The sequence below is a fragment of the Triticum urartu genome, chromosome 2A (genome assembly GCF_056163025.1).
Source record: "Triticum urartu cultivar PI428250 chromosome 2A, HENAU_Tu73, whole genome shotgun sequence".
NCBI classification, from domain to species: Eukaryota; Viridiplantae; Streptophyta; class Magnoliopsida; order Poales; family Poaceae; genus Triticum; species Triticum urartu.
This window is the reverse complement of record NC_141874.1, coordinates 695,543,378-695,615,466: the sequence shown is the minus strand read 5'-3', so window position 1 is coordinate 695,615,466 and position 72,089 is coordinate 695,543,378. Positions and strand designations below refer to the sequence as shown.

Here is a 72,089-nt window from a genome sequence, read left to right as displayed (position 1 = left end):
CTGTGTGTTTGCAGCCTTCACTAAGTTATCTACCAGCATCATCATCACACCAGGCTAGCTAGCCCACTCGGTGTCTACTGTTGCTGCTCTCTGCGTGTGTTCGTTGTTGTTTTCTCCATGTGTTCGACCTCCATCTGTTGCCGTTAATACAGATCGAGCAGATTACTGATCGAATCATCAATAAAATAATGTGTTGAGCTTAAGTTTTATGACATTCGCTGTTATCTATAATGATTATAAACTACTCCATCTGTAAAGAAATATGAGAGTGTTTAGATCACTATTTGCTCTTATATTTCCTTGCGGAGGGAGTAGTTTCTTGCCCGCATGTTGCTGCTGGAAATTAGCAAGTTTTATTAATGTCTTTGATACCAACATGGCACATTTGTAAATTTTTCCTAAATGCAAGGGAAAAAAACTTGACGATGTCAATTTGCCGAATCCAGTGATGATTTTCTGACCAGCAAAGACAACATAACTAACTTACATATGATTCTTATACGAGACCAAATGAAGATGTGTGGTGCTCATCCCCTCCAAAGTAACAACAATCTGCAACATGGGAAATACTATCAAAAGCTTCTACAACGGTACAACAACCAGACAAGAGCAGCGGCACCACTCCCCATATACCTACACAAAATCGACCAACTTTCAAGATTTTCAAAAGCCCCCTTCAGTTTCCCATCCAAAGAGGTGGAAATTGTTGAGCATTTAATGTACTTGGGCCAAGGATGATCCACGAGATTAGAGGTCGTCGAACACAAAATCTTCATGAAAAAGCCTGAGAAGCACTCCAAGAAGGCACAAAAGAACATACCAACAAAAGCAGAAGATACAATAATACAAGCTCATCAAATCCTCATGAATGCACCTGCAAGAACATAAACCCAAAACCTATAAGACCAAACCCGCGGAGACACAATATCTATCATTAATTCTATGGTGATGTTTAGTAAGGCGCCGGCGCATCAAAGGAAGAACCAGAGCGCTTTTATTCTCAACATTATTGCACCCTCTGGGTGAATATCGCCGACAACGACCATAAAGTCTATACTACTGTAAACTTCTGAACATTCCAAGGAGGACCCAAGGTCCCCCCACCCCACCCTGCCTTCTGGCGCATGGCTAGAGGTGAGGGAACCCGTGAGATCTCAGTCGCGTCTCAAACTCTTGTTGTTGTCGCCTTGTTTATTTTCCTAGGTAACGTTCAAGAGGAGAAAAGCCGAGTTGGCCTGATTAAGCCCGGTTTGGGTTTTGGATAAGTATTAATCTATTCCTTTTCTTATTATTCCTCAACTCTTTTAAATAGTTAAATACATTATTTTCAAGGCTTAAAACTCCAATAAAAATCCATAGGTTTCATATATGTTATTTCTAATTACTATGAAAGTTTCAAAAAAAAAAATCCGATGAGTATTTGACTGTCATTTACATTCAAACTAAGTTATGCCCCAAGTTTTGATTTGAAACGTGAGTAGGTGAAATGACCTCAAAATTGACGAAATTTTACTAGAACTAATCGCTACCATATAAAGCCTCAAATATTTATTTTCATGAAATCTCATCAAAGAACTTATCACCTACGATATAATTTATAATTCTATCAATATTTAAATTTGAACAATTATCACTTTATTCAAATATCAGAATTAGTCTATATAATTGAAATTAATCAAAGGGGTTTATTATGGCATGGAGGGCCTACGATAAATACTAGGCCGATTGTTAGGTCACATTTATTTCACAACACCAATTTAAGAACTCATTTGAATAATTATGCAAGGTTTTTGGTTTACTAATAATGTTTTAACTATGCATTTATATGAGGATAGCATGAATTCAGATATAATACATGTTGACTCCAAAGTCCCCATCAATAAGGCGGAGGTGCTTGCCGCCATAAATAAAATCTTTAGAGGCTTCTTCTGGGCAGGGAGCTCGGCGGCGAATGGTGGGTAGTGCATGGTTGCCTGGAACATCGTCTGCACACCTAAGTGGACTAGTGGCCTAGGGTTACATGACTTGTGTTGGATGAATACAACATTAAGGGTTATACCGTTGTGGCTACGGAGGGTTGACAGGGAGAGACCGTGGGCGGAGTTTGACATCAGTATTTCGGCAAAATACTTGGCAGTTTATCGAGCGGCAGTTTTTGTTGATGTAGGGAATGGAAGAGGGACATGCTTCTGGGAAGAGAGTTCAGGAGATCGCCCCAATACTTTATGTGCGCATATGTCCCAGAGTAAGGAGCTCCAGGACAGTGGATGAGGCCCTAGCTGGACTTTGGCCGAGAGGTATTTGGTTGGATCTCAGTGCTGAGGAGATTGGGGATTACTTGCAGCTGTGGCACCTGGTGTCAGGCGTGGAACTTCGACACGATGTGGATGATGTAGTGCGCTAGGCTTGGGAGGCTTCTGGAAAATATTCGACCAAGTCAGCTTATGCGAGTCATTTTGACGTTCGTGAACATGACCTTGCAGCAAGGATGGTTTGGGAATGCCGGGCTCCGTTGCATTGCAAGTTGTTTGCGTAGCTTGCTTTCAAGAATAGGTGTTGGACCTCTGATCAGCTGGCGAGGCGGGGATTGCCACATCAGGATGTTTGCCCGCTATGCGCTCAACTGCCGGAAACCATTGATCATCTGTTTGTTGCCTGCGGTTTCGCAAGTGTCGTCTGGCATCCGGTGTCAGCGTGGGGTATCAAGGCTTGGGCACCACAAGGAATAGATTGTCTCCTGTCGTGAACAGCTTCATTGTAGACAACACCTCCGATGAGGAAGGACCTGCATACTCTCACTCTTCTCGTGTGCCGAGAAATCTAGAGGCGCCGCAATGCAATCATCTTTTGACAATGCTTCTCCTTCCATCACGGTGGTGCTCGGCATGATCTATGAGGAGGGGCGGACTTGGGCTGCAGTGAGGTTGTTTCATGGAGACATGTCCTTATTTTTTGTCAGAGGTTGTTTAGGCGGGTCTTTAGCGAGTAATCCATGTAATCTGGGCTAAGTGCCCCGTTGTAGTTCTGTGGACGGATGTCTTGCCCTTTCTTCTATGAATATATGATACATATTCTTAATTATGCGTATTCTAGAAAAAGAAACAAGGCTTACAACATGGTCACTAAACACGGGGTTGGTCCGGCTAAAGGAGGCAAACTGGGTTCTGGTGCGGGAAAATCGCTAGTAGAATAAACACGGCGTGGCACGCCACACATAACCGACAGATGGGACCAACCTGGTAGATTACTCTAAAAATATTTGGAGTACAAAATGGGCAATTTTTTTGTTAAATGGGGCAATCTGGATGAGGAGTTGTTGTGGGCTGATTGCTATAAAAAATGTGAAAGTAAGGAGCAAAAACTGAAATTCACTCGTATTATAATGTCATGAATATGCCTTTAGAGACTAATCTAAACATATGATTTACAAATACTCCATTGAGGTTTATAAAGTTTGACTCAAGACATATAGAAAAAGTTACTTGTTTATGATGTGCAGGGAACATAATACGTACTCATTAGGAGTACGTATTACAAATACTGCGTACAAATCTTCCTGATGTACTCCGTATGAAGTCACTACAGTAGGAGTATATGATTGATGTATACTCCACTGGATTGGAGTTAAGAGAGAACCGAGAGAGAGAGAGAGAGAGACGCATGTTTCTGGCATTGATCACTCTGCACCGCCTGATCAGTACAGATGCCGGTGGAAATTAATAAGTACTTCACTAGTCATAGATCCTAACTTTGCTTTTAACGATGCATGGCATGGTAGATGGATAGATCGATCGTACACATAATTTACTCCGTATCATGTTCATGTCCGTCCCTTTTTTGTGTTGACAACGACGGCCCACCAGCTATACTGGTCCTTCGTCCAGATCTGCACACTGCACTTTTTTTTTAGTGATGAATCTGCACACTACACAGTACTGGCTCGATACAGGTTTCACACGTTCACACGAGCAAAATCACATTGGAATTATTTGCACGCAGAACTTTTGTGAATCTGCACACTACACAGTATGGACTTAACTATGTATTGGAGGAGTAGTAGATGTGAATAAAAAAGCGTCACATGCGTGCAGTGGACGCGACCGGTTGATACATCGTACGGTCGGCAGCGCCCAACAACCCTCACCTCATGCGCATGCATGCACGCCTCATTAGCTACGTAGTACGACGTACGGTGCATGCACGCACCACCGTCCGCCACCCTGGAGTGCAGTGCTGCAAGAACACCTATCTTCTTCCTAGCCATCTCTCGCCCGCCGGCTATTTATACCCCGCTCCACGGAGTTCTATTCCATCTCCACCACCACCACCACACAAGCTAATCAAGCTCTCAACTCCATCCCAGCTCCACGGTTTCCAGCAAGCAAGCCGAAGCACTAGATCCTCGATCGATGGCTCGCGTGGCACTGCTCGCCGTGTTCGCCGTGCTCGCCGCACTGGCGGTGGCGGAGATGGCGTCCGGGGCGGTGACCTGCGGCGACGTGACGTCCGCCGTCGCGCCGTGCATGTCCTACGCGACGGGGCAAGCGTCGGCGCCCTCGGCGGGGTGCTGCAGCGGGGTGAGGACCCTGAACGCCAAGGCGTCCACCTCGGCCGACCGGCAGGCGGCGTGCCGCTGCCTCAAGAAGCTGGCCGGGTCGGGCATCAGCATGGGTAACGCCGCCAACATCCCCGGCAAGTGCGGTGTCTCCGTCTCTTTCCCCATCAACACCAAAGTCGACTGCAACACGTACATCCTCCACCCCTAACTTGAAAGATTATATTATATAATTCTAAGTACTCATTGGCTATTAAACCTTAATTCGTAAGTATAAACAGTAAGATTAATCGTTGAGCTTTTGTGTCTGTGCGTTTGCAGCCTTCACTAAGTTATCTGCCAGCATCATCATCACACCAGGCTAGCTAGCCGACTCGGTGTCTACTGTTGCTGCTCCCTGCATGTGTTCGCTGTTGTTTTCTGCATGTGTTCGACCTCCATCTGTTGCCCCTGTTACAGATCGAGCAAGTGAAATAAAATAATGTGTTGAGCTTAATCTTGTACTCCTATGACATAGGCTGTTATCAATAATGATTATAAAGTAGTTTCATGCCCGCATATTGCTGCTGGAACTTTTAGCAAGTGTTATTAACGTGTTTGATACCAACACGGCACATTCGTAAATCGTAATTTTGTAACTAAGGGCAAGGGAAAAAACTTTGATGTCAACTTGCTGAATCCAGTGATGATTTTCTGACCGGCAAAGACAACATAACTAACGACTTACATATGATTCTTATACGAGACTACTTCTCATACATATGCTTGTTGTGGGGTGAAAATTGTGCAGAGGAGAATGTATGTGGTCTATCGTCCTGCCCTCTGGGGAAAGTATCATGTGATACAATGATCTCACTGCATAAAATTAAAATTCGGAAGTTTAAAAAAATCTGAAAAATTGTGAATGCTCACATATCTACAATCTCTAAAAAAAATACAAATTCTCTATCTAAATAGAAATGAAACGATAAATCTAGACGTGAATAGTGTCCAGTGGTGCAACCAAAGCAAACCCTGTGAGTTTTATTCTATTGTCTTGGTGCATTTTGTTCTATCGCCCATGTGCAGGTACGGTCTACCATAAGTCTTAATTTGTATGCTTTTACTATTCAATTTTGTCAACTGTAGTTTTAATCAAGTGCGCCAAAGTCGCAAAAGCAGAAGCTGATGCTGTATGAGGTTCTACAAACAACAACGACCTATGGGGTGCCATCGCAGCACCCCCAACGAATGTTGGGCATCTGGCAACTGTGATTCATCCTCAAATGGACATTTCAACCTTCTTTTCAAACTTCTAAATTCAAATTAAAACACACCATACGGTCCAAATGAAGTATATATTCTGAATAAACATGACGATTCACTGTGCGCATGCCATGTCGTATAACGGCAAATTTGACAATTTTGACCTCGGGACGAAATCAAATCATAGAATGAACTGCCCGTGAAACTATTTCATGCGGTTGACCTTTTCGTGTGGCGCCCAACACGCAGGCACCAAATCCTACGGTGCAGCGCCTAGTTCTGGGGCGTTGCACCTCTATCCACTCATGGCAGCCCCTGGGCCCGCACCCATCAGTGCAGCACCTCCGAGCTAGGCGTCACACATGTAATGTGCAGCGCCTAGCGCTCGGACGCTGCACTGTGACTTATCCAGCCACGGCGGCCCTCTCGTCCCCCACCCACCCCATTGCAGCAGTTACAGAAACAGATTTGTATGCGGCGGCGGCCCTCTTCTCTCCCCCTCTCAATCCCCTCTCCCAAATCCTTCAGATCTGACGATTTGGTCCGTGGATTCCTTCACCAATCCATCCTAGAAGGTACTCTCCTCCGATCCCCTTCTTTCTATCCACAAAATGTATGCTATTTTGAAGATTTTGGGGAACCCTTGTTTGATTAGATTAGATTAGAATGTTGCATGTATTACATACCTAATTTTGCAACCCTAGTTTAGTTGATTTTATTGAAAAGATATGGTTTGGATACATAGGTTGACATGTTATTTTACATGGAAAAGATATTTGTATTTAATCTTGCATGAAGTAGGCCTAGTTTAGTTTATTTGTGTTGAAATTATATTCGTATTGACAAGAATGCTTTGGATACATATGCTTTGAATTTTGCATATAGTAGGCATAATTTAGTTTATTTGTATTCAAAAGATAATCGTGTTGACAAGAAAGCTTTGTTTGAAATTTTTAGGATGGTTTGGCTTCTCGATGACCACTGGGACCATCAACACTGGTCGTACGCTATGTCGATGGAGCAGCGGGTAATAATGATAGTGGCCGGTGTTATGAATTTCGTGTTTATTTGAAACACAAATGCCCCATATGTAATTTTATGATTTGTTTATTTGTAGGAGCTTGCACCTCTGAAGCTTCGATCTCATGGGGCCAACCTTGGGGGATGCGCTATGATGAGCGATACACACCGTATGTAAGGGAGACATGACTTCTCCCTTTCATTCAATTGGTCAGCCGGTCGACACCTGCCCATAATGCTGCAACAATCACCGCGCTTATTGATCGTTGGAGGCCGGAGACACACAGTTTCCCTCTTCGGACCAGGGAGATGACCGTGACGCTCCAGGATATTGCTATGATCACCGGTCTTCCTATCGAGGGGAATCCTTTATGTATGAACACCGATTCTGATGGGTGGCATGCGCAGATGAATGCGCTTATCGGTATGGTTCCTCCGGAGCCTCGGGAACCAGAAGCAGAAGACAAGAAGAAGGAAAGAGTCGCGGCCGGTGCTTCTTTCAGTTGGATTGCATGGAACTTTGGTACTTGCCTCGAGGAAGCTAATGAGGATGAGGTCAAGACATATGCTCGTGTCTACGTGTGATACGTTATATCCCGGACTATGTTTGTTGATGGCACAGGCAAGAATGCTCCATGGATGTGGCTGAAGGCTTTGACCGTCTTCGATAGCAAATGGAGTTCGAGTTCGGCGACACTGGCTTACTTGTATAGACAGGTATGAAGTTGTTTGTTTTTCACTTCATTGCTACATTATCAATGCGATCTTCCTGTTAATTCAACCATTTTCTCTTTTTGTGCAGTTGGACGAAACCTGTTGTAGGCCATCTGGAGGTATTGGTGGTTATATGCTCGCACTTTCCATATGGAGTTGGGAGCGTTTGCCAGTTGGATGACCGACGATCATGAAGTACGAGGATTGGGACGACAAAGACGACCCACTACAGCTCCCCACTTGGGCTTACAAGTGGGATGTGTTAAATGAGACGACGGATGATCCCTCGGTCATGTACAAGTTGTACAAGAGCGAGCTGGACATGATCACGGCTGAGCAGGTGACTCGACATTGCATAAGTGATTCTCATGCTTCTATCATAACTCGAAATCAATTTTGCATTCTATGCTATTTTGTAGGTGGAATGGGAGCCGTATGGAAGAGGGGATAGTTTTGGTGACCCTATAGAGTTCAGGGTGAATCCGATGTGCACTAGGGATAGGGATCTTTGGCATATGTGGTGCCCACTCATATGCAACTGGGTGGTTGAGCTTCACCTGCCACATCGGGTGTACCGCCAGTTTGGTTTGTTCCAGCCACACCCCCGGAGTGGGAGGACACGGACAAGTTGCTACACGCGTAAAATATAATTAATCTTGAGCACTTAGCAGCTTCTCGGCGGTTTGGATGGTGCTAATATTCTATTTCTAACTTGCAAGTTGGATACGAAAAGGCAGCGGAAGATCAAGGATTGGGCCAAGCATCACAGGAAGTATGTCGTGCAGTTTGCGCTTAGTGTGGAGCAAGCTAAGGCTGGAAAACGAGCCCAGCTTCATGAGCACTGTCCAATCGCATTCAACAACTATCTCACATGGTTTCTTGCAAGTACATGTGTGGAGGTATGCAAGCCAGCATATGCTGAGGAGATTTTGGAAGATCCCACCATTTTCGATGAGCTAACTCAGCACAAGTACAACGCATTAGTCAGGAAAGGCAACTCAGTCCCTTCAGCTCCAATGATGAACTTTGTGGTATTTGTCCTTTTTGCTTTTCCATTCGCACTATTCACATCTTTGCCTGCCTAACACGTTAATGTCGTTTCTGTTCATAGTATGCCCAGATCAAGAAAGCAGCTGATGAGACCGAGACTATTTTGGAAACAATCCCAGTTGGGAAAAGCGATGGGGAAGGTGCACTTCGAGCATTCATTAAGGTTCACATCTCCTTCAAACTAGCACTTAACATGTGTTGCTACATTCGATGTCTCATTCACTTGTACATGTTGCGGCGCCAGGGCCAAAAGTTAAGGCAGCTATCAAACCTTTTCTTGTCGTGACCCCGAGTATGTATCACCAAAACGGTCTAGGTCGGCGACACCATCAGATCCCACTTCTGGCCATGGTGATCCTTTGGAGGATGAGGATGTGGGTGTGGTCACCCAAGAGGTATGGCATGAGCATATATTCAATTGCTGATGCATTGCTAACTATATCCTCACACACGGTCTTTCCATATCTTTTGTTTTTGTAATAGGTTCCTGATGATATGACCTTGGGGACCTATCAAGTTCGGTCAGCATACGATTTAAAGCCTAGGAAGGGAATCAATAAATACACACCTGAAGACTTCACCCAAAGAGGCAAAAGGACGGTCGACACCTCGCGGATGGTAGCTTTAGATGACTATGTGGATGACAGGGAGGAACCGGAGCCGGAGCTGGAGCATGTTGCTCTTCCTAGGAAGGAGAAGAAGATAGCCAACAGGAGGGGGTAGGAGCCAAAAAGCGCACAAGGAACTAGTCGTCGTCCTCTATTTGTTATGTAACTCGCCTAGTGGGCGTTTTGCTTATGTCGAACTTGTTATGTCGTTGAACTTAGAGTGGTGGTAGCTCTTAGTAATGTTGAACTTGATGTATGTCCTAGTAATGTTGAACTTGAAGTGATGGTCACTCGAAGAATTCTTGTCTTTGTTGAAGTTGAAGATGTGTTGAAAATGTCATAATGAATATCATTACTGTTTATTATGTGATGCAAGTATATGTGCTTGAAAATGTGCCAGAAATGACCCAGTATGAGGGATAAAAAAAACACCAAGTGTTGGTGTGGCGCCTAGCCCGGAGGCGCCACACGAAGCAATGCAGTGCCTAGCCACACGAAGCAATGCAGTGCCTAGCTCGTGGGCATTGCACTACTTCATGTGGCGCCTCCGTGCTAGGCGCCACACAAACACTTAGCGAATTTTTTGACCACAAACGAGATGTAAATTTTCTGTTGCTCTCTGGATAGATCTTCCCAGGCATGCAACGCCTCAGAGCTAGGCGTCACACGAAGCAGTGCAACACCTAGCTCTGAGGCGCTGCACACCTGGGAAGAGCTATCCAGAGAGCAACAGAAAGTTTGCAAGTTATAGGCTGGTGTGGCGCCTAGCCTGGAGGCGCCACACGAAGCAGTGCAACGCCCACGAGCTAGGCACTGAACTTGGACTTAGCGAATTTGTTGGCAAACCTAGTATTGTTAAGATAACATATGCACACATAGTATACATAGCAAGCAGGAAAACAACTATGAAGACAACATATGCACAAAGTACTTCATGATACATAGTAGTTCATAACACATAGTACTTCAACTTGAGGAGTAGTTCATACAACCAAATCAAGGAGGAAATACATAGTACTTAATGACACATAGTGGTTCGCAACCAAATTGAGGAGGAGTCCAAAATACATAATAGTTCATGACACATAGTAGTTCACAACCAAATCGAAGAGCATAGTTTAGAGGATAACATGATCATCGTCCACAAGCAAGTTGAAGATGACATAGCTCTATTGCGTAGAGAAAGGCATCTTTCCCTTCTTCTTCTTCCTCTCTTCTTCCTCTTCCTCCTCCCTTTTCCTTATGCGGTGAGCCTCCTTAACCACCCTCTCCATGAATATCTTGTTCTCCCTCTCTTTTTTTTTCATCTTCAAATACCCAAAGTTTCAAGGTTCTTTCTTGAAAATCCTTGAGACGCTTCTTCTGTGCCTCCTCACATTTCCTCTTCCATGCATGGTCCCTAGCACGACACTCACGGTACATTCTCTCTCTATCCTTCCTCTTCTCTTCGAGCTCCTCTTCCTTCTTCTTCTTTAGTGCGGCTGCATCCTCCTCTCTCAGCTTCTTCGCAGCCTTTTCCCACCATACTGCCATCTCATCTTCTCCTTCATTGTTGGTTTGTTGGGTTGAGATGTCGCCATACCTACAATGAGTGAAACATAATAGTTAGTAATGACAATAAGAACAAATGGAAGAACATGTACATTGCAACATATTAGTGAATAAGGACAACAAGAATATATGGAACATTATAGTTAGTGAGCAACATACGGAAATGGTCCATCGAGGTATCCAAACATTCCTCTATAACGACCTTGCCCTTGACCACCACCACGGCCAAGTCCACCACCAAGGCCAAGACCATCACCAAGGCCAAGACCATCACCACGGCCAACACCACCACCACGAGCTCTACCATCACCACCACCACGGCCTCTTGTAAGTCCTAGTTGTCGCCCTCTTTGTTGCCTAGATCCTCTTTGGCTACCACTTGGTTGGCTTGGCACTTGTTGGCTACCACTTGGTTGCCTTGGCACTTGTTGGCTACCACTTGGTTGCCTTGGCACTTATTGGCTACCACTTAGTTGCCTTGGCACTTGTTGGCTACCACTTGGTTGGCTCCCTTGTGTAGATCCTTGTTGGCTTGTGCTTGCATCATTTTTCTTGGACCTTTTCCTTGGTTGGCTACCACTTGCTTGCCTCGGCACTTATTGGATACCACTTGGTTGGCTCCCTTGTGTAGCTCCTTGTTGGCTTGTGCTTGCATCATTTTTCTTGGACCTTTTCCTTGGTTTCGTACATTTTATTTTGTTGTGGCCATGACCTTTGCATTCCCCACAATGGAGCTCTCACGAGGCTCTTGGAATCAGTCGCTGCCCGCTTCGTAGCGGCCACCATGGCCCCATCCGTCCATGTCTCCTCTAAGACGCTTTGTCTTACGTCTACCCCGTTTAACAACCTTCAACTCCGGATCCGGCCATAGTTGAATTCCATGGTACTCTGGCCATTGTGATTGGTCAAAGTATGGGTGAAAGCGGGGAGCCCATGTTTTCTTGACGGTCATGATTGAGAACTCCGACTCCCTCACGGTGAGTGGGTGATTGACGTCCACATTTCTAATGCGACCAGCGGTATACAAGTGTGAGCATGGGAGATGAAGCAACAATGGCCTCCCGTAAGAGCAATCACAATGTGTTAGCGACACCTTGAAAGCCCAGCCTCCATGTTGGCGGCCATCATTTTGTGGTTCCTCCTGGCTCTTTCACTTCGTACTTCCACTCTTCGTTGTCATATAGTATAGCTTCTTGTGAGTCTGCCTTCCGTGATTGAAATTCCAACCATTCATCAACCTTGGGTGGGAACTTGTACTTGTACTTGCGATTGTTCCCACCCGCTATTTGTGCATCCGTTTCCATGGAGTACTTTAGAAAGTACGCATTCATCTTGTCAAATGTGTATTGAACTATTGCCGTCACGGGTAATCCACGTGCACCTTTGAGCACCCTATTGAAGCATTCGGCCATATTGCTTGTCATTTGACCGTATCTTCGGCCATCTTCATCAAAAGCACATGTCCACTTGTTCCGGTATTGAATGTGCCTATTGAGAAAGTCTTGACCACCGGGATCAAGTTTTTTTTGTGCGAGCAATTTGTTGTACAAAGTGGCGAACCGCTTTTCGGAGAAAGCGAGACAACAATCTTGAAGATCATCGGCCAACTCCTTAATGCCACATGCCCTATAGAAGTTGGAACAAAAGTGCCTCATGCACCATCGATGGTGCAATGGAGCATGCCTGGGAATGTTAATCTACACCGCGTTAAGAATTCCTTGATGCCGATCTGATATGACACAAATTTCCCTCTGAGCGGGTAACACCTTCGTCCTCAAAAGACGCAAAAACCACTCCCAGTTGTCATTGTTCTCCACTTCAACCAAAGCAAATGCCAATGGCAACACCCGGTTATTGGCATCACTTGCTATCGTAACCAACAAGGTGCCCTTGTATTGTCCAGTCAAGAACGTGCCATCAATGGCAATGACCGGCCTACAGTGTTCGAAAGCCCTCACACATTGCTCGAACGCCCAAAAAGTATGGCCAAATACTCGGACTTCCCTTCCTTCATGAACCGTTGTTTTTTCCCCATGAGGCTCGACCATATGAACCATGCCCGGGTTTGTGGCGGCCATGGCTAACAATAACCTAGGGATTAGGTTGTATGATTCCTCCCAAGTACCATACAACATCTTAAATGCAGCTTGCTTCGCCTTCCATGCCTTGCCGTACTTCACCTTGTAATGAAAGATGGCTTTCACAAGGTCAATAACATGTTGGACGCTCATTGTTGGAACTGTGGATATTGAGTTGGAGAGCCTGTAAGCGATGAACTCGGACGTGAGTTGTCTGTGGTCTTGGGACACAATCTTGCCATCCACCCTTTTGCCTCGGCACATGTGAGTTGGCACACAACTCACTACATACCAAGTGGGACCTCCTTTCCATGGTCTTGCACACACAATCCATAGACATATTTCATCTTCACATGCACATGCAACCGTGTAGCGCACATTGACGTCCGAGTTCACCACCTTGTGTGGACAATAATGCGTAACCGAGCAGTTTCGAGCCACATCTTCAATTCCAAGAAGGTACGAACTTAGACCCTTTAGCAATCCCGTTCTTGCCGTCATCCAAATCACGGTGGGATCTTGGTCTAACCCTAAGAGATATACCTTGGCCACCATCTACCATGGCTTCATCCGCGAGACTAACATCCTTGAACAATGTAGTCTGATGATCATGACTGAATACCTTCTCAAAAGCTTCGGCCTCCTTCATCGCGAACCCCTCCTCATCAACTTGTTCATCGGGACCTTTGTCATCTGAATCCGATGCATAGCCACGGGAATAAGGGATTGAATGTTCCATTGTCTCTTGCAAATGATATTTGTCGAGATCACCCACATTGTTGTCATGGAGATCAACTTCATTGTCATCATCCGCATACTCATCATTCTCCTCTTGCAAAGCTTCATTTTGGTTGTTTGGAAACATTCTCAATGTTGGCCTCACTTCTTGGGTCAAAAGAGGTTCAACAATTTCATCTCGCTTCAAGGATGGGGGGATACAAGCAACCAAAGGGGAGGGGTTCCGGTTCAAGCCCAACTGCAAACTTGAATCAACCTTCTTCGTTGCAAATAACTCAAGAGCCTTGTCTAGTGGTTCGGCCACCGTCTCCTTGTATGCAACCCAACGTTGCTCCGAATTGACACGCATTGTTTTCCAACGGATGTGCATTCCAAAACCAACATTATGCCTTCCCTCCAACTCAACGATATCACTAGGGTCCATCCAATTCAACTCTTTCCTCACTTGTTGCAGGAGCTCCGCATAGCTAGGACTACTATCAAACACCATGTCAAACTCATCCGGGTCCGGTTCAATATTGCCTTTCAAGAAGGCGTCTTTGTTCCCATGATGAACAAACACACATGTTCTTCCCATCCCTATAAGCATTCAAACAACACAACGTAACATTGCTTTCATGAGTTCTAATCCAAGGATTAACACGGTATAAAAACCCTAAAATACATATGAAACAACAACCCTAACCCTAGCACCAACATAAGAACACCCATAAGAATAACCCTACCATACTAACAAGCCTAATCATAGGAAATTGGCAAACAAACATCTCACATCTCCATGCAAATCTCTAGATCCATACAAAACTAGGGTTTCCCCAAACTAGCAACAAATGAGCAATTTGTTAACATTACTTGGCTCAAAACAAGGGGATCATAGAAGATTACCTTGAGGGAGGGTTTGAGTTCGAAATCCACGGACAAAATCTTCAAATTTGCAAGATTTGGGAGAGGATTTGAGAGGGGGAGAGGGAAAGAGGTGGCAAATCTCGGGTCGGATGCTATGAGGGTAGGGGTGTGTGGGGTGGGGAGGGGGGCAGCCAACTAGTAACAGACAGTGCAGCGCCTAAGGGCTAGGCGCTGCACATTACATGTGCGGCGCCTAGCTCTGAGGCGTTGCACTGCTGGGTGCGGGCTCAGGGGCTGCCACGGTGGACAGAGGTGCAACGCCCCAGAGCTAGGCGCTGCACCGTAGGGTGTGGCGCCTGCGTGTCGAGCGTCACACAAAAAGGTCAGCCGCGTGAAATAGTTTCACGGGCAGTTCATTCTGTGATTTGATTTCGTCCCGAGGTCAAAATTGTCAAATTTGCCTTGTATAACATCGCATGTTCGTACACCATGCCGCCCTTTGCATGAAGTGGGGAATTAATGAGGCCGATACGTCGCGTCTCCCACGCTTCACGAGGAGTACATGCCCGTGGAACCCCATGTGGCGTTGCGCCCTCTCGGCGCTACTCCTTGGGAACTATCAGCTTGGCCGCTATTCGTCCTCAAGGCCGAGGGTGGCTTTAAGTTTGTGAGGGCAACAGACTCGATACCGGTGAGTTCGCCAAACTTGACGTATCTATCGAACAGTTGAGCATAATCGATGAACCTTCTATTTTGCATGTAGTTCGGCAAAAAAAAATCATTCAACGGGTCATCTAGTCCGGATGAAAAGTTGTGAATGGCTAATTAGTGTCAAAATGCCAAAGTAATGGGTGAAAATTTGAATTCACTCAAATTATGTTATGAGTATGTCTTTCGAGACAAATTTAATCATACTATTATTTATTTGTTCTCAATCAAAACGTTTGAAATATTCCTATAAGAAAATATAAATCATAGATCCCATTTTTGCTATATAATTAAAAGAAAAATATGACTTAATTACAGATGTTTTTCAACTTGGAATTTCGCATAGCAATAGAACATCACCCTCTTAACATCCCATTGTTTTTCCTTTTTTCCAACACTTTCATAGGTGGTTTTCACGAACTTTTCTTTAAATGTTGGTTTTCATGTGATCTTCTCTCATGGAAGTCAACATTTGGTGCAACCCAATGAAAACCACGCGGAAAAGATGGTTTGAAGTTTCAAGAAAATCTAAAAAAAGAGATGTTAAGAAAGTGATGTTCTATTGACATGTGAAATTCCAAGTTCAAACACATTACTGGATGAGAGCTAAAAAATAACAAAATCAACATTGAATAGTGCCAAACAATAATGTCACTATTCACTGCAAATATATTTTTCCCATAAATCGCATCATGTAATGTTTTTTAACTTGGAATCTCGCATAGCAATAGAACATCACCCGCTTAACATCCCATATTAATATTTTTCATATTTTTGAAAACTTCTAAAGATGGTTTCCACGAAAATATTGGTTTTCATATGATATTCTCTCGTAGGAGTATGCTTGATATGTGCTCCACTTGGTTGGAGTTAAGAAATAAAGCACCGCATGTGGCTGGCATTGATCACTCTGCACCGCCTGATCAGTACATTTGCCGGTGGAAATTATTACATACTCCATTCGTTCTTAAATATTTGTCTTTCTAAATATTTCAACAAGTGACTATATACAAAGCAAAATGAATGAATCTACACTTTAAAATATGTCTACATACATTTATATATAATAGTTCGTTTAAAATGCCTAAAAAGACAAATATTTAAAAACGAAGGGAGTACTTCACTAGTCATAGATCCTAGCTTTGCTTTTCTCAATGCATGGCATGGTAGATGAACATATCGATCGTACAGAAAATTTACTCCGTATCATGTTAATTAATGTCCGTCCCATTTTTGTGTTTGATAACGACGGTCCACCTACTTACCACTAGCCCGCCCTTCTTCCAGATCCGCACACTTGTGCTAGCTCGCACACAGGCTCCATACGTTCACACGAAGAAATCACATCGAAATTATTTGCATGCAGATCAGGGGCGATTTTATTGGGGGGCTTTAAAAGGCTCAAGCTGTTGGAACAGCAGCCCTCTCTCACTCTCGGCTAAAGGTAGAAGAAGACGCAAGACACAAGAAATTTCGGGCCGGCGCACGAACACCGCCACGGGTGCACGAACGTCCAAATCCTTTTTTTTACAGTGGCTACATTACTACACTCAGCTCCACTAACTTAATTAACTTGACCGACACTCACGCACTAGCTAACAACCTTATCCAGCTGATCTAATCCATGCACTAACTAACCCCATGCGAGTCACGCGCACACCACGTAGCTAGCTCCAACAGATCGCAACAGCCTCTGTGCATGCAGCTCCTTCATGTCAGGAACGCGAGCATGGACTCACGCCGACACACACCCTGTGCCCATCATGAACCAGAACTGTCGCGTTGACGCCGGTCACCACCGCACAGGCACGGGCATAGCTTATTACCAACACAAGCCTCTTCTCCAGCACTGTAAAATTTATTTCTACTACTAGTTTTAAGGCCCAGCCCAACTACTTGCAGGTCCAATCCAACACATATTTGCATGATCCAGATAGCCCAGCCCGTTCTTCATTTTTTTTCTAGATTCGTCACTGATGCAGATGCAGAAGTTTTCGCATCATATGCATGCCCCAGTAGCTACGTACGACGCACCTGCATGAACACGTGCATGCACTCACCACCGTCCGCCACCCTGCAATGCAATGCTGCAAGAACACCTACGCCAGAACGGTGGTGACCTGCGGCGACGTGGCGTCCGCGATCGCACCGTGCATGTCCTACGCGTACCCATTTGTCATTTACTCTTAAAAACATCCTCAACTGTTTGTATGTTAGCTTATTGATAAAATATGTCATGTCATCAATCAACATTTTAACATACAACAACTTCGTTAGATTGTATCTAGTTTGCTTAATAGGATGTGAGATAATAAATAAAGTGTTCTCTCATTCTACATTGGAGCTTGTGTAAGGGGTGTTGGTTTATGTACATACAACATTTCCCTCTTTCTTCATTTATTGCATAACACATCATCAAAAATTATATGTGTCAAAGTCTACCAACAACTATCTTACAACCATTAAAGATACCCTAATTTGTAAATAAATAGTGAGACTAACCGTTGAGCTTTTGTCTGTGTGTGTTTGCAGGCTTCACTAAGTTTCTATCAGCATCATCACACCAGGCTACGGATAGCTAGCCGGCTGGGGTTGTCTAGTGTTGCTGCTTTCTGCATGTGTTCTTCGTTGCTGCTTTCTGCATGTGTTTGACCTCCATCTGTTGCCCTTATTACAGATCGAGCAGATTACTGATCGAATCATCAATAAAATAATGTGTTGAGCTTTATTTTGTATGAAATTCACTCTTATCAATAATAATAATAAACTAGTTTTTTTAAAGGAATAATAAACTAGTTTCATGCCCACATGTTGCTTCGCCAGTCATACCTAGCAATGGCGGTATTTCGATATCGTTACCTTGTTGAAGGCATTGTATGATGTTGCTTAGTTCTTCTTTCAGGGTGAAAACTCAGGATTTAGTATTTGACTGAATTCGGCAACGGTGACACTTGTGTGTCCTTATCTTTTTGAAGACGTTGCTTTTGAAGAACCTACTCGCAGCCCGTGTGTTGTCACGGTAGTGCTTGGTATCATTGTTGGTTACGGCGTGCCTTAAATCTTCGTTTTTTGCTTCTGTTATTTTTTCTCTTATTTTTTTTTACTGTGTGCATTTGTTGCATTTGTTCTATCCAAAGTAAGCCCAGTGTAGGTCTACCATAAGTCTTAATAATCTATATGCTTTTGCTATTGAATTTTGTGAAATGTATTTTCAAACTCATGAAGATCAAATCCACCCAAGGTGCCAAAAGTGGAAGATGATGCTCTATGGGGTTCTATAGTTGTTCCAGTGCCAAAAAATACATTGAAGGTTGCAAACATCAAGACCTCGACATCGCCCAGTGAGGATGATGAACTCTGGGATTCAATAGCTACACCTCCACCAAAATACCCTAGGAAGCCTTTGAAGCCAGCAACTAAAAACAACGACGACCTATGGGTGCCATCGCATCACCCCACCATAAACGAAAGCTAGGCATCTAGCATCATCAAGGCAACTCTAATCCATGCCCAGAAGTTAGTGCCCAAAAATCAATCCCCAAAACGTAACTCCGAAAATTCCTAGGTATTGGGAGGGTTCCATCTAACCTACCCTCAAAACTTAGTTCATAAAAGTTTCCTTTACCTTTTCCCAATTTGTTTTGGTAAGTTTTAGACCCCATTTGAACGGATTTCCACAACATAGTAGTTCAAACATTGATGTCAATGATGCAAATATTTGAACAATATTTCAAACTCATTCTTTTCAAACTTATAAATTCAAATTTAAACACTACATGGGTTCTAAATGAAGCAAATGTTCTAATTCATGACAGATTTATTGTCCAAGACATTGCTAGTGGTGCTTCATAAGGTCTTCCTGTAGTATCACATGAGTTTGCTTATCTTTGATTTGCTGATGCAGTTCAAGAAACCTAGAGTCTAGATGCATTACACAGAGGTGTGAAATGATCTTGATTGGGATCAAAATCCAAGTTGTGTGGTTGGCATCTCTCATTTTCTATGATCATGTTGTGAAAGATCACACAACATGTCATGATCATCCATGGTGCTTTTTGTGTTCCAATATGTAGAGGTCTACGAATAATTGCAAAACAAGCTTGCGACACACCAAAAGCCCTCCCAACATCTTTTCTCACAGATTCTTGAGCGAAGACAAGGTGAGCTCTCTTGTTGCCTTCTACATTTAAATTTGTCTTGACAAATGAGGACCATGATGGGTAGGTACCATCTGCTAGATCATAGCCCTTATCACACTTGTGACCGGTCACTTCCAAGTTGGAATGTGGAGTTTCCCCTACAACAAGCCTTACAAAAAGATGAGTTCTTTGCAAGACATTGTTTTTATTGTGAGGTCTAAGCATACCAAAGTAACAATGCCAAATCCATTGATCATCGGAGGCAACAACTTTGAGTATGATGGTCAGGTCATGGAAATGCCTAGTAAACTGCCCACTCCATCTCGTAGGACAATTCTTCGATGTCCATTCCATGCAATTGATGTTTCCAAGCATCCTAGGGAACCCTCTCATTGCATCAATCACTAGTAGAAAACAGGGCTTTGGTCCAAGCTCGATCTACACATTAGTCCCAGTTGCATTACGAACCGGGACTAATGTGAGCATTAGTCCCGGTTCGAGCAGTTAGGGTGCCGGGCAGGCATTAGTCCCGGTTCACATGGGACCTTTAGTCCTGGTTGGAGACACCAACCGGGACTAAAGGGTGCGATGCCCTTTATAGTCCCGGTTGGTATCTCCAACCGGGACTATAGATTAGACCTTTAGTCCCGGTTGGAGCCACCAACTGGGACTAAAGGGGTTGAGGCTTTAGTCCCGGTTGGTGTCTCCAATAGGGACTAAAGGTTAGACCTTTAGTCCCGGTTGGAGCCACCAACTGGGACTAAAGGGGTTCTTAAATTTGTTTTTTGTTTTTGTTTTTAGTTTCTGTTTTAAATTGCTTATATCTTTTAGGATATTTGATGTTTTTGAGTGATTCTTTTTGCATTAGATTCAAAATTTTGTCTAGTTTCTGTTTGTGCCATTAGTTTTCAAATTTAAATGATTTAAATTTGAATTTGTTCAAAATGCTTAAAACCCTAGATTGTGAATAATTTGAGTTTAAAAATAGTTTTAAATTTAATTCTTTTTCCTCCTAGCCACGTGTTAGATTGTTGTCACAGTAAGATTTATTTGGTTGTTTTTAGAACAATTTAAATTAGGACTTTAATTAAAAAAGTATTGTTTTGCTTATATAGTTGTTTTAGTCCTTAGTTAGTTCTTTCTGTAGATTTTAACATGTTGTAATATGCTTCTGTTAGACAACAGTAGATAAATTTTTACAAATAATTAATATTAATTTTGCTACTGTTTTGTATTAATAGTTGTTTAGCCTTTAATAATAGTTGATAAAATTAGTTTTGCTATATCAAAAAGTAATTCTTTTTGCCACTTCAATAGAATGTGACTCTAGCTTGGTTAACCTTAGTTGTGACTCTGGCTGGGACGGTGCTAGCAGATGTAGTCGACGGTAGGACTTGATGGACACCATCCCGGACTAAAGGGGTCCTGCAATTTTCAAACTCTACCCCCCTATCGCCATTTCAGTTTTGAAAAAAAAAAGAAAAAGATAAAAACTTCAAAAATTAAAATCCTTCGAGATGTAGTTATGTTACTCATCTACTAGTTAGGAAAATTAAAAAACACAAATTTCGTCATGGTTTGCAAAAAGGTGTTATGAAAAAGTAAAACGGATATAACTTTTGCACACGGTATCGAAAAAAACGTATAAGATATCAAAATGTTCAGCACGAGAAGCCGGTTCCGATTTTGACGGTCGTAGGCTGTTTTGCAAATGTTTAGAATCCTCAAATTCTGAAAGGAAAAAAGTTATCCTCAACTTTAAGTTTTTTGAATTTTTGGTCAAACTACTTATTCAAGAAATATTAGTGTTACTAAATAATTATTGTTTTTTTAGAATAATAGTTTCAAACTCAAACGGTGAAACGTGTGACTTGATGCTCAAGTTCAACTCATAATGGTTAATAGGATTGACAGCTTACTATTGTCAGGAAAACAACAAGTACAGACTTGGAAACAAAGGGGAATAGAACTCGGAAGTTAAGCGTGCTTAGGCTGTAGTAGTGAGAGGATGGGTGACCGATCGAGAAGTTAGACGATTTGGAATGAGTGCTCCACACTTGAGCAGTGATGAGGGGTGATTAGATTAAATTGTTAAATAATTCAGAAATATAAAAATCGGAAAAAGTTCAAAAAAATAAAATAAAATTCAAAAAATTCCTTTAGTCCCGGTTGGTAGCACCAACCGGGACTAAAGGTCCTCCAGCCCCGCTCCAGACAGCGGCCACGTGGAGCTCCTTTAGTCCCGGTTCGTAACAACCGGGACTAAAAGTCATGGCCATTAGTCCCGATCGTTTTGTCCTGGTTGCAGAACAGGGACTAAAGGCCCACTGGAACCGGTAGTAATGTCATGTTTTCTACTAGTGAATATCCAGTAGCCTTAGTGTGTCATTTTCATTGGATGTTATTAGGTACTATTCTCCGAACATCTCAACCACATGCTTTGCAAACCTCTTCATACACATAATGATAAGATCTTTGAAAATTTGGACATATTCATATGCCAAGTCACTTGGGACTGCATATGCCAATACATGCATTGTTGCACAACAATTCTAAATTGCACTCACACTAAGTTTTCTCGCAGCATCCACCTTTTGCAAGAGACAACACTAGTGAAGAACCGGGCAATAGCACCGGTTCGTAAGGCCCTTTAGTGCCGGTTTGGTAACCGACGCTAAAGTGTAGGCACTAAAGCCCCCCCCCTTTAGTACCGGTTCAGCACGAACCGGTGCTAAAGGGCAATCACGTGGCATGAGCCAGCTTCGGGGGCAGGGAGCCCTTTAGTACCAGTTGGTGTCACCAACCGGTATTAAAAGGTTGGGGGGGGGGTTGGGTTTATGATTTCTTTTTCATTTAATTTTGTGTTTTCCATTTAATTCTTATTTGTTTGCTGGTATTTTACGATACTACATATTGTACACGTTATGCATATATATAAATAGAATTTCTAGTAGAACCGATCATAATATATATATATATATATATATCATCGAATGTCTCACAACCACCATTAATTAATTCACACATATATACACACATGTATATATATATATATATATACAATTTCTCCTAATTGGTGCATTCGGAGCCAGTGGCATTAGCCTAATTGGTGCCTTCGGAGCACGATAACAATTGGAAGTGGTTCATGGGGCGGTAGCGGGTAATAGTATTCTCCTTTGGGATCTATGACCTGGTCGAACAAAAATCCCGCTATTTCCTCTTGAATTGCTTCTATGCGGTCCTCTGTTAGGAGCTTCTCCCGCACCTCTTTGAACTGTTAAGAAGGAGATCAATATGCATGTCTATTAGTTGTGTGACTAGATATCGATAATGGTGTAAAAATTGTGAATAGTGTTCTGACAAACGTACCCACTCCTGTCTTTGAGATTTGCTCCTTTCGGACGCCATCGTGCGAATGTTCTCGCAAACGTAGTATGCACACAGATTATTCCCCGGCGCCTGCTTCAGGGCCTTTACGAGAATGGAATTTGATTAGATAATAATTAATCAAGCATGATAATTAAAGATATGACAGCTAGCTAGTACTACTTAATTACTTACCTGGGGTCAATACCATTTCAGATTTTGTTTCCATGGGCCTGGAGTGACCCTGATGAACTTTGCCCAAGCCCTTCCCGCCGACAAAGAAAATGAATAAATGGGTTATTAAATAGTTGTTATCAGGAAATGACGAACTAATTAAATAGGTCAAGATATAGTTAATAATGATTGAAATTACCTGTTGACTATCCCCTTCACGATGGTGTAGTCACTTGCTTTCTTAAGTAGTGAGTCTAGTACTTCAACTATTCCTTCATCAACTTTAATGATTAACAAGATCCAGTGAAATCTGCATGCACACACGTTTGCATGTCTTAATTAAGCGGGCATATGTAAGCAAAAACATGTAGCTAGCTAGTAGGCAAAAACAGAATTTGTAGTACAAGACAGTGTGACTCACTCGAAGTTGTAAGGAAGTAATATATCTTCATTGTATTTGAGGTGCTTGAAGAACTCTAGCATGCTTTCCTCTATACTTTTTTCGTAATATGAATCTATTTTCCATGTGTATTCATTAATGGTATTTGGGTCAACGAACCCAATGGCATAGAGTCCACCTTTTTTCATTTCATAAATCTTCATCCTGCATAATACCACAGAAAAGAATATAGTGAGGATAATTACAGGTAATGATTGATCAAAATGATCACTACAGCTAGCTTGAGACTTAAATTACAGAAAGAAATCACTTACAGACAATAGCAACTGACGATAGATTTGTCGAGTGCGTCTTGATTGTATAGTTGAAATAGTTCTGAACACTCAACGGTCACAAATTTCTCATGGTAGTAATGATCCTTCTTGACATTCACCATGAGGGACTCTCGATTGGAAATCTTGGTAATGTCCATGTACCATTGATGCAATTCATACATTCTTGTTGGGAGCTTAGTGACCTTGTCTGGCTCGACCAAAGGTTGGCCCGGGACATATTTCTGTTTTATTTCCTCCTCTCTAGTCGGAGACATGGGCTCGATATCGAGGAGTTGTCCAACAGTGATCCCGATCGTTTCAGCCTGCGGAATATGCTCCTCGGTTATTACCACATTGCCCACCCCGGGAACGTTAATGGTTTGCCCACAATAATATTGGGCGCGCCTACTCTCATGTGTTGTTGGCACAACAAGCGGGGGGATTGATTGCGCTGCCTGTTCTCCCAGCTGGGGAACTGTTTTACCGCTCCTTTTGCCAGCTGATTTGCTCGAGCTCGAGCTCGCCTCTTTCTGTAGACGTGCTCGATTTAACTTCTTGATGTGGCGCTCATAGTCTGTGTCAACAGGCTTGGGAGCTGGTGCTCTAGCCATATGAATGAAGTGGTCAATCTTTTCCACAGGCACTTTCTCCCTTGGCGGCGGTGGCAGTTTCGGTGCAAAATGGGCTTCCACCTTGGCCTTCGATATGGCTATGTTTTCCTCCTCAGACCTGTCGTAAGGCCTCTGCGGAAGAGGCGCGAGGCTTGGACCATATTGAAATCGCTTGCCTCCGCCTGTACCCCCAGTACTACCTCGACTTGTACCGCTACGCATCATAGTTGAGGCGGATCTCTTCCGTAATTGCTGAGGCAGCAAAGACGGCTGACGTGGCTGAGTTGGAGGAGGAGGAGTGGCCTGAAGTTGTGCCGGACTTGGAGGAGGAGTGGCATGAAGCTGTGCCGGACTTGGAGGAGGAGTGGCCTGACGCTTTGTCGGACTTGGAGGAGGAGGAGTGGCCTGAAGCTGTGCCGGACTTGGAGGAGGAGTGGCCTGACGCATTGGTGGACTTGGAGGAGCGGGAGTCTGCTGACTCGGTGGCGGACTTCGACGAGGAGTCGGATGACCCAGTGTCGGTGGCCTTCGAAAGATGATGCAATCCTTTCTCCATAGGATGATACGATGGTTGGCCTCTCCCAGTGTGTGCTCATCGTCACCTCCAGGAATGTCAAGCTCTAGCCCTGAATATTGGTCCACCACCTCATCAACCAAGACACGAGCATAGCCCGCTGGAATCGGGTTGCAATGGAAGGTTGCCTCGGGGGGATTTGTAAAAGCAAGGGCGTCCGCCACCTTCATGGATATGTTCTTCATTTTGAAGTGTAGCTCGCAGTTAGTGTTCTCCATGATGTCATCCACTGGGTAGCTATCCAGCAATGCGTCGCCCGGGGCGGAACCTGTTGGAGAACGTTGCAGAAAACAAAAACTTTCCTACTCGTTTCACCAAGATCCATCTAGGAGTTCATCTAGCAACAAGTCATCGGATGCATCGACATACCTTTGTAGATCGCATGCGGAAGCGTTCAAAGAACGGTGATGATGTAGTCGAACACGACGTGATCCAAATCACCGATGACCAAGCACCGAACGGACGGCACCTCCGCGTTCAACACACGTACGGGACGGGAGACGTCTCCTCCTTCTTGATCCAGCAAGGGGAAAGGAGAGGTTGATGAAGATCCAGCAGCACGACGGCGTGGTGGTGGATGCAGGGCGTCACAGTAGCAGGGCTTCGCCTATACTACGAGAGAGAGACGTAACGGGGAGAGAGGGAGGCGCCAGGGGCTGGTGTATGAAGTCCCTCCTCTCCCCCACTATATATAGGGGTGCTAGGGGGGCGCCGGCCCTAGGAGATGGAATCTCCTAGGGGGGGCGGCGGCCAAGGGTGGGGGGCTTGCCCCCCAAGCAAGGGGGCGCCCCCTTTAGGGTTTCCCCTCAACCCTAGCCGCATGGGCCCTAGGGGAGTGGCTCCCCAGCCCACTTTGGGCTGGGTTCTCTCCCACTTCAGCCCATGGGGCCCCCCGGGATAGGTGGCCCCACCCGGTGGACCCCCGGGACCCTTCCGGTGGTCTCGGTACAATACCGGTGACCCCGAAACTTGTCCCGATGGCCGAAACAGCACTTCCTATATATAATTATTTACCTCCGGACCATTCCGGAACTCCTCGTGACGTCCGGGATCTCATCCGGGACTCCGAACAACATTCGGGTTACTTCATATACATATCTTCACAACCCTAGCGTCACCGAACCTTAAGTGTGTAGACCCTACGGGTTCGGGAGACAAGCAGACATGACTGAGACGACTCTCCGGTCAATAACCAACAGCGGGATCTGGATACCCATGTTGGCTCCCACATGCTCCACGATGATCTCATCGGATGAACCACGATGTCGAGGATTCAATCAACCCCGTATGCAATTCCCTTTGTCAATCGATATGTTACTTGCCCGAGATTCGATCGTCGGTATCCCAATACCTCGTTCAATCTCGTTACCGGCAAGTCACTTTACTCGTACCGTAATGCATGATCCCGTGACCAGACACTTGGTCACTTTGAGCTCATTATGATGATGCATTACCGAGTGGGCCCAGTGATACCTCTCCGTCATACGGAGTGACAAATCCCAGTCTTGATCCATGTCAACCCAACAGACACTTTCGGAGATACCCGTAGTCTACCTTTATAGTCACCCAGTTACGTTGTGACGTTTGGTATACCCAAAGCACTCCTACGGTATCCGGGAGTTACACGATCTCATGGTCTAAGGAAAAGATACTTGACATTGGAAAAACTCTAGCAAACGAACTATACGATCGTGTGCTATGTTTAGGATTGGGTCTTGTCCATCACATCATTCTCCTAATGATGTGATCTCGTTATCAATGACATCCAATGTCCATAGTCAGGAAACCATGACTATCTGTTGATCAATGAGCTAGTAAACTAGAGCCTTACTAGGGACATGTTGGTGTCTGTTATTCACACATGTATTACGATTTCCGGATAACACAATTATAGCATGAATAAAGAAAATTATCATGAATAAGGAAATATAATAATGATGCTTTTATTATTGCCTCTAGGGCATATTTCCAACAGAACCCATGCTGCTTCTCGGCATGGATGGGACGGTGCTATCCAATGGTGGATCATCCGCTAGCTGCTGAGACCTCCTTTGCTGGCTAAGTGAGTCGATCTGCTCCTGCTGCCGCTGGAATTTGACTGCCAAGTCCTCGTGCGCTGATTCTAGGCCTTGAAGGCGTTCATAGTCTAGATTCCTCTGCTCCTCCTCCATCTTCCTCTTCTTCTCCTCCGCAATCTTCTTTCTCGCACGGGTTCTGTAGTCGGCGTTCCAGTCCGAAAACCCCTCATACCACGGAATAGTGCCCATGCCTCGTGTTCTTCCCGGGTGTTCAGGATTTCCCAGGGCACGCGTAAGCTCGTCGTTCTCTCTATTGGGCTCGAACACCCCCGATCGAGCCTCTTCTATTGCAACAAGTAGCTTATCTTCGGCTCCGTCCAGACATGCCTTCTTCGAAACTTTGCATGTCTTCGGGTCCAACTCCCCCCCATGCGCATAGAACCAAGTCCTGCACCTGGGGGGCAGCTCAATGTTTCTGGAGTGACACCTACATCTAGCATCTCTTTCTCAGACTTATCCCACTTAGGCATTCCCACCGCATAGCCACCTGGCCCCAGCTTATGGAACTTATCCTTTTTTGCGGCATTGGCCTTGTTTATTCTCGACCGTACCTTAGATAATTCCGAATCCTTGAATTTCACCAAACCGTCCCAATGAGCACTTTGCTTCTCTAGTGTTCCCTCGAATACTGGAGTCTTCATTCCTCCCTTGACGTACTTGGCCCATTCACGAATCTTGTGGTTCTTGAATGCAACCGCCATCTTCCTAAGAGCAGCGTCCTTGACTTTCTCCACATTTGCATCTGTGAAATGATCTGGTAGGGTGAAATGTTCCATGAGCGTTTCCCAAAGCAGAAGTTTTTGTCTGTCGTCGACAAAAGTAACTCCTGGACGTGGCTTTGCTGGCTCTCTCCATTCTTGAAGGGAGATCGGGAGTTGGTCCTTCACAAGAACTCCGCACTGACGAATGAACTTGTCCGCAATCTTCTTAGGCGCTAATGGTTCGCCATTAGGTTTGATGGCCTCGATATTGTACTTTATGCCCTCCTTCAACTTTTTGTTCGGGCCTCGTTTCCTGTTGCCTGAAGATTTGCTCGATCCGGATGGCTGAAAGAAGAAAGATTGATTCGTTAATATATCTTCAAGTCATTTAAAACATGTGATGATCGCCAGATGCCTTCTTATATAAATATATATACCTCGCCGGTCTTTGTTGTTTCAAGATCAACATTTTCTTCGTCATGTTCATAGTTCATGACTTCATCAATTCGGTCGTCGCGATCGAATATCATATCACCCTCCCCGGTGTTGTTTAGATATTCGGAGCCGTCATAATCTTCTTCATTCTGATCATCATCTGGCCCGCGAGGATTGCGTATGATATTGAACAGGGCCTCTTCTCCCTCTCTGTCGGTATTGTCCGCCATAGGTTTTGTTTAACTAATCCAAAAGAAATATATTCAAATTACAATGCATGGACGCAGTCAATTAATAAGGAAAAACTGAATCAATCATAGTACATAATAAGCATCATCGAATATAATCTCGAATACGTCGTCTCGAATAATAGATATAATCTTGAATACATCATCTCGAATAATAGATATAATCTCGAATACATCGTCTCGAATAATAGATATAATATCGAGTACATCACTAGCTAGCTAGCTAGCTAGCAAGCTAATAAAGATCGAATACTACAGAGTAATCTAGGCCACTCGCGGTTCCTGAGGTGCAGGCGGTGGACACCCAAAGAGAAGGAACCATCACTAGATCATAGCTCGGGTGATCTCCCAAAAGAACCTGTCAGGTATTGGAGAACCTGACATCCATAGCAGCCATGTAGCGATGGACGTGCTCGTCCTCCTCCCTGACACGGCGACGTACCACCTCCGGCGGGGCCGGCTCCCTCCGCACGAAAGTGGCCCACGCGAACGCCATCAAAGGAGATGAGGGTCGACGACGGGACCCGGGGCCGGGTTCCTCACCAAGCGTCGCGCCCCTGAAGGTAGCACCTCCCAGTGCCAGCCCGGTGGAGCCCAGTCCCGGACATGGGTCCTCTGAAGCAGGACGTCGTCGTGAACGGGTCGACGGCGAGGATGCGGGCCGGGCATCGTCGACAACAAATACTATATGCCGCAAAAGTAAAGTAACATTTTTTAAAGATGGATTGTGATTTCATATATGCAAATTCTAAATTTTATAACTAAAACTAACATTTCTAATATTTCTATAACTAAAACTAACATTTCTAATATTTCTTTAACTAAAAAACATTTCTATATAACTAACATTTCTATATAACTAACATTTCTAATATAACTAACATTTCTAATATTTCTATATAACTAACATTTCTATAACTAAAACTAATATTTCTAATAATTCTGTAACTAAAAAACAGAAAGATTGCTAATAATTCTATAACAATGTGTGTGTGTGGTTGGCGGCCGGGGCAGGAGCTCACCGGCGAGGCGCGACGACGGTGGGCGGCGACGGGGACGGAGACGGAGACGGGGACGGGGCGGCGACGACGGGGACGGGGACGACGGGAGGACGCGGCACGGCGCGGCGACAGAGCGCGGCGCGGCGCGGCGACGGGGACGATGGGGACGGGGACGGCGACGGCGATGGCGATGGCGACGGACGGCGACGGGGACGGCGACGGCGATGGCGACGAACGGCGACGGGGGCGGCGACGAGGGGCAGCAGCGACGGGGCAAAAGAGAAAGAAGCAGGGAGAGATGAGAAACTGACAATTTTTTTTTGAAGTGTTTTCTTATATAGAACCCACCTTTAGTACCGGTTGGAGCCACCAACCGGTACTAAAGGTCTGTTTTGGCCAGGCGAAGCGGCGGGAACCGCACCCCCTTTAGTACCGGGTCGTGGCGCCAACCGGTACTAAAGGCCCCCCCTTTAGTACCGGTTGGATCCATGACCCGGTATTAAAGGGTGTGTGCTGCCAGGCGAGGGGCGCAAAAGTTTAGTCCCACCTCGCTAGCCGAGGGGCACTCGCACCTGCTTATAAGCCCCGCCGTCGCTGCTGTCTCGAGCTCCTCTCTTAAGCAGGCCTTCTGGGCCTACCTCTGCTGCGATGCCCTGTTGGGCCTACTAGGCTAGCAGGCCTGCATCCTGGCCCAACTAGAATTTGGGTTTCTAGTCGTATGCAGGCCGCTATGGCCCAGTAGGTGGGCTTTTTTCTTATTTTTTTGCTTTATTTATTTTTGTTTTATTTATTTTTGAGTTGTTTTTTGCTGTATTTAGAGTTTCTTTGTAAATATTTTTGCTTTAGGTACAAAAAATTACAAACTTTCTGTTAGTACCGGTAGTTTACAAATTTGAATAGCTTAAATTTTGAATTATTTGAAATTTGTGTGAATCACTCTACTTTGTGAATAACTTAACTTTGAAAATAGATTTTTTAGTGATTCTTTTTCTTATGTTTAATCTTAGTGTGTTTTATCATTATATTCAATTTGGTAATGCTTAGGTTATTTAAAAAATGAAATGCCTTTGTAACGGACGAGTTGTCATCCGAAACCCTGATACTTCGAAAGAGATTGTCCATTTTATACACGAAGTGCATCCAGTTTTTGCGGTAACCATTTCTACTTTTTTGCACATGCTATGTGGGTGAAATTATGATACCATGCCAACTTTCAACCTTTTATGAGTTCATTTGAAATGCTTTTCAATTTCAGGGTCATTTAGCTGAAAACATCAGTAAATGCATGAAAGAATTTGCTTGCACATAAAATTTCTTCGCGTTTCAAATGCCAAAACAGATAACTAACTACCCTAACTATTACAGAGATTCCCTCCTGGGTGTGAAACACAGAAGAAAGTGATGATAGTGAAGCCGATCACATCCCAGATCTTTGGGTGTGAAACTTTTTCTTTGCATGTGTCCCTTTGCGCCGTAGCCATGGAAAATCTTCATCATTTAACTGGATGCTCGGGTCAATATTCACTGTGAATGGAGCAATTTCATCAAACTTTTCATAATCTCCTGACATGTCTGTGTTGTCATCCACTCCCATGATGTTTCTCTTCCCAGAAAGAACTATGTGCCGCTTTGGCTCATCGTACGATGCATTCGCTTCCTTATCTTTTCTTTTTCTCGGCTTGGTAGACATGTCCTTCACATAGAAAACCTGTGCCACATCATTGGCTAGGATGAATGGTTTGTCTGCATACGCAAGATTGTTGAGATCCACTGTTGTCATTCCGTACTGCGGGTCTTCCGTTACCCCGCCTCGTGTCATATTGACCCATTTGCACCGAAACAAAGGGACCTTCAAACCACGTCGATAGTCAAGTTCCCATATGTCCTGTATATAACCATAATATGTTTCCTTTCCCATCTTGGTTTCTGCATCAAAGCGGACACCACTGTTTTAGTTGGTGCTCTTCTTATCTTGGGCGATCGTGTAAAATGTATTACCATTTATCTCGTACCCTTTGAAAGTCATTATATTCGAAGATGGTAACTCGGACAGCAAGTACATGTCATCTTCAATAGAGGCGTCATGCATGGTACGTGTTTGCAACCAGCTGGCGAAACTCCTGGTTTGTTCACATGTAATCCAGTCATCAGACCGCTCCGGGTGTTTGGAGCGTAGCAAATTCTTGTGTTCATCCATATACGGAGCCACCAAGGCGGAATTCTGTAGAACTGTGTAGTGTGCTTCAGTGAGAGAATGTCCGTCCATACATATTATTTTTCCCCTCCTAGCATGCCTTTTCCATCCAGTCTGCCCTTATGCCGCGATTCAGGAACACCAATCGGCTTAAGGTCAGGAATAAAGTCAATACAAAACTCAATGACCTCCTCATTTTCATGGCCCTTGGAGATGCTTCCTTCTGGCCTAGCACAATTATGAACATATTTCTTTAAGACTCCCATGAACCTCTCAAAGGGGAACATATTGTGTAGAAATACAGGACCCAAAACGTTAATCTCTTCACATAGGTGAACTAGGACGTGTGTCATGATGTTGAAGAAGGATGGTGGAAACACCAACTCGAAACTGACAAGACATTGCACCAAATCATTCTCTAACCTTGGTATGATTTCTGTATCGATTACCTTCTGAGAGATTGCATTAGGAATGCACATAGCTTCACAATGGCTAATCGAACGTTTTCCGGTAGAAGCCCCCTCAATGCAACCGAAAGCAGTTGCGTCATAATCACGTGGCAGTCATGAGACTTTAGGTCTAGAACTTTTTCTCTGCCATGTTTATTATTCCCTTTATATTCGATGAGAAGCCAGACGGTACCTTAATACTTAGCAGGCATTCAAAGAAGATTTCCTTCTCTTCTTTGGTAAGAGCGTAGCTTGCATGACCCTGATGTATGCCGTCTTTTCCGTGCATACGTTGCTGGTCCTCCCGTGCCTCAGGTGTATCTTTTGTCTTCCCATACACGCCCAAGAAGCCAAGCAGGGTCACACAAAGATTCTTCGTCATGTGCATCACGTCGATTGCGGAGCGGACCTGTAGGTCTTTCCAATAGGGCAGGTCCCAAAATATAGATTTCTTCTTCCACATGGGTGCGCGTCCGCCAGCGTCATTCGGAATAGGTTGTCCACCAGGACCCTTTCCAAAGACCACCTTCAAATCCTTAACCATATCATGTACATCAGCACCAGTACGGTGGCGAGGCTTCGTCCGGTGATCCGCCTCACCTTTGAAATGCTTGCCTTTCTTTCTTATGGGATGCCTGCTCGGAAGAAATCGACGATGTCCCAGGTACACATTCTTCTTACAATTATCCAAATATATACTATCGGTATCGTCCAAACAGTGTGTGCATGCGCGGTATCCCTTGTTTGTCTGTCCTAAAAGGTTACTGAGAGCAGGCCAATCATTGATGGTCACGAGCAGCAACGCCTTTAGGTCAAATTCTTCCCCCATGTGCTCATCTCACGCATGTACACCTGTTCCATTCCACAGTTGTAAGAGTTCTTCAACTAATGGCCTTAGGTACACATCAATGTCGTTGCCGGGTTGCTTAGGGCCTTGGATGAGCACTGGCATCATAATGAACTTCCGCTTCATGCACAACCAAGGAGGAAGGTTATACAAACATAGAGTCACAGGCCAGGTGCTATGGTTGCTGCTCTGCTCCCCAAAATGATTAATGCCATCTGCGCTTAGAACAAACCATACGCTCCTTGCGTCATCTGCAAACTCCTTCCCGTACTTTCTTTCGATTTTTCTCCACTGCGACCCGCCAGCGGGTACTCTCAACTTTTCGTCTTTCTTATGGTCTTCTCTGTGCCATCGCATCGCCTTGGCATGCTCTTTGTTTTGGAACAAACGTTTCAACCGTGGTATTATAGGAGCATACCACATCACCTTGGCAGGAATCTTCTTCCTGGGGCGCTCACCCTCGACATCACCAAGGTCATCGCGGCTGATCTTATAGCGTAATGCATCGCATACTGGGCAAGCGTTCAAATCTTCGTACTCACCGCGGTAGAGGATGCAATCATTAGGGCATGCATGTATCTTCTGCACCTCTAACCCTAGAGGGCAGATAGCCTTCTTTGCTTCGTACGTACTCTCGGGCAATTCGTTGTCCTTTGGAAGCATATTCTTTATCATTGCCAGCAACTTTCCAAATCCCTTGTCAGATACACCATTTTCTGCTTTCCATTGTAGCAATTCCAGTGTGGTGCCCAGCTTTTTCTTGTCACCTACGCAATTCGGGTACAACAATTTTTTGTGATCCTCTAACATGCGCTGCAACTTCTTCTTCTCCAAATCACTTACGTAGTTTCTCTTTGCATCGGCAATGGCCCGACCTAGATCATCAACGGGCTCATCTGATGCCTCTTCTTCAGCTTCTTCCCGCATTGCCGGCTCAGCTTCTTCCCGCATTACCGGCTCAGCTTCTTCCCTCATTGTTGTATCATCATATTCAGGGAACCCATGGCCAGGATAGCTGTCGTCGTCCTCTTCTTCTTCATTGTCTTCCATCATAACCCCTCTTTCTCCATGCTTGGTCCAAACATTATAGTGGGGCATGAAACCGGACTCAAACAGGTGGACGTGAATGGTTCTTGACGTAGAGTAATTGTGACCATTCTTACAGCCAGCACATGGACAAGGCATAAAACCATCCGCCCGCTTGTTTGCCTCAGTCGCAAGCAGAAAAGTACGCACGCCATTAATGAACTCGGGAGAGCATCGGTCATCGTACATCCATTGCCGGCTCATCTTCAATACACAGCACCGAAAACACCAAATTAATACAATACATAAAGTTCATACATAAAGATCATACAACACTTAAATGCAACAAACAAATAACTCTCTACCTAAAGAATTTAAATGCAACAACAAATGCGATCAAGATCGCAACTAAGGTAACAATTGATCCAACAGCATAATGATACCAAGCCTCACTATGAATGGCATATTTTATAATCTTTCTAATCTTCAAGCGCATTTTCTCCATCTTAATCTTGTGATCATTGACGACATCGGCAACATGCAACTCCAATTCCATCTTCTCTCCCTCAATTCTTTTCAATTTTTCCTTCAAATCCTTGTTTTTTTTTTCAACTAAATTTAACCTCTCGACAATAGGGTCGGTTGGAATTTCCGGTTCAACTACCTCCTACATACAAATATCTATGTCAACTTGATGGGCATAATTTGTCATAAACACGAAATGCAATGAATAGTTTTAAAAGAGAATATACCATATCTGAATCATAACCCGGACGAGGGCCGACGGGGACGGATATCAAAACCATGGCACTATGTATAACAAACAACGTATGTGTAAGATAATTATACGAGTAACTATATATCCAAATCACACAAACATCAATTTTTTATATAAAACTTCATGAACAAGAGGCTCACCACAAGGTGGTGCCGGCGACGGGACGTTGCGAGCGATCGACGGTGGTTACGACGGAGATTTAGAAGGTACTAAGTAAACCACACCTACATATGCAAACTAAGTGTTATCTTTGACCTCAAATTGCATATAAATCAAATACTAGCACATATATATAATTCCTCCCAAATTACTAAACTCAAAAATCAATCACTATATAAAGCATTGCACGAGCTAATCTAGCAATGAGAGATGAAAGGACAAAGTTGCTAACCTTTGTGATCATTTGAATGGATGGGGGCCTTCAAATCTTGACAAATTTTGGGCAAAATGTGTGATGAGATTGAGAGGAAGAGGGAAAAGAACAGAGGGGAGAGGGGAAAGGGTAAGAACAGAGCGAGCTCGGGTGGACGAAGGGTCTATATAGGACGACCTCTAGTACCGGTTCGTGATACGACCTGGTACTAAAGGTGCTGGAGGGTCCTCGGACTGACAACATCCTGCCACCACTCACTTTAGTACCGGTTCGTGGCACGAACCGGTGCTAAAGGTTCGCCACGAACTGGTACTAATGAGAGCGGCCGGCTAGCCGTTGGAACCGGCACTAATGCACACATTAGTGCCGGCTTAAATTCAAACTGACACTAATGTGCTTCACGTTTGACCCTTTTTGTACTAGTGCAATAATCATGTGCTTCGACCGCAGCCCCAGAAAGAGTGTTGTCGGCATTCTAAGACATCGTGTGAACAAGTTTGCCCGATACACTAAACTTTCCATGAAATAATATCTCACGATTTTGGAAATATTTGAGCATATTCCCTATTATGACAAATGTACCTACGACCCAACTGAGAACTGCTTCCATCTTCCTCCATGGTCATCATCAAGACCATATCGAGGTCATCATCATCTTTCCTCCTCTGATGATGAGTCGTGAAAGAACTCTTGATCAAGCCAACTCCCCCTATGGACCACCTTCGAATAGGTTGGGGGCATGACAGAGGAGGTCATGTGGCGGCAGGTTCGGCCAGTCATCCCAACTTGTGTTCACCGGGAGGAAGTTATCACCCTATCATGTGATCCCTGATCGACGCGACATGGGAGCTTGTCATTTCTTAGGTCAAGAGGCGATGGTGGAGAGAGTGACACGACAACGGAGGACACCATCATAGATTGAGGTTATTGGCAACGTCTACTTAGAGGTGGAGCACGAACATTATGCAACATGTAGCTCAAGCGGTGAGCATTGGCGGTCCGGATCGTGACAAGGCAGTGGTTGCGGACCAGGTTGGGAGGTGGTTCCGTTGGTGGCGAGTGACAAGGGAAGGAAGGGTGAGGTCAATGGGGCAGATTGGGTTGCGGCAGCCGGTGGCGTGGCTAGAGACAAGCCCGGTGCGGTAATCACAGCGGTAGTGGGTGGAATTGAGGATTGTTTGAGGGAACCACCACCACTTGTCATGGTTGAAAAGAGAAAGGTTGAGAAGGAAATGAACGAAAGACCACCAAGTTGAATTTTATAAGTGGGAAGGATATTGTTTGTTGAATTTTATAAGTAGGAAGGATATTTTTTATCTAAAATTTAAATTGATTATGTCTAATGGAGAGTGTGTCGTTCCTAACTCTATGACGACTTTAGCAATACCAACAATTTGGCCTTTCTCCAACTTGCTCGAACCCTCCCAATTTGTAAATATTTGAGCATTAGTGGATTAATTTTGCAATTCATACATCATACTAGGAATTATATATACAACTCATTACATTGTTGAGACATATAGTCAGGCACAACATATTCTAATGCATATATAGATTGGGCTCTTATAGATAAGGCCCCCGCCCAGGGGCCTTATCACCCTAGCTTAGAGCATCTCCAACTAAGACTTACCTAATTTGCCCCCCTGTATGTGTGGGGACGCGTCGGTGAATAGGAGTGGGTCAACCCCAATTTGTCCGCTCGGGTTACAATGCTCTTCATTTACGAACCCTCAAATCCATACAAAGTTATGGAACATCGATCAACATATACATTGTTAGCATACATAGGACATAGTTCAAACACCAGATGACATAGGACAACAACAGTTAAACAACGACACCATAGTAAAACAAAGAAAATATTTAACTAAGACCAGATTGTTCGATGGTATAAATAAACTAGATAGGGGAAGTTCACTGAGGGCCGCCCTTGCCCTTATCGTCTTTGTTGCAGAATTAGCGGTCCAAGGCAGCGTTGGAGTCGAGGTGGATCTGCTCATGGCCGAAGTTGGATGTGTAGACGGAGGTAGCGGACATGTTCTCGTCTGATTCCAGAGGCATGCCGACGATTGCACGACCGGCCCAAGTTTGTTGCCTCATGAGGATGCAGGCACGTGCTTCCTCCGCATCCTGTTCTTCAGGGCGCAGCGCGGTCCGACTCCTATGTTGTCTTCAACCGCTAGTTCCCTGGCGTCCAAGGAGTCGACCGTGAGCAAATTCGTCGGTGATGGCGCGCGTCCGAGTCCTTGGACGATAGGGACCGCTGCTTGGCGGCCTGAAGACCGGGTCCTCATCGGATCCAGTTGAAGATGCTTTTAGGGCCGGTTCTGGCGCGTGCATGTCCCTGCTCCGATGGTAAGCAATAACGCAGGTTGACAAGTTCTGGAAAAAAAGGACGCCGATATCCACCACACGTGTGGCATAATAGGCATTCGCTCACATACCGTGTGTGACATGAGCAGGGGGCAGCCCACACGGGCTGTGTGTGGGCAAACAGTAGAATTGCCCACACGTGTGGGCACAACTACTTCGCGCCACGTGCCCAGCAAGTACTACTCATCCCCGTCTCGTGCGTGTGGCACGAAGCAAATATGCCCACACGTCCTAACGCGGCTATATTAGGTACCCGCGGGATGACGATTTAGTTGCCATCCAGGATGGCAGATGTAGTTATCCGGGATGGCAAATATGGTTGTAAAAGCATGGCAACTCTCTCTGTTTTGGTTAACTATAGTTTCCATGTCTAATTTATGATAGTTGCCGCGTGTAATCAAGCCATAGTTGTCGTGTGTGATTAACTACTTATCACATATGGTCAAACAATAGTTGCCACGTGTGGTTAATCATAGTTGCCATGTATGTTTATCTGATTGCCACGTACGCGCAACTGCAGTTGCCGTCTAGCAAACGAATCATAGTTGCCATGTACGCGTAATTGCAGTTGCCATCCAACAACGTACGACTGTTGTGTGGGCGAAAAGCAATTCGCCCACACGCGCGTGGACTAGGTGGTGGTTGTGTGGGCAGAAACTAGTTCGCCCACACAGCGCAGCTGTCAACTGTGTGTTGTGGGGCGTGTGGGCGACCTCTCCAACGCCCACACACCGGCCTTGTCCTACGTGGCACGCAAAAACTGCCTCGGTGTGTCAAGATTTGTGCAAATTTAACTAGACGGTGATCCAAGCATGTGGGCGAGTTGCAATGTTGTCACACGTGTGGGCGTTAGTGTTTTTGAAAAAAAACATAGGTTGACAGATATGGACATCACACTGTCAATGGTGATATACATCAACGGAGTGGATCAGCGTGCAACTTAACAGGTGAGCAGCTGCAACAGGGCCTACTCACTGACCTGTCCTTTTGCATCCAAGCCCAACTCAAACTGAGCTCAACCAACAAACAGCGGGATAGTGTAATATAATTTTGCGAGAATGGCATTTTGGCTCTGGGCCTTCATGGAGGCCGATTGTTTGAAAAAAACTCAAAATTCAAAATTTTGGTTTTGAAAAAATCTGAAAAAAAATTGTACAAGTAAATAAGGATGTGAGGTTTATGTGTGTAAAATTTCAGAATGAAACACGTTGAAGTGCAATCTGTACAAAAAAGACAAATTCATGGTCTGGAAGGATGAATAGTATCATGTGTTAAAAAGCCTCAAATTTGTCTTTTTTGCACAGCCCTCATTTCAACGTATTTCGTCCTGAAAATTTACACGCTATGCCTTCATCTATCTCTGTATTTTTTTTCAGAATGTTTTGAAATGTAAAAATATGAATTTTCATGAATTTTGAATTTTGCATTTGTAGGCCTTCATGGAGCTCAGCCTCCAAAAGCAATTTCCGTAATTTTGCTCCTTATCAAAACAAAGACCAAACGGGATGTAGCTCGTGAAGCTGCATTCCTAGTCTTCCTGATCCTGGCAATCATCGGTACATTAGCATGGCAGAAAATGTTCCTACCTAACAGTTGCACTTGCAATGACAAAGACTGTCTTTTATCTTCTTGTTTGCAGCACGACATATATTCACTGTCGGCTTGTATCAACAGCCCACACCCGCGAGTATGAAAACATTTATTTCCATATTTCAGTGAAACTTTCCGCCACCTCCCTCTATAACATCTGTATGCAATTGCAGTTTATCATCTTCTTCAACAAAGATTCGTTGATATACACCACTAAACTGAACGATGCCAATCTATTGGAGAACTCGGGTGTTTCTGGTGTACTCTGAACCACCTCTGGTTAAAATCTGCACTTGTCACACCTCTGAAATCAGGATATTCTACAATTAGTTATCAGCCATTGAACCAGGAGTACAAGACCAGCCTGTCGGGAAACTTGCAGTTTGGTCAACTCATTGGCCAGCATTAGGACAAGAGTCTTCGGATCTGAACCACAGGTTCTACTCAACACATCGTAGCCCGATCTTTACATAGTTGAGCATCACAGTATGTGGGTACTGGGTGTCTCTGATGTTGTTTGTCCAGTCCCTAATGTCCCCATACCTCCAGTACTACGTGATATTAGTGTTGTAATTTTCAGCAATCAAGCATGTTTCATGTCGTACAGAAGATTTGAGCAAAAGCTAGCTTACAAACTATAAATAATGCTTTTGGTATCCAGTGCAACCAGCTAAGCCTTCCTTCACAGTGAAGACCAAATCCAATTATTCATCAGTAATCTTTGCAGGAGCATGCTCTACCCTCGAAGCGATGAAAGCAGCTCAAATCCCTGACAAGAAACACCTGGTTGGCAATTGCAGAGACCATCTTCAGGAACGAGTGGCCGTCCCCACACGCCCTCAGGTTCTTCATCACCACAATCTCAACATCCACTCTGTTCAGCAATCAGCATAGAGAATGGTACGGCGAGCTTCTCACTGTGAGTGCCAACCAACGGTACAGCTACCTTCTTGTCAAGCACTCAGTTTTCCCCCATTCCTGCTGTGCCATTCATCTTCTCCTTGACAATCTGCTCAAGTTCAATCACAAGCACGTAAATTCTCTTCGCCTGTGGATGCGAGTTGTCGTCGTCCATTAACAGGTGAACTCTCCCCTTGTGTTTGAGGTAGCTACACCGGGCTCCTTCTTCAGCCCAAGCTCTGTCGTCATGGCACGCACCCTTGCAACACCATCCTGTTGTCCACTGTCAGTGTACATGTTAGCCATGAGCACGTAGTAGCCCACATTGCTTGGTTCGAGCATAATAACATGCTTGAAAGCCTCCTCCCCTGTCTCCACATTTTTATGTATCTTGCACGCCCCAAGAAGGGCACCCCACACAGAACCGTCGGCTGGCATGGGCATCGACGAGATGAGCTCTCGTGCCTCCTCGAGATGGCCCGCCCGTCCAAGAAGGTCCACCATGCAGGCGTAGTGCTCCAGTGTAGGCTGCAGCTTGTAGGTGCTCTCCATTGCAAAGAAGTACTTGCACCCCTCTTCATACTTCCCGGCGTGGCTGCACGCCGACAAGAGCGCGACCATTGCGACATTATCTGGCCGTAAGCCTTCTGACAGCATCCTTTGGAAGAGATTAATGGCCATGTCACCATGTCCATGCATGCCATATCCGGTGATCAGCGCCGTCCACGACACGATGCTCTTCCTGGGCATTTCGTCGAACAGCTGCTGCGCCTGGGGCAAGCTGCCGCAGCGTGCATGGAAGTTGATAAGCGCGCTGCAAAGCTGCACATTTCCACGAAACCCCGGGATTCTCTCCCGCACATAGCGATCCACGTGCAGGCCAACAACACGCGCATCAAGGTGTGCGCAGGAGGAGAGCACGCCCACGAGCGTCAGAGCGTCTGGTTCCACACCATGGCCACGCATGCGGCGGTAGAGCTCGAGGGCGTCCACAGTGAGACCATTCTGTGCGTGCGCCGAGAGCACGGCGGTCCATGAGACAAGATCACGGGAGGCCAGCGGCATCTCCTCAAAAACCTGCCGAGCAAGAGGGGCGCTGCTGCGGCCATACACAGATATGAGGCAGTTGGCCACGGTAGTCCCAGAGGCGAGTCCCGTTCGAGCCGCCAGGGCGTGGAGCTGCGGCACGACGGTGGTAGGAGCGGCCGGGAGCAGCGTCAGGAGCGTGACGGCGTCGAAGTGGACGCCGGCCACGTGCACGCGCATGCGGCGGAAGAGGGCGAAGCAGGCAGGGGTGAGGGCGTGGAGCGCGCATCCGGAGATGAGGGAGTTGAAGGCGGAGAGGACGGTGGCTGGAGGCGTGGACGCAGGGGGCATTTCGTCGAGCAGCCGCCGCGCGCAGCGGAGGAGGCCCAGGCGGGAGTAGGAAGAGAGCAGCGCGGAGAGGAGGTACGCGTCGGAGGCAGGGAGGAGGCCGCGCTTGGCAGCGAGCGCGTGTACCTGCGCGACGCCGGAGGGGAGGGAGAGCGCCGCGCAGCAGATGGCCGCGGATGGCAGCGCCATGGCGTGCGGCGGCGGCGAAGGGTCGGCATGGCGTAGGACCGCAAGGGCCTCCCGGTGCCTTCGGAGGCGCGTCAGGGTGCACACCCGCGCGTACCATGGCTCGGTGGGGTCAAATTCGCCGGCGACGGCGGCGGAGGTGGACTGCTCGGTCGCCTTGGCCTTGGTTGGGTGCGCAGGTGGAAGATGGTCATGCATGTAGCCCATCGCTAGAACTGGGGCCGGTTTGTCAGGCATGGGCTACACGAATGCGTTCTTTCGGCTAGTGTAGTGTTCGTCTGCAAAAAGTTTCAGAAAATGGTGTGTACTCGAAAAGAAAGCCTATTGATTTTCTCTTAAGTCAAACGATGCATACTTTAATTGTGTTTACAGGAGCAAGTATAGCACCAAATAGAGATATCATATGGAGAGGGTGTTTCGGTGCCCAGGACCATATGATCTGAACGTTTGCGGGAGGTTTGAGATACAAATTTGGAGATGCCCTTAATTTGCTATTAGAATTCTTGATCATTCTTTTTATGAACTTATAGTCAAACCTTACAACATTTGAGTTCTGAAAAAAATGCCTTCTGACAAAGTTTTATCCAAAACACACTCAACCAATGCGAGTTTTGACAAACACATGTGCAAGGCATATAAATTATAGTTGACTTTTTACTCACAAATTGTTTCTAGATATCATGAGTATCCAGATGAGTTTTGTAGGGATCAAGAGTTGTCATGGTCTAGTGGTTATCCTCCTTCGAGAACAACACCAAGTTCGTCGACGGTGATGGTGGAGATTGTGGGCGGCTAGAAGGGAAGAGGGGCTTCATAGATATGAGAAGCAGGGAAACTTGGCGAGAGCCGGGAGGCGCTGGGGGTGCTGGAACTTTGATGCCGACTTGGTGTTGTCACTCCATGTCCAACGTTCAACATCTTATACAGGTCGACAATGCGTGCTTGGTTGAGATCAATGGCGAATTTACCAAGGGTGCTTTAATCGACTCGAACTTCCACTCCAGCGCTGCAAAGTTATTTTCTACTACTAGTCTCAATGCGAAGCCCGTCCACTTATCAGCCTAGTCCAACACATGTTCGCACGACACAGGCAGCCCCGCCCCCCTTCCATTTTCTTTCTAGATTCGCCACTTGTTCGGATCATCGTTTCCAGCATCTCTTGGCTACATCCGGTCATTTCTCGGTATAGTTACAACGCCCCCCTTACTCTAGTGATGCATGACTGGTGCAGCATCGAGCAAAGCTCACGGCACGCTAGCGGAAGGAGCAGGTCAGGGGCAGTGACAAATACTTCTTGGGCTCATTTGCAATTTTTATTTTCTTGAGGTTGTTCTTGTACAGTATTTGAATTCTCTTGTGTTTAATGGGATACGAGTCTTGGTGAGCGCTAGGGTTTTATGGGCCGAACCCGTCAATGCATGGCGGGGGGGGGGGGGGGGGGGGGGGATTCCTCCCTTAACTTTCGTTGTTCAATAAAGCTAAATTACAGTCGGCCGGAATTTCGCAACAGATCCGAACGATCTCATCGCTGTCCGATGCGCACGCCAAGGCCTCGATCTGTTTTTGTGACTTTTTGGGCAAACCTTCCTAGCACGCCCCTAATCCCGGTGCTCGCTTTTTTTAGCAGGTGATCCAATTTTCTGGGCCGAGAAAAAGAATTGCGTGGGGATGAGGGATCGAAGCCATGACCTCTTGCAATATAGTGCATCGAGCTAGCCATTTCACACACAATTAGTTGTTGCCAACAGGGTCCAAATCTTTTCTTATATGATTAGTTAGGTAGTTTTTTTTACCACACTGCATGTAACGTGACAAAAATATTTTTTTTTTGTGAACCAAATATCTTTCCCCTTGTCTGAACATTTTCTTTCCTTTTTTCTAGTTAGAAGACGCGCTAAAAGTCTAGATAACTTATGCCTAGAAACACGTGGTAATTTTTTACCGGCTAATATTTTTTGTTCAAGCATATCCCAATAAATTATGTGCAAATATCATAGTAGTTCTACCTCAAAAAAAATATCATAGTAGACCTGATAACTTACGTTTTGACCCAGTGAAAAATGTATGTTGAAACGTAATCTGATATTTTCTGATACGAGAAAGCTAACTTCTAGTCGACCGGAAACTCGCAATAGATCTGAACACAGGCGACGCCGTTAATTTTTAATTGCACAGTGCGCACGCAATCCCCATACCTCCTGGTAGATAACTGTGGCAGGTAACCGGTTACCCTGCACTAAGCTTGTGTTTACAATTAGGTCAGATAGTCAAGTTACCTACATGCCCTACATTAAGCTTGTGTTTCCCGATGCTCGCCTTTTACTTATCATTTTAGCATTTTGACTCATCTACTCTATTAGTATGGTTATATGTACAAGATGTTTCGATCCTTTGTACCTCTTATGACTTTATGAGGTAACTCTACTAGCCAATCACATCACCTACGTTCCCTTCTAGGTTTGCACAAAAGTTAATGTGATGTCTGATCTTTTTCCGCACTTAAGTAGATTATTTTACTAGCTCGTCTCGAGTTGATGACACCATGGTAATTTTAGTGACATGGGGGGGGGGGGGGGTTGATGAAATATACCGTCGGTTTTTTTGTGTACAATATGGTAACTCACACATCACAGACCTGATAACTTATGTACCCTGGTCCGGGGAGGGGGGGGGGGTGTTGATGAAATATCCCCCAGTCACTTTTGTGTGAATATCATGATAACTCACACATCATAAACCTGATAGCTTATGTACCTCAGTCCTGATAACTTTGACGACCCGGGAGGGAGGGTTGTTGAAATATCCTCTGGTCACTTTTTTGTGAATATCATGGCAACTCAAACATCATAAACCCGATAACTTCGGCGCGGGGGCGGGGGGTGGGGGGAGGGGGTTGATGAAATATCCTCCGATAACTTTGGTGCGAATAGTATGGTAACTCGCACATAGGAGACCTGATAACTTATGCACCCCGGTCATGGTAACTTTTCGTGACAAGGGGTGACGAAATATACCCTCGGTAACTTTTATGTGAATAGCACGGCAACTCACACATCGCAGACCTGATAAATTATGTACCCCGGTCTTGGTTGCTGACCGGGTGGGGGAGGGCGCCTGTTGAAATATATCCCCAGTTATTTTTTGTGTGAATAGCATGATAACTCACACATCGCAGACCTGATAACTTATATTCCCCACTTCTGGTAACTTTGGCGACGATGATGAGGGGTGGGGGAGGGATGTTGGAAAAAAGTAGTTGAATACCCCCTCCCCCGGTAATTCCTGTATAGTTATCATGGTAATATAAGCACCGTAGACCTGATAACTTAGGTACAAACATCACGGTAACTTTAGACCCGAATAAAAAGTTGTTGAAACATACCCCGGTTACTTCTATGCAAATAGCATGGTAATATATGCATCGCGGACCTGATGACTTAGGTACAAATACCACAATAACGTTGACCCGGGGGAAAGGATTCGTTGAAAACACACCCCCCGGTCACTTCTGCATAAATAACATGTTAACATACATATAACATAAATGATAACTTACGGTAACTTTTGTCGAAAAAAATGATCAAAACATACCAACATGAGATCTAGTTTCGAAGTTGTCGTCACGATGGATTTTTTATGTGAAAACGTTTTTTCAGTCAGAAACAACAGTTTGAGCTATAAAACATTTTGTAGTTTTGAAATAGTGAGAATCTACAATGACATCAGCTTTCCTGTGCTATCGTGCATTTGCATGTGGAGAGAATATTGGAGGAGCCATTTTTATACCCCGGTAATTTCTATATAAACAGGATGGTAACTGGCGTACTAGAGATGTGATAACTTATTTAGCATGGGTCTGGTAACTTTTGACCCGGATTTTTTTTCGACGAAACATAACAACATGGGATCTAGCTTCGAAGGTCTCGTCGTGACGAATCTTTTATGTGAAGACGGTTTTTCAATCGAGGCGATGGTTTGAGCTACAAAACATTCTGATTTTCAAAATAAAAGGAAATCTAGGATGACATCATCAATTTTGTCTTTTTCTGCATGCATGCATATATGTGGTAAAAGGGAGGTGAAGTTTACGTAAAAGAACTAGGCTGCATACACTCGATGCATACTCAATACTCGATCCTCCGCACCTATCGTTAAATTCCTGCCGTCCGGAAGTTAGTCACGTCCTTCATTGTTAGTTAGGTGGGGAGATTCAAACCTAGGTGGCTTGAGTGGAAACAGAACGCACTCACCATTGCGCTAGGAGGCTCTACCCGCCACCAGCTTTGGGCCTGGAAAGATAGGCAAGATCATAAGACAAGACCAGTGAGAGCAGTTGGAAATATTATTTTCAAGCTGATCCAACAACGAAACTATTGATGCACATGGAGTTGTATTAATAGAGTACCTCGCAGTTGCATGTCGTGATCAACCTAAGTTGGATGCCTTTATATATAGCTGAATCTGTGGGACCCAACACCTCTGTGGTCAGATCACTGCAAATTACAGTACGTTTGTTCCATGGCACATGCCTAATGATGAACACTCCTTTAGTTAATCTCGACCTATATATACGCATACGCGCACCGCAAAGCTAATCGTAAACAGGAGTCCTTGATTAATTAGCCCCTTGCGTGCGTACGAGGCCATCCTATCGGTTTAATTAATGCGCTAGCTAGCTATAGTGTGGTGTGACAGTGACAGTGACACTGTCATCTCCCTCGCTGTCGGATCTGAGAACAGGAGCGCTTTCCCTTCAGCGACACGGCCGCTCAGGCTCAAAAGGCATCTTAATTCGCATGCACGTGTGTTTCTTCCAAGCTGCTGGAGCTGGTCGAACTAGCTACGTAGAGGCCACGATCACTGCTCTAAATTTTGTTTTTCATGGGCATAACCTTGGTTAACTTCAGTGAAACTAGAATTGCATGTCGAAGCAAGCACACTTGTTGGATTTTACAGCTTCTTCTTTCAGCTATAAACGGTACAGTATTATGAACATTTGCAGGGATTTGAAGGTGTTGATTGAAGGACGCAATTTAAAAAACGGCACGCGGTATCACTATCAGTCGACAAGGTGTTGATACGGTCGTCGCGATAATTTATGAGGCAAAGGATCACGCAAGAAATGGTCGTTAGTTAATGCCCACAAAAGTAGTTGCTGAGATGTGGCCTTGAGTTCGCGTACGATATCATTTTCCAATTCGTCCGGTCCTGACGAGTGATTCGTGGCTACATTTCGGTGCTTGCGAACTTTCTTGTGCAGTTTGATACAGTATATTTTTCCAGCAAAGTGGAAGCACATGCATGCATGCGCGCGGCAGCCAGCGGTTGAACGTCGTATCGTACGAACGCCTCTATCTATGACTCTCGGCTGGAGCTAGCGCGCGTGGTAGTCTTCGCGAAAGCATGGGCTAGCTCTTCAACAACGTACACGGTTCCTATGAAAGAAACCCCGCTCGCAACACCCGCATCTGCTTCTATCATCAAACGTGCATCAACTTCACTGAAACTGATACCCATGCATGTGCTGGCCGTTAGGACAACTCCAACGAGGTTCATAAAAACAACCGTGGACATCAATAGGTGCGGAGACGATCTAACCGGAGTCGTCAATTGTCCGCTCCTAGTATACCCGGACTACTCAAACAATCAAAGTAAATATCACAATTCTTAAGCAATGGAAAGGTAAATACTTTAATGCAAAAACCGTTCAAATAAAAATATTACAGTCCAAACATAAAATTTTGAAATAAAATAGTTTAAGTTTGAATTCATCTTAGTCGGATATGAAACACCCAAACAAAATCATTCTGTAGCTGCTCATTAGTTCCTCGATGTCACCAGACTCTGCAGTGGAAGCTGGATAGGATCACTCATGTTTTGAAAATCCAGACCATTGCAAACTCCATCACCCCCGCCCTCCATGATCATGTTGTACATTATCACACACAAGCTGTCATCATCTCCCACAATGTCTCTTGATCCCATAATTTAGTAGGTCCGTGAACAATTGCAAAGCGGCCTTGGAGCGCTTCAAATGCCCTCTCGCCATCCTTTATGGCAGATTCTTGTTTTGGGGAAAAGTGACATCTTCTGTTAGCCCTTGGTTCAGAGACGGTCTTGATAAAAGTCACCCACGGAGGATAGATACCATCACAAAGATAGTACCTCATGGTATACTCATAACCATTGATGGTATAATTGCACTCAGGAGCTTCACCCGCACACAACCTTGCACGAGACCATTGCAGCACGTTTGTCATTTGTGATACCTAGGTGTGTCAATGAAAGAATGTCGAATCCATAGGTCATGTGATGCAACTGGTTCAATAATGATGGTGGACTTTTTGCAGTGGCCATGGTATTGGCCTTGTCGAGCATATGGGCAACTCTTCCATTTTCAATGCATGCAATCCAGGGATCCGATCATACCCGGAAGCCCTCTTCCTTCTCCAATTGCCATGAGCTTTGTTGTGTCTGTGGGAGTTGGTTCTCTCAAGTACTTTGGTCCAAGCACCTTCGTTAATGTAGTAACAAATCTGGCAATGGCCTCGAGGCATGCGCTTTTAGACATCCAGAGGTACTCGTCCCATGAATATGCGACCATGCCATAGGTAAGCATTCTCATTGTAGCGGTGCACTTCTGGTAACAAGAGAACCCAATGGTTCCAATGGCATCCTTCTTCAAGGTGAAGTAATCATCATAAGTCCAGACACCATAGTAGAGGTGATCAAGCACTTGCCGCCTCATCCGAAAATAACGGCAAAAACAGGGCTCGAATAGTGCATCAGGGGCAAACTAATCATTGCCCAACATCAGATGCCTTCGTGCCTGATACCGGTTCAACACTCGATGTCCATTTGTTGAACCCTTGTAGTTGAGAACATGCTCCTCCGCACACACCTTCTTTGCAAGACTCGGCCTCATCATCGCCGTTTCATCCTCGTATTCCTCCTCGTCATCCGACGAAGAAGACTCCATGACTCACTGTAAAAGTACTCCTCGCCGGAATCCATTGTGTTTGCTTCGAAGTAAACAACGAGAATGCCAAAAAAATGGCAATGACATTTGATCGAACACTTGCTGAGCATGGTGTCTGCCATGAACGACATCAGCGACTAGCGAAGGATACAAGAGTTGTAGCCGTATCCACGAAACAATGGCATAGTCGAAGGCTGGAAGGCGACTGGTTGGAGCAGCAGAGGTCGGCAAGACCTGGGCGGCAGCCGTGGTGGTACAGTGGTGATATCGGTCACCGACGGAGCGAATACGGAGCATAGGGGAGAGGGGCGGAATGGGGGGAGGGGGGGAGTGATCCGGATGGAGTATTTTGGATGGGCCGGTCATGTCGGAGTTTGGCATGGTGGAGGTCTAGATGCCCTCATACCTCCACTACTTTTGGTTTCGGGTTGTAGGACTTTGAACATCCGAACCGATCCAAACAAATTTGGTGACTAATGTTGGATGGCAAAAAATGTTCAGATAATTCGGTCAGGGCATTTTTGGCGATTTGGTGAATAGCGTTGGAGTTGCCCTTATGACAGCATACAATGATATATACTCTATAATATCATGGAACGTGCATGACAGTTAATGAGATGGAACTGGCATCAATTGCACCTTCACTATGGCTCCATACAGAACCTCTAGTACTAGCACTCCTATATAAGTAGATGTAGCTAACTAGGAAGCTGCAGCTACAAGCAAACCGCGTACGCACTGAGACAACCGAAACATGCTGGCGATGAGGAGGAGCTGCAGGACGGCCCTCGTCGCAGCGGTGGTGGTGGTGGCCCTGGCGATGGCGCCGCCGGGTGTGTGCGAGAAGAAGGGGCCGCTGGTGACGGCGGTGATCGTGTTCGGCGACTCCATCATGGACCCCGGCAACAACAACGGCCTCCACACGGTGGTGAAGGCGAACCACGCGCCCTACGGCAAGGACTTCGCCAACCACGAGCCCACCGGCCGCTTCTCCAACGGGCTCATACCCACCGACTTCATGGGTAAGTATCTATACGCACGTACTAGCGTATGTGTCATCCTTTTCTGTATGTGTATACCTTCCATGTACGCATGCTCACCGTATATACTACATGCACTACTCTAAATTAACTCCACTGACAGAGCTCGCGAGAGGATAATCCAGCCAGTGTGTGTACTGTATACGGTATACCCCCTCCATGTGAGGAAGGTCTTAATTCCTCCATGTGCCATGCCATCTCGAGGCATACATGGAAAATGGAATTGCTTAATGCAGTAGTGTATGAATACCTTGGTGTCTTACCCATACCTGTGGGACTTACTGCTGCCATTTGAAAATTGTTACTATAGCATCTTCTCCTGATTAATGAATTGCCTACTCTTCTGCCGACACTGAAAAAAGGTGCTTGAAACATGTGTGGTTGCAAATCGGTTAACTCCGTGCGTACTATAATTGTATAGCGAACACGCACGTACATGCATGTACAGTTCTAGTTAATTGCTGAAAAAGTTGCTCCGACGTTGCTGAAAACTGAGTGCACATGTGCAACCAACCTCCCACGGAGTAATGACAAACATTTGTACATCAACAAGCTTGTACACCATACTTTTTCAAGTGAGATGACCTTTAAACACTGTAGTACGTTCTACGTTGTACGTCAAGCCTGTTTAATTTCTCAATCGTTCATACAACGGTTGTAGTATGTTCTACATCCAGCCAAACTTCGCTGCAGTATTGTCTATACAGATTGTTGAAGTGTATATATCCACCCCTAGGAAGTTACAGTTCACAAGAAAGATGTGGTTAAACCTAGCTAAACCAATCATACCCATTACAGGTGAGGGGTGTTCGGCAATCATCTCTCTAACCAAATAGAAATCAATCTCATTGTGTTTGGTTCGAGCATGAAAAACTGGGTTAGCTAATAGGCATATATGTATCTCCTGAGTTGTCACACCATAAACATGTCACTATTGCTGATGATGCTTGGAATTTCTTTCTTTTTTGCTGGAAATACTTCCGTTATATTCATTAACTGTCAAGGCAAGGCAGTATAAAGAACACAAGAAGTAAAAGAAACCACATCTTGGTCCGTAGACCACCAAACGACGACTACAAACACTATAGCGAGCTGAAGGCACGTCACCATCATCGCCCTTCCCTCTTGGAATGTCTTAAGCAAAGACTTTACCCAAATTATGTTGGCAAACACATTTGCTAATGTTTTGTGTTCAACTTTTGTGCTGGACCTTGACATGGTGGCTTGCTTCCTTCCACTCAACCCAATGAGATTCGACCCAAGAATATTTCAAAACTACATGTTGATCTTCTGTCATGGAAACAACATGTTTGTCTATAGCAAAGAAACTACTAACCATGGAAGAAGAAGCCTTTTACAAAGTTAGTTCAGGGTCAGCGCGCTGCCACCGCCTAGGTGACAGGGACGACGGGATTGGTACGAGAGCGGATGGGACAAGAGGAAGGCGATGGAGGACCGGTGTTGGTGGATGCGGGTTTCATGTAGTGACATATCTCCTTTCAACCAACGTAGTGTGTCTGATTATCTTATTACACCACTAATTACCCTTAACCAATTTAAATTCAATTAAATCACCAATCAATCTCAACCAACTTAAATTGGAGCTCAAAAAAATATGGAGTATATAATGATTTTCATGATTATTTTCTAGCTGAATTTTAGACTACTAGGTAATAGAATATTAACAAGTTGGGATTAATGCTTAAACCTTTTAAGTAATAAAGCGTCCCTTTTCGAAAAACAAGTTGGGGTTGCTTTCATGAAAGGGCCAAGATTTGGCCGATAGCGGATGAGGGTGAGAGGCGCATTAAGCCGCGAGAGTATGATGTTGCGCCATTGAGCCATGGGATTGTCGTCACAGATGTTTTAGTCTGCAACCCTTTGTATTACACGCATTGTTGTGCTATATTATCCATGAAATTAGCAGCTCCCATGCTATATATGTTTGCAAAAAAAAAATAGCAGCAATTTCAGTCATGTTTCTAATGGGCCGAATTTCAGCCCAGGGCCTTAACGTGAAGGAACTACTTCCTCCGTACCTGGGCGTGGAGCACACCCGAGAGGACCTCCTCACCGGCGTCAGCTTCGCGTCCGGCGCCACCGGATTCGACCCTCTCACCCCCGTCATCGTGGTAACTTATTTCCGCCAACTGATCTGTGCGTGTGCAAGCTAGTGATCGATGCCATATCAATCGATCTACTTCGGTTCATTCCAGAACGTGATCTCGCTGGAGCAGCAGCTGGCCTACTTCGACGAGTACCGCGGCAAGCTGGTGGACATCGCCGGCGAGGAGGAGACGCGGCGGATCATCGACGGCGCGCTGTTCGTGGTGTGCGCGGGCACGGACGACATCGCCAACACCTACTACACCACGCCGCTCCGGAGCGCCCACTACGACATCCCGGCCTACGTGGACCTGCTCCTCGTCGGCGTCGAGTCCTTGCTCCGCAACGTGAGCGCGCGGGGCGCCAAGCGGATCGGCTTCGTGGGGCTCCCGCCCATCGGGTGCGTGCCGTCGCAGCGGACCATGGGCGGCGGCCCGGACCGCGGCTGCGTGCCGGAGCGCAACGCCGCGGCGCGGCTCTACAACGCGAGGGCGCAGGAGCTGATCCGCCGGCTGGGCGAGGAGGACCCGGCCGGGTTCCCCACCCTCGTGTTCATCGACATCTACACCGTGATCCAGGACCTGGTGGACAACGGGGCGCGGTACGGGTTCAGCGAGACGACGAAGGGGTGCTGCGGCACCGGGACGAACGAGGTGGCCGTGCTGTGCGACGCCAGGTTCATGCCGGTGTGCGACGACGTGTCGGAGCATGTCTTCTTCGACAGCTACCACCCCACGCAGAGGGCCTACAAGGTCATCGTCGACTACATCTTCGACCACTACATGCAGTTCCTCAACCTCTGAGACTGCAACATTCATTATTGTCCTTTTATTTTTCAAATAAAGCATTATTATTCGTTATTTGTTTCTTTAAATTATGAGATGTGAGGGCTAAATGTATGTGGAGGTCCAAAGTTGTGTGTCCATTTTTTTTTTGCGTTGTCGTGTGTCCATCTAGATGAGAATTAATTAACTAAGTCACATCTAACTCCTATGCCTTTTGAATATTCAAGTAAAAAAGAAAAGAAAAACGTGCACGAATCTTTGCGTAAAATCAAATGATGTAGAAATTAGATGTGATATAGTTAACTCTCATCTAGATGAGAGCTAGCCTAATGCATGTCTAGATGTGCCATAGACAGTTTCCTTTTTATATAGTACAAAAATGTTATTCCTAAAAATTTGCTGAAATGTTTTTTAATTGTGGGTCTATCCTGATCGCCACCTTACGGAGGCGGTAACCTGATCAAACATAGATACATGCTACCAAACAAACTCTCTGCTCAACATATATCACTAGATAGTCACCAATTATTGATAGACACGGTCTACAAAACACATGGTACTTGTAGGCACTCAACATGTCTCAAGAGGCGAACTAAGCATAACTCAGATGGTTAGGTTCTTTATGATGGAGCCAATCCACTAGAGTTCAAATCTTAGACATGCGATTGGTGATCGCATCTTTAATGCACTAAATTGCGCCCTCGTGCCGAGTTTACTTTTCCCAAGTCCTGCGTAACCTGGAGAAAAACCCCTAACTACCGCATAGCCCTACCCTTGTGGATTGCTTATGTCAGTCTCCCTTGCCTTCACCATTCAATTTCAATACGCGGGAGGTGTCGTGGGAGTAAGTCTGACAGTAAGGATGAGGGTACGTAGGAAGAGGCAAGATCCTAGCTACGGTGAGGTTATGAACGCAAGATGTACGAGTTCAGGCCCTTCTCGGAGGAAGTAATAGCCCTACGTCTCGGTGCCCGCAAGCTTGGTCGACTGGATTATGCGTGAGAGTTACAGAGGTGCGAACCCTTGTACCTGAGGAGGGGGGTGGCTTATATAGAGTGCACCGGACCCCTCCCGCCCTCAGTTATTCAGGGTTCAATGTACATTAAGACAAGACGTTACTGGTGACGCTAGCTATAAAGAGATATAAATGGCCTTTAACGCTACGGAGTGAATGCCTGGCCGTTACTGTCCTGAGTGGCTTTAGACCTTCTGTTCTCCGAGTGATTCTTCGTGTGGTCGACAGACTCTACCTAGGTCGAATGGAATTGGGATATCCGAGTGGGTAACTGGTCGAGTGGATTACACTCCAAGGTGTTTTCAGTCAGTATCTTCTGTATCTTCTGTCATCCTTTGAGTGTCTTTGACTCTAGGGCAATGCCCTTGTATAGGGTGTCTAGGTTAGGCCTATGACTCTACCCTAGGTACATGTCAACATCAGGAGGCGCAGGTACTATGGATCTTCACGCTTGAGGGGAGTCTTGGTCTAGTGGGTAAGGTTTTGATGTCCTTGCGTTCTTCGTCCGAGTGGTGGAGGCGACAACACAATGAAATAAGTATCCCGACCATGTCCCTATCATGGTGGCACTGGTTTTGGAGTTACCGCCGTGAGGCTTGGTTTCCCCATACCTGATCGACTGGATTTTGGGGTGAGCCGTCAATTCCAACGCTTCTGTCTTGCTCCGCGGTGGCAACATTGATCTCGGCAATAAGAGCCTACGATGATGCTTTTGGCAGTGATGTGGGGTTGGGTCTCGTCGTCCAATCTTTGCCTTTTCTAGATTGATGGTCCATGCCTCAGACCTCTCCCAATGCATTGGTGCTAAAGTGGGGTGCTAAGTGTATTAAAATGCTTAGCAACTAATGTCCCCAATGCATCGGTGCTTAGATTTTTGTAGCTAAGCCTCCTCTATTTAATTGTTTAGTAATAAAACTCTTTCATGTATTGGTTGGTAGTCTTTTTGCCTAGGTTCACGTGCTTAGCATTGGTTCTTAGGCTAGTCATAGTGGGGGTAACTTAGGTAGTAACTTAACACATCCCAAGACAATTTTGCTTATGTGGCAATTATTTAATGAGGAAAAGGTGCTTGTGGTAACATAATATGTTACTGTAACATAGCGCTTCCCGAGGCAAAATGAGTCTATGAGCTAATAAATGAAGCAACCTATGACATTACTACTATGTTACTTTGCACTATGGAGGTAGTAACTTAGACTAGTGTCATATGCATGACACTAGTATAAGTTACTCCCCACTATGACCAGCCTTATTGGGGTCACCATAATGCTCTCTCTCCTCTTTAATTGCTTTGCCATATTATTTTTCTGCCTATGTGACATCCTTAGCACCAGTACACCGTGGAGCACTGGGGGTCACCATAATGCTCTCTCTCCTTTTTAATTGCTTTGCCACATCATTTTTCTGCCTAAGTGGCATCTTTAGCACCAGTACACCGTGGAGCACTGGGAAGGGCCTCAACGATGCTAATGTCTCCTACGTGTGCTAACTTCTCGACTGCAATTACAACAGATCCTGGCTCGGGGAATGCGGAGCAGGTGTGGCATCGAGCTAGGCTCACAAACACACTATCGGTTTGTGCGGGTAAGGAACTACGACGAGTTCCCCTTGGGCTTGTCTGTAATTTTTATCCTTTTTTCACGAATGTTCTTAGAAGACTAAGACTTGATTATTATATAAATTCTGGTTTTGTAAAAAAAAGAAAAGGATTGTACCTTGTGCCAAGTTCACGGGACAATGGTTCTGTCTATATGTGACTCAAATAAACATTAACAGGAACAAAAATATTCGCACGAATCTTTGTGTAAAATCTAGATGTGCTTTAGCAAAAGCGTATAAAATACATCTATGCAACTATAATTTCTGCAACATCGTACAGCAAGTGTAATAAATTTCAGCGACAAAGAACATATGAGTACTTTTTTTGACTACCTGCCAATGCTTAGCTGTCTAGTTTCAGAGGGGGGAGGGAAGTTGAACGATACTGTACAATTTGCATCGATCAATGATAAAAACAGACAAATATCTACTCTTTCTTTCTCCATCTAGAAATGCATCATTCCAAGATATGAATAATCAACACTGCTACCCATAAAATCGACCATACGAAGCACATATAAGTTCTGAATTGTCTGGAGCAATACATACAAATTCTGTACAGACACAATCTGATTCAAACAATCAGAAGATATTTACATACACAATCTGATTCACTCTGCTTCCTATTTCAAATCCATCCACAGCAATTAATCTGCCAGTCTCTTTTCAGTTTGTCAGGCATAGAAAAAAAATGGGCAAAAGAGAAAGTAAAACCTGAGATATATGAGTCTGAAACGTTGCATCAAGAAACTAACAATACCTGAATTGATAATAGTGAGTGCTCACCGTGAACAGAGAGAGTGAAATACACCATGAATCGGCTAATCAGAGTAGTATGTTTGTGGAAAGCATAATCCATGAAGGTTTGCACAGATCAAAAATACATATACACCACCATCTTGAAACAGGTGTTCCATCTACTTTATTGTACTGGATTCAGGTAAACAGAGAGACAAATTTGCAGGAAATGACAGTTGCGAAAACTAGCACATCTATCATACTGAAATATTTATTCCTCTCTTGCCACCTTCAGAATTAGGGAAAAAAAATAAACATGTCCGCAGCATGTAAAGTTGCAAAGAGCACCACAATTTTCATTTACGTGTATCATCCACCTGCAAAAAGCCCAAAAGAAATGCCTTAAAAAAGTGCAAGCTGTCGATGCTAAAACCATCATTCCAAACAAACAGGCAGCGATGAACAGAGAGGAAGTCAAAAGTACTACAAAGCTTGCCTCTTTTAACTCTTGAATCCATATAGTAGTAAAATAAAATAAAAGGATATAAAAGGAAGGAAGACAAGAGAAGGGGGAAGGGCATAGCTATGGGGAAGTGCTGTTCTGAGCTCGGTCTCATATGTGCTCGTTATCTGAATCGTCCGTTGGCATCTAGATCCCCACCAGCCCACCGTATGTGTCAGGGTATTCCATATGGTATATGCGCACAAATTCAAGGCCATGGTCCACCCATCTATCGCAATCAATGCGACAGTTGCCGTCTAACACAAGAAGGCTTAGGCGCGGGACACCGTTCTGGGCCACGGCTTTGTGACGCCCCCGGTTTAATCGTACACTAATCATACACGCAAACGTGTACGATCAAGATTAGGGACTCACGGGAAGATATCACAACACAACTCTACAAATAAAAAAAAATCATACAAGCATCATATTACAAGCCAGGGGCCTCGAAGGCTCGAATACAAGAGCTCGATCATAGACGAGTCAGCGGAAGCAACAATATCTGAGTACAGACATAAGTTAAACAAGTTTGCCTTAAGAAGGCGAGCACAAACTGGGATACAGATCGAAAGAGGCGCAGGCCTCCTGCCTGGGATCCTCCTAACTACTCCTGGTCGTCGTCAGCGGGCATCACGTAGTAGTAGGCACCTCCGGTGTAGTAGGAGTCGTCGTCGAAGGTGGCGTCTGGCTCCTGGGCTCCAACATCTGGTTGCGACAACCAGGTAGAAGGGATAGGAGGAAAGAGGGAGAAAGCAACCGTGAGTACTCATCCAAAGTACTCGCAAGCAAGGAGCTACACTACATATGTATGCATTGGTATCAACTGAAATAAGGCTATTATATGTGGACTGAACTGCAGAAAGCCGGAATAAGGGGGAATAGCTAGTCCTTTCGAAGACTACGCTTCTGTCAGCCTCCGTCTTGCATCATGTAGAAGAGAGTAGACTGAAGTCCTCCAAGTAGCATCGCATAGCATAATCCTAACCGATGATCCTCTCCTCGTCGCCCTGTGAGAGAGCGATCATCGATTGTATCTGGCACTTGGAAGGGTGTGTTTTATTAAGTATCCGGTTCTAGTTGTCATAAGGTCAAGGTACAACTCCAAGTCGTCCTGTTACCGAAGATCACGGCTATTCGAATAGATTAACTTCCCTGCAGGGGTGCACCACATAACCCAACACGCTTGATCCCATTTGGCCAGACACACTTTCCTGGGTCATGCCCGGCCTCGGAAGATCAACACGTCGCAGCCCCACCTAGACCAACAGAGAGGTCAACACGCCGGTCTAAACCTAAGCGCCCAGGGGTCTGGGCCCATCACCCTTAGCACACCTGCACGTTGCGAACGCGTCCGGAAGCAGAACTAGCCCCCTTAATACAAGAGCAGGCTTACGGTCCAATCCGGCGCGCGCCACTCAGTCGCTGACGTCACGAAGGCTTCGGCTGATACCACGACGTCGATTGCCCATAACTGTCCCCGCGTAGATGGTTAGTGCGTATAGGCCAGTAGCCAGACTCAGATCAAATACCAAGATCTCGTTAAACGTGTTAAGTATTCGCGAACGCCGACTAGGGCCAGGCCCACCTCTCTCCTAGGTGGTCTCAACCTGCCCTGTCGCTCCGCCACAAAGTAACAGCCGGGGGCCGTCGGGAACCCAGGCCCACCACTACCTGGATGGAGCCACCTGCCCCTTCAGCCCCCATCTCCGAACAGTATCACAGGTAAGGTAACTGTGTAAAGTATATTGTATATGCCCGTGATCACCTCCCGAAGTGATCACGGCCCAGTAGTATAGCATGGCAGACGGACAAGAGTGTAAGGCCACTGATGGAACACTAGCATCCTATACTAAGCAGTAGGATAGTAGGTAATGGTATCAACAGTAGTAGCAAGGATAGGCTATGCATCAGGATAGGAATAACGGAAAGCAGTAACATACTACACTACTCTAATGCAAGCAGTATAGAGAAGAGTAGGCGATATCTGGTGATCAAAAGGGGGGGGCTTGCCTGGTTGCTCTGGCAAGAGAGAGGGGTCGTCAACTCCGTAGTCGTACTGGGTAGCAGCGGCGTCGGTCTCGGTGTCTAGCAGAAGAAGAGGGGGGAAGAAACAATAACGGTGCAAACAGATGCACAACGATGCATGACAAGGCAAGTAACGGTGCTAGGGGTGCCCTAACGCGGTATTAGGTGGTACCGATGAAGGGGGGAAACATCCGGAAAAGTATCCCCGGTGTTTCGCGTTTTCGGGCAGAGGAGCCAGAGGGGGAAAGTTACGAGTTCGATAGGTTAGGGAGGTGTGGCGGACGAACGGGTTGCGTATCCGGAATCGTCTCGACATTCTGAGCAACTTTCATGTTGAAAATATTTTAATCCGAGTTACGGATTAAAAGATATGATTTTCTAAAGATTTTATTAATTTCTGGAATTTAATTAATTATTTAAATTAATTCGAAAAACAGATTAATGACATCAGCATGATGTCATGCTGACATCAGCAGTCAACAGAGTTGACTTGGTCAACCTGACCAGTGGGTCCAGTGGGACCCACCTGTCATACACTGTTTATGTTAATTAGGGTTTAATTAACCTAACTAATTGATTAGATTAATTAACAGGATTAATTAACTTAATTAATTAAATAATTAATTATTTTAATTATTTATTATTATTATTATTTCTATTCATCATTTTTTTTTGTTCTGGGGCGGGGCCCGTTGTCATAGGCCCAGGGGGCATTAGCGGGTTTGGGCGGCGGCTAACGGGGCGGGCGCTGGGTGCGGGCGCTCGTGCCCGAGGCCACAGCAGTAGGCCGAGCACGGCGGCAGAGGGGCACGGCGCGGGGAGGCCGCGGGGCGTGGGCAAGCACGGGCGCGCGCGCGGGGCCTACATGCGCAGCAGGGATGAGGCGGCGCGGCGCAGGCAGCGAAGAGTCAGGCGGGGGGGCGCGAGCGGCGAGCCGCGGTGCAGAGCGGGCGCGGTGGCATGGCCGGGCGAGGACGGCGCCGGAGTAGGGGCGGCCCCAGACGACGGCGGCCCTGGTGGGCGCGGCCAGGCGCCGCGGGACGGAGGCGATGGTGGCCGGGCATAGGCGGCTCCCGGGGCAGCGCTCGCGGCCGGTGAGCGGAGCAACGGCGACGGCGGCAGTGGAGCTCGGTAGCGGTTGGCGTGGGCGGCTCCGAGGCGGCGCGGGATGGAGCCGAGCGTGAGGGGGGAGGGCGCGGCCACGACAGAGAGAGGAGGGAGGGGAGCTCACAGGGGAGCAGTAGGGCACGGGCAGTGGGGCTCGGGGAGAAAGACGTGGACGGCGCGCGATGGGGAGGCAGTCCGGCAAGGAGGTTCCGGCGTCGAGCAGCGGGGCAGCGTCGGGCATCGAGCAGCGGGATCGATCCGATCTAGCTCGGGTCGAGGTGGGGCGGACGCCATGCGGGGGAAGATGGGGAGACGGGCGCCGGCGAGGGGGGGTGGCCGGAGGCACTGGGCAGCGGCGGCGGCGTCGGGGGTGAGGGCCCCGATCCCGATCTGGATCGGGGGTAGGAGGAGAGGAGCGTGGGGATCATGGGAGGGGGACTGGGAGGTGCTGTGGTTTGGTGGGTTAGGGTTACGGGGGATAAGGGCAAGCGAGGATGGGTCGGTCGCTGGCCTGGGGCCGGGCGGCCTGGAGGCCAGCTGGGCCACGGCCCAGCAGGGAGGGGTTCTCTCCTTTTCTTTTTTCCTTTTTTTGTATTGTTTTGTTTTCTGTTTTTTATTATTTTATTTCTTTACTGTTTTCATTTGAAGTTTCTTTTCTTTTAGTTTCATAAAATACCAAATGAGCACCTAAATTTGTATTATTAATTAGGCCACTGCCACAATTATTTTGGCACACTATTAAATTAGTTATATTATTATAACTTTATAAAAGGCATTAAATTAATTATCTTGCCCTCTGTTTTGGTTGTTTTAGTGCATTTAAATATTATAAGAAATGTTGGTTTCTCCAACATTATTACTCATAATTTATTTGTCACAGTTAGAAAATTTTAGTTTTAATGTTTGAAAACGTTCATTTGTTTGTTTGATTTTTAACTTGGACTCGAACCGGTTTCGAACTAACGCGAGATTAACAACAGTAACCGTGATGACGTGGCATCATTAATATGGGATTACTGTAGCCTAATTATCCGGGTGTCACAGGCTCAAATGTAATAACGGACGCCGTGTACATCGACCCCTTTATTTTTCTCCATCCCCTCTCCCCCACCATTTTTCCACAGCACCTCTACCCTAGATCTGAATAACCAGAGCATTCAACAGAACGAACCAGACTTCAAGAATAAGCAAAATCACCCCAAGCCAAGGATTCAACACTACAAACTGCAAGAATCAGTAACATCAAGCATGCAACTATGACTACAGCCATCATCGCACCATGGGCAATTAATTAACTGAAACAACGCCAGATTTTTTTAACTACAGTTCAGCCCGCCAACCAGTGCAACACCAAATCAGAAATAGTCCACGACAACACAACATCACATGTTACAAATAACCAGGAACAACCCCTTAGACCTAGCACTACACTCCAGCATCACACATTTTCTAACCTCATCTCCATTGCCTTGGTGCAGGTGTTCCTCTTATGGCCTTCATACGTACCCACAATTATCACACCTTGCAGGCTTCCGGGGTTGCTTCGGGGACATCACCCCTGTCCAGCCATGTTCTTTTATGCAATTCTTCGTCCGATTCTAGTCTGCAATCATGACATAAGCAAGTTAATCAGTTCATCCTAGAAGAACCATAAGGTGATGATCGTACATCATCAAACAAGCCATATTACCAATGAGTATTGTCTTCGGCACCACGCCTCTCTTCATCCGTACAAAGTCTGGAAAAACACACTCAAAACTCTCGTCAGTCTAGTGGCATACCAGTACACCAGGCAGTATAATACTCTGAAAATTGTTGTTAACCCCAACAAAAAGTCTGAATATGTGTCGTAAAGGTTCGTCTGGTACGTTGCACCAAACGTCACTGCGTCGCCAAAGAAACTGTATTGCAGACTGCTGCTGCCATTCGCTCACAACACATTTTTTATCCGACCTTCTTTGTCAGCCTGCACATGGTATGTAAAGTGTGGATCCTTTGCCCCCAATTCAGCAAACACTTCCATTTGTCTTCCTCACATCGTCATCCGCCTGCTCCTTGCTATCTTTCAACGCAGATTTTTCATAGACTTCTTCATAAATGGCACACTCACACCGGTAGGACCTAGACCTAGTGTTCTCCACGCCGGCCTTTCCCCTGCAAAAAAATATCACAGCATGTGCATAAATTACCCACAAGCAAAAAAATAGAAAATAATTTATATTGTCTGCCGACGGCACATACCAAGCACCCGCACATGACCTCCTGCATGCCCTTCATCCTCTCGACATTCACTCTACTCTTCTTGTACCTTGTTCCAAATCCCCTGTCCCAGGAATAAAAGTTGTAGAAATCATAAGCTTCTCCGAGCGAATCGAAGCTTGAGCCCAGCATCAGCACAATGACGTTCTCTGAAGGGTTCTCTGCATACCCCCTTACAACTTTCTCAAATGCAGTTACACACGACGGGCATGGTTTCCTGCAATGAGTGCCTGTGCCTATCCTCACCCTGCAATTGCAGTGACCATGCCTTAGGAGTTGTGCTACACTTTCAAACCCAACATCCTCATGAAACAGGGATTAAATCTAAGAGATGCAGACATTTCCCAACCCAAAAACCTCATCAACATAGCTATTAAAATTTAAATCTAACAACTGGCCACATTTTCTGAACCAAACAACCACATCGAACAGCAATTACACCCAGCTCATCTCAGGAAACATGAAAAGAACTAAAACCGTCCCACAACAATGAGCTTTCATATGCATTTTCTGCCGCTCACAAGCACCAACAATGGAATGCTTCGATGTTCATTGTCTTGTACCTGGAAACCCATGAAAACCACACCCAAAGTGGGCTGACTGTGCCTCTAGAATTTCCATTTTAACTGTCCATTCATGCCCAGAGCACACACTAATCCAGTTTTTCTAATCCTACATCACTTTGATGCCACCCCCATCTAATCCAGTGTCACACTCTGCTTGCAATTGTAAACTTTCCAACTATATCAATTTCCAAAGTGCAGTAAATGGAAAACTACAAAAGGGATTCGAGCTGACGGGCCTCTTAGCCCATCCAGGTGGCTGCGGGGTCATCTTCCCCATGGACATTTCTGACACCTGCGATGACGACTCGCGTCAATCCTCCCCTCCCCTTCCCTCCTCGCAGATCTGTGCGTCCGCACTCATGGTCGACGCCGGCGCTGCCAGCCCCCTTGCGTATCGCTGTCACTTGGACGGTGCCCGGTAACGAAACCACAGCAACCGGAGCCGCCGGATCCATTGGAACTGCGCTCTCATCCACCTCCTCAACAAATGAGAACCCGCGCGCAGCCATGGCCATAAGAAAAAGAGATGAGTCAACAAATTGGAGACTAGATCAGCACCTTGGATTCACCATCTACCACGGCCAAGATAGATATACCTGCAAAATACGAATGCACTATACACTAGATGTGTCCATGATCATGGTTAACTTCTCTCTAAAAAAATTAAATGCTGCATCCATACCAGTTTAGACTATGGATTTACATCTGACAATCCATTGCTAATTATCATCACACTATAATTCCACAGGCAATGTACACAGAATTCTAGCCACATATATTAAAACTTGCTAAAGCAAGTCATTCAGGGAGAGCAGTATTTAGAATCAGCTGCACGCAGTTTTTATCCAGCACTTCCGAATTTTGCACACTCTCCATATGCTCTAGACCTTTTTCATGACAACATAGAACCATACAACCCGGTGCCGGAAATCATCTGAATTTTGCACACTCTCCATATGCTCTAGACCTTTTTCATGACAACATAGAACCACATACAACCCGGTGCCGGCAATCATCCATTTGAAACCACTTTGCATTGTTTCTCATTTATGCTATATTTTTCCATCAACCTTCTGCACTCACTTCATTCATCTTGTATGCAACAGGACGGAACATAGACCAAACTAAATAGCATCTACAACATTTTCCATTTCCAACTGCAGATTCCACATTTTGCACCATCTTAGATGAATGTTTAATTAACACCCTGGCGACTGCTGTTATGGATCTACAAAGTTTTATTATGTAGATAGTAATACTTAATGTGCTCTCAAAATCCATATAAATGGCTCCACTTCTCAGTACTAGAGCTTAGTACGACCTCCCCAAGCTGTATTATAATTGCAATGATGTGTCTACCAATTTTAAATCGACAAGATGCATCGGCTATCTACTGTCACAAAAAATTCAATCAACACAGCACAACCATACACAGCTGGAAAAATACGTTAATGAAATTATTCATAGCACTGCTCAATTAAATTTCAGTGCGATTACAAATGATTGTGTCAACCAATTTGATCCACTGACAACCAAATTGCAATTGAAATTACATAGCTGATAGATTAAATTAACCGTTGAAAACAACAAGCTTTAACACTAGTTCATATCACACCATGGATTACAGTCGCAAAAAAAATTCAATCAACACTGCACGACTATACACAGCTTGAAAATACATTGCTGAAATTCTTCAAATCACTGCTCAATTTAAATTTAGTTTCCCTCACCTCTTATTCCAACCAAGAGCCTGGGGATTCATCTTCTCTCCATCGATTGCCGCCGCTACAGACGCCCGCAGATCCGCCGCGAACACCCGTGGTCTCCTGCAGCGCCACCTCCACGGACGTCCCCCTGGTACCATCCGCCGACGAACCTTCCGACACCATACTCTCCCCGACCTCCTCAATCAGAGTGGATCTGTGGCGGAGAAAGCATAGAAAACCTAGCCGCCTGAGCTCCACTCTTCAAATCGCACGCTACGGTGGACAAAAAAATGCATCGGACCGACATACCTCTTGCTACATGAGGAGCTCCATTTGCGCGTCGAGCCCCTGTTCTCCCTCTCACTTCCTCTCATGGCGGCCGAGTTGGGGAAGAAGAGACTAGTTTTTTTTTGAGGCAAAGGAAGAGACTAGTCGACTTATCAGAGCCACGGATCAGATAGACGTAGGCAAAACTGGGCCACGGCTCAGCCCGTTACCGGTTGACGGCCGTTCCTGAACTGGCCCACTTCCCAGGTCTGGCATACACGTATTCTCACACAATGCCCATTTACCTGCAATTCTTAGCCCACCATATACAGAATTGGCCCAGATCCCCTTGCAGCACCGAACGCATAGGATATCGAGCACATCTGTGCTCGTGATCATTTACTCCACCTCACATCCTTTCTCCCGCAGCTCCTTCAGCGTGTTGTCATCTTCGGAGATCAGGGGCATATAGCTCAGGTCCAGGTAAGTGAGGGACGGAAGATGCAGCAACCCCTCCGGGAGCTTGCTCATCTTCTTACACCATGCAAATGTCAGGTGGGAGAGCTTTGGCATTGCCCCAATCTCCATCCTCCACTCCTCGATGGAAAACTCAAAAAGCTGTAGCTCTTGCAGACAAGGAAACCTTTGGGCAGAGCAGCACATGGTATGCCCGTCATACCCCTGCAACACGAGCACCACAAGACAGGGAAGTTTCTCCAGGATTGGCATCGGGTCTTGCTTAATGACATCAGCAGATAGATGGAGCTCTCGCAGGCTTTGTGGGAAGTGATGGCTCTCCGGAAGCTTATCGAGCACATTGAACTGCTCAAGGTAAATATAAACCAGGTGCGGCATGTTCGCAATAACATTCATCATCTCTGCAGGGCAGTTGGTCTTGGTCGTGTGCCATACGAAGGTTGTCAGTTCTGTCATTAGGCTGACAAACATCACCATGTCACGGTTGCAATATTCAGTGCCAAAGGATCTAACAACTAACCAGAAGGTCTGAAGCTCTTTTTGTTGCAACCTCTTTGGTGGAGAAAACTCCTTATTCAGGTAAACATGCCTTAGAGTAGGAATATCCCAGAGGGAGTTTGGTACTACCGAGTCCAATTCAGTGCCTCTGAGATCTATAGTCTACAAATAAAGGAGTTTTCCAATTGAAGAAGGGAGAACTACATGTCTGCATCCAGTCAATCTAAGGCACCTTAGGTGAATGGACCCTCCAATTGTCCTAGAAAAATCCTTTAGGATTGAGTTTTGGATGTGAAGAACCCTTAAGGAAGTCATTTTAGGTAGAGATACTGATGAGAGTCCGAAGCCAAAGAGAGTTCGGAGAATAGGAGTTGTTCCATGTAAAATTTGTCCACTCAGGTTTTGGAAAGAAGAACGATGACAAATCATGGTATCATACGATGCTGCACCAGCCTGACCTGCATTTTGTAGAATGCATCCATATGTCAGCTAGATGTCAAATAACAGGACACAATTGACATATATTGAAACATAAAACGGAACTACATATGATGAGAGAGGAAGCTTGACCTGCCCTTTTTTGTCGATAATATCAAGAAAACCATCTTGTCTTGCTTCTTCTATGCACCAGTCCCGTAAAATATCATGAATCTTTATTGTTTGAATCCATTTATGTGCCCTGCTTCTGTGGACAACTTGAATCAAGTTTCTCTGAGCCAACTCAGTAACATACTTGTGTGCTATTTCTTCTGGTTTATGACTTGGTGTATGCGGAATGAAGCTTTCGGCCATCCATAATTCAATAAGGTTCGGCACATGTATTTCATAATCCTCAGGAAAAGCAGCAAGATAGAGGAAGCAAGTTCTTAAATAGTGACAGGGCAGATCCTTGTAACTACGAGCTAGTATATCTCGCATCATTTGTGTGCTTTTGGTTAACGGCCAGCCAAATAGTACATCAGACCATGCTTGTGTGTTCAGATTCTTTGATAGATAACCCCCCAACACTATCAATGCAAGTGGCAATCCATCACATTTATGAGCAAGCTTTCTCCCTACCTCTTCAAACTCATCCACATCACACATGACAGATCTTTTGTATGATGGTAAAGCTTTGCTACTAAAAAGTTCCCAACTTTTCTCTTCATCTAAGTGCTTCAAAACATGAACATGGGTTGGCATCTGAACATGATTTGCAACATCTTCCTTTCGTGTGGTTAGCAGTACTCTACTACCATTAGATGCGTCTGGAAAGGCTTTAATTGTCCTGTTTATTTGCTCCCATGTGTCTGTTTCCCACACATCATCCAGAACTACTTGTTGGGGAACGTAGTAATTTCAAAAAATTTCCTACGCACACGCAAGATCATGGTGATGCATAGCAACGAGGGGAGAGTGTGATCTACATACCTTGTAGATCGACAACGGAAGCGTTTGGTTGATGTAGTCGTACGTCTTCACGGCCCGACCGATCAAGCACTGAAACTACGGCACCTCCGAGTTTTAGCACACGTTCAGCTCGATGACGATCCCCGGACTCCGATCCAGCAAAGTGTCAGGGAAGAGTTCCGTCAGCACGACGGCGTGGTGACGATCTTGATGTACTACTGCTGCAGGGCTTCGCCTAAGCACCGCTACAATATTATCGAGGACTATGGTGGCTGGGGGCGCCGCACACGGCTAAGAATAAGATCACGTGGATCAACTTGTGTGTCTCTGGGGTGCCCCTACCTCCGTATATAAAGGACTAAGGGGGGGGGGTGCGGCCGGCCTAGGAGAGGCGCGCCAGGAGAGTCCTACTCCCTCTGGGAGTAGGATTCCCCCCCCCAATCCTAGTTGGAATAGGATTCGCGGAGGGGGAATAGAGAGAGAGGGGCCGGCCCCCTCTCCTTGTCCTATTCGGACCAAGGGAGGGGAGGGGCGCGCGGCCCATGTAGGGCTGCCTCTTCTCTTTTCCACTAAGGCCCATCATGGCCCATATAGCTCCCGGGGGGTTCCGGTAACCTCCCGGTACTCCGGTAAAATTCGATTTCACCCGGAACACTTCCGATATCCAAACATAGGCTTCCAATATATCAATCTTTATGTCTCGACCATTCGAGACTCCTCGTCATGTCCGTGATCACATCCGGGACTCCGAACAAACTTCGGTACATCAAAATGCATAAACTCATAATATAACTGTCATCGTAACCTTAAGCGTGCGGACCCTACGGGTTCGAGAACAATGTAGACATGACCGAGACATGTCTCCGGTCAATAACCAATAGCGGAACCTGGATGCTCATATTGGCTCCTACATATTCTACGAAGATCTTTATCGGTCAGACCGCATAACAACATACGTTGTTCCCTTTGTCATCGGTATGTTACTTGCCCGAGATTCGATCGTCGATATTCCAAATACCTAGTTCAATCTCGTTACCGGCAAGTCTCTTTACTCGTTCTGTAATACATCATCCCGCAACTAACTCATTAGTTGCAATGCTTGCAAGGCTTAAGTGATGTGCATTACCGAGAGGGCCCAGAGATACCTCTTCGACAATCGGAGTGACAAATCCTAATCTCGAAATACGCCAACCCAACATGTACCTTTGGAGACACCTGTAGAGCTCCTTTATAATCACCCAGTTACGTTGTGACGTTTGGTAGCACACAAAGTGTTCCTCCGGCACACGGGAGTTACATAATCTCATAGTCATAGGAACATGTATAAGTCATGAAGAAAGCAATAGCAACATACTAAACGATCGGGTGCTAAGCTAGTGGAATGGGTCAGGTTAATCAGATCATTCACTTAATGATGTGATCCCGTTAATCAAATAACAACTACTTGTTCATGGTTAGGAAACATAACCATCTTTGATTAACGAGCTAGTCAAGTAGAGGCATACTAGTGACACTTTGTTTGTCTATGTATTCACACATGTATTATGTTTCCAGTTAATACAATTCTAGCATGAATAATAAACATTTATCATGATATAAGGAAATAAATAATAACTTTATTATTGCCTCTAGGGCATATTTCCTTCAGTCTCCCACTTGCACTAGAGTCAATAATCTAGATTACACAGTAATGATTCTAACACCCATGGAGCCTTGGTGCTGATCATGTTTTGCTCGTGGAAGAGGCTTAGTCAACGGGTCTGCAACATTCAGATCCGTATGTATCTTGCAAATCTCTATGTCTCCCACCTGGACTAGATCCCGGATGGAATTGAAGCGTCTCTTGATGTGCTTGGTTCTCTTGTGAAATCTGGATTCCTTTGCCAAGGCAATTGCACCAGTATTGTCACAAAAGATTTTCATTGGACCCGATGCACTAGGTATGACACCTAGATCGGATATGAACTCCTTCATCCAGACTCCTTCATTTGCTACTTCCGAAGCAGCTATGTACTCCGCTTCACATGTAGATCCCGCTACAACGCTTTGTTTAGAACTGCACCAACTGACAGCTCCACCGTTTAATGTAAACACGTATCCGGTTTGCGATTTAGAATCGCCCGGATCAGTGTCAAAGCTTGCATCAACGTAACCTTTTACGATGAGCTCTTTGTCACCTCCATATATGAGAAACATATCCTTAGTCCTTTTCAGGTATTTCAGGATGTTCTTGACCGCTGTCCAGTGATCCACTCCTGGATTACTTTGGTACCTCCCTGCTAGACTTATAGCAAGGCACACATCAGGTCTGATACACAGCATTGCATACATGATAGATCCTATGGCTGAAGCATAGGGAACGTCTTTCATTTTCTCTCTATCCTCTACAGTGGTCGGGCATTGAGTCTTACTCAACTTCACACCTTGTAACACAGGCAAGAATCCTTTCTTTGCTTGATCCATTTTGAACTTCTTCAAAACTTTGTCAAGGTATGTGCTTTGTGAAAGTCCAATTAAGCGTCTTGATCTATCTCTATAGATCTTAATGCCTAATATGTAAGCAGCTTCACCGAGGTCTTTCATTGAAAAACTCTTATTCAAGTATCCCTTTATGCTATCCAGAAATTCTATATCATTTCCAATTAGTAATATGTCATCTACATATAATATCAGAAATGCGACAGAGCTCCCACTCACTTTCTTGTAAATACAAGCTTCTCCAAAAGTCTATATAAAACCAAATGCTTTGATCACACTATCAAAGCGTTTATTCCAACTCCGTGAGGCTTGCACCAGTCCATAAATGGATCGCTGGAGCTTGCACACTTTGTTGGCTCCCTTTGGATCGACAAAACCTTCTGGTTGCATCATATACAACTCTTCTTCCAGAAATCCATTCAGGAATGCAGTTTTGACATCCATCTGCCAAATTTCATAATCATAAAATGCGGCAATTGCTAACATGATTCGGACAGACTTAAGCATCGCTACGGGTGAGAAGGTCTCATCGTAGTCAATCCCTTGAACTTGTCGAAAACCTTTTGCGACAAGTCGAGCTTTGTAGACAGTAATATTACCGTCAGCGTTAGTCTTCTTCTTGAAGATCCATTTATTCTCAATTGCTTGCCGATCATCGGGCAAGTCAACCAAAGTCCATACTTTGTTCTCATACATGGATCCCATCTCAGATTTCATGGCTTCAAGCCACTTTGCGGAATCTGGGCTCACCATCGCTTCTTCATAGTTCGTAGGTTCATCATGATCTAGTAGCATGACTTCCAGAACGGGATTACCGTACCACTCTGGCGCGGATCTTACTCTGGTTGATCTACGAGGTTCAGTAGTATCTTGTTCTGAAGTTTCATGATCATCATCATTAGCTTCCTCACTAACTGGTGTAGGTGTCACAGAAACAGTTTTCTGTGATGTACTACTTTCCAATAAGGGAGCAGGTACAGTTACCTCGTCAAGTTCTACTTTCCTCCCACTCACTTCTTTTGAGAGAAACTCCTTCTCCAGAAAGTTTCCAATTTAGCAACAAAAGTCTTGCCTTCGGATCTGTGATAGAAGGTGTATCCAATAGTCTCCTTTGGATATCCTATGAAGACACATTTCTCCGATTTGGGTTCGAGCTTATCAGGTTGAAGCTTTTTCACATAAGCATCGCAGCCCCAAACTTTCAGAAACGACAACTTTGGTTTCTTGCCAAACCACAGTTCATAAGGCGTCGTCTCAACGGATTTTGATGGTGCCCTATTTAACGTGAATGCGGCCATCTCTAGAGCGTATCCCCAAAATGATAGTGGTAAATCAGTAAGAAACATCATAGATCGCACCATATCCAGTAAAGTACGATTACGACGTTCGGACACACCATTTTGCTGTGGTGTTCTGGGTGGCGTGAGTTGCGAAACTATTCCACAATTTTTCAAATGTACACCAAACTCGTAACTCAAATATTCTCCTCCACGATCAGATCGTAGAAACTTTATTTTCTTGTTACGATGATTTTCAACTTCACTCTGAAATTCTTTGAACTTTTCAAACGTTTCAGACTTATGTTTCATTAAGTAGATATACCCATATCTGCTCAAATCATCTGTGAAGGTGAGAAAATAACGATATCCACCACGAGCCTCAATATTCATCGGACCACATACATCTATATGTATGATTTCCAAAAAATCTGTTGCTCTCTCCATAGTACCGGAGAACGGCGTTTTAGTCATCTTGCCCATGAGGCACGGTTCGCAAGTACCAAGTGATTCATAATCAAGTGGTTCCAAAAGTCCATTAGTATGGAGTTTCTTCATGCGCTTTACACCGATATGACCTAAACGGCAGTGCCACAAATAAGTTGCACTATCATTATCAACTCTATATCTTTTGGCTTCAACATTATGAATATGTGTGTTACTACTATCGAGTTTCAACAAGAATAGACCACTCTTCAAGGGTGCATGACCATAAAAGATATTACTCATATAAATAGAACTACCATTATTCTCTGATTTAAATGAATAACCGTCTCGCATCAAACAAGATCCAGATATAATGTTCATGCTTAACGCTGGAACCAAATAACAATTATTTAGGTCTAATATTAATCCCAAAGGTAGATGTAGAGGTAGCGTGCCGACTGCGATCACATCGACTTTGGAACCGTTTCCCATGCGCATCGTCACCTCGTCCTTAGCCAATCTTCACTTAATCCGTAGTCCCTGTTTCGAGTTGCAAATATTAGCAACAGAACCAGTATCAAATACCCAGGTGCTACTTCGAGTATTAGTAAGGTACACATCAATAACATGTATATCACATATACCTTTGTTCACCTTGCCATCCTTCTTATCCGCCAAATACTTGGGGCAGTTCCGCTTCCAGTGACCAGTCTGCTTGCAATAGAAGCACTCAGTTTCAGGCTTAGGTCCAGGTTTGGGTTTCTTCTCTTGAGTAGCAACTTGCTTGCCGTTCTTTTTGAAGTTCCCCTTCTTCTTCCCTTTGCCCCTTTTCTTGAAACTAGTGGTCTTGTTAACCATCAACACTTGATGCTCCTTCTTGATTTCTACCTCCGCAGCTTTCAGCATCGCGAAGAGCTCGGGAATAGTCTTATTCATCCCTTGCATATTATAGTTCATCACGAAGCTCTTGTAGCTTGGTGGCAGTGATTGGAGAATTCTGTCAATGACGCAATCATCTGGAAGATTAACTCCCAATTGAATCAAGTGATTATTATACCCAGACATTTTGAGTATATGCTCACTGACAGAACTGTTCTCCTCCATCTTGCAGCTATAGAACTTATTGGAGACTTCGTATCTCTCAATCCGGGCATTTTCTTGAAATATTAACTTCAACTCCTGGAACATCTCATATGCTCCATGACGTTCAAAACGTCGTTGAAGTCCCGATTCTAAGCCGTAAAGCATGGCACACTGAACTATTGAGTAGTCATCAGCTTTGCTCTGCGAGACGTTCATAACATCCGACGTTGCTCCTGCAGCAGGCCTGGCACCCAGCGGTGCTTCCAGGACGTAATTCTTCTGTGCAGCAATGAGGATAATCCTCAAGTTACGGACCCAGTCCATGTAATTGCTACCATCATCTTTCAACTTTGCTTTCTCCAGGAACGCATTAAAATTCAACGGAACAACAGCACGAGCCATCTATCTACAATCAAACATAAACAAGCAAGATACTTATCAGGTACTAAGTTTCATGATAAATTTAAGTTCAGTTAATTCACTTAAAGAACTCCCACTTAGATAGACATCCCTCTAATCCTCT

General features: G+C 45.3%; 4 protein-coding genes and 1 pseudogene across 4 annotated transcripts in view; 3 read left to right on the top strand and 2 right to left on the bottom strand.

Moving 5' to 3' along the window:
• LOC125539789 (non-specific lipid-transfer protein 3-like) overlaps positions 1-212 on the top strand; it is a 765-nt gene extending 553 nt beyond the window's left edge. Inside the window, exon 2 of the mRNA XM_048703304.2 lies at positions 15-212. Within this exon, the coding sequence (XP_048559261.1) occupies positions 15-24 (10 nt within the window). The 3' untranslated portion in view covers positions 25-212. The remainder of the gene's footprint in view (positions 1-14) is intronic.
• Positions 213-4,295: 4,083 nt separating this feature from the next.
• LOC125539790 (non-specific lipid-transfer protein 3) lies at positions 4,296-5,113 on the top strand. The gene is made up of 2 exons (XM_048703306.2): positions 4,296-4,747; positions 4,877-5,113. Exons 1-2 carry the CDS (start codon positions 4,410-4,412, stop codon positions 4,884-4,886), a joined length of 348 nt encoding a protein of 115 aa, XP_048559263.1. The 5' UTR covers positions 4,296-4,409; the 3' UTR covers positions 4,887-5,113.
• Positions 5,114-38,569: 33,456 nt separating this feature from the next.
• Positions 38,570-41,467, bottom strand: LOC125534156 (putative pentatricopeptide repeat-containing protein At3g11460, mitochondrial pseudogene; annotated as a pseudogene).
• Positions 41,468-48,934: 7,467 nt separating this feature from the next.
• LOC125534155 (GDSL esterase/lipase EXL3) lies at positions 48,935-52,371 on the top strand. The gene is made up of 3 exons (XM_048697442.2): positions 48,935-49,245; positions 51,265-51,395; positions 51,480-52,371. Exons 1-3 carry the CDS (start codon positions 48,978-48,980, stop codon positions 52,170-52,172), a joined length of 1,092 nt encoding a protein of 363 aa, XP_048553399.1. The 5' UTR covers positions 48,935-48,977; the 3' UTR covers positions 52,173-52,371.
• An 11,966-nt stretch (positions 52,372-64,337) lies between these two features.
• LOC147986861 (putative disease resistance protein At1g50180) lies at positions 64,338-66,095 on the bottom strand. Its single transcript, XM_087542175.1, has 3 exons — positions 65,492-66,095; positions 65,161-65,248; positions 64,338-64,875 (listed from the first exon to the last, which is right to left on the bottom strand). The coding sequence occupies exons 1-3, from the start codon at positions 66,093-66,095 to the stop codon at positions 64,338-64,340; spliced, it is 1,230 nt and encodes a 409-aa protein (XP_087398301.1).
• Positions 66,096-72,089: the final 5,994 nt, after the last annotated feature.

Bases quoted from the DNA above. Each gene is read 5' to 3' on its own strand.
- LOC125539790 (XM_048703306.2), top strand. From the start codon at position 4,410: ATGGCTCGCGTGGCACTGCTCGCCGTGTTCGCCGTGCTCGCCGCACTG.
- LOC125534155 (XM_048697442.2), top strand. From the start codon at position 48,978: ATGCTGGCGATGAGGAGGAGCTGCAGGACGGCCCTCGTCGCAGCGGTG. The intron at 49,246-51,264 runs GTAAGTATCTAT...GCCGAATTTCAG, and splicing joins CATACCCACCGACTTCATGG to CCCAGGGCCTTAACGTGAAG. The intron at 51,396-51,479 runs GTAACTTATTTC...GGTTCATTCCAG, and splicing joins CTCTCACCCCCGTCATCGTG to AACGTGATCTCGCTGGAGCA.
- LOC147986861 (XM_087542175.1), bottom strand. From the start codon at position 66,095: ATGCCAACCCATGTTCATGTTTTGAAGCACTTAGATGAAGAGAAAAGT. The intron at 65,249-65,491 runs AAGGGCAGGTCA...GCTTCGGACTCT, and splicing joins TCTTGATATTATCGACAAAA to CATCAGTATCTCTACCTAAA. The intron at 64,876-65,160 runs GTCCATTCACCT...GATGTTTGTCAG, and splicing joins TTTTCTAGGACAATTGGAGG to CCTAATGACAGAACTGACAA.